Consider the following 67,420-nt stretch of genomic DNA (forward strand, 5'->3'; position numbering starts at 1 on the left):
CAAACTATCTGATTTCTCTGGTCTAGCCTCAATGACCTTTAAAAATAATAACTGCTCATAATATGGGTAGGGTCGTATCTTGGTGGCTGCTGAACCACTCTTTGGTTTGATTTTTTTCGCATACCTACTAAACCCACCTCTTAACACTTTCCATTTCTTCTGTAATGACATGGCTGTAACAATGAAATATACATACATTAATTAATCTTGTTCATGTCTGTTGTATGGGAGTCCCCCCGCCCTAAATATATATTTATTTTTAACCTTAATAATACTAATGCTATTATTCTTTTCAGGTACTTAGCCACTGGACAAACATTTATGGATTTGCAATACAGCTTTAGAATTGCAGCGACTACAATTGGTGGTATAGTGTGAGATGTATGTAGAAATATATAGATATATATGAAAGATATGTGCATAGCGCCATTAACTGAAGACAGATGGAAAGAAATAATAAATGGGTTTATAAAAAATACACAGTTTCCGAACTGCCTTGGATCAGTGGACGGCAAACATATAAGAATAATAAAACCCGCAGAAAGTGGATCGGCATATTATAATTACAAAAAATATTTTTCTATAATACTAATGGCCGTATGTGACAGTAATTACATGTTTACTTTCGTGGATGTAGGTTCATATGGAAGGCATGCAGACTCGACTATTTTCGAAGAGAGTACCTTTTACAAAAGATTACTGGAAAAGAAATTAAATATACCTGCACCCTCTTCAATATCGCGAAATGGACCTGTTCTACCTAATGTATTTGTAGCAGATAAAGCGTTTAGCTTGCAAGAAAATTTGTTGCGCCCTTACGGAGGAAACAATTTGCCAGAGCAAAAAAAAGTCTTCAATTATCGATTATCACGTGCTAGACGGTATATTGAATGCACATTTGATATATTTGCTAATAAATGGCGCATATTCCATCGACCACTTAACGTAGATGTCGACTTTGCAGTAGATATAATTAAAGCAGCATGTGTTTTGCATAACTATGTAAAGCAACGAGATGGACACAAATTCGAAGATACATTTGAGGGTCTTCAAAACTCTATTACAGAATCTACTCGGAGTGTTCGTCGAGGTGGACCTATGTTAACAACAATCAGGGAAGAATTTGCAAATTACTTTGTGAGTGAAGAAGGAAAACTAGATTGGCAATGGAATATGATATAAAAATCTATTTGAAAATGACATAACAGTAATTATAACAACATCATAATGTCTATTTGCTATCAAAATAAAAAAATCATTCAATAACTCACCAATTTTATTTTTATCCGCCACCGGTTTTTCGTTAAAGTTTTCTATTAGTTGTTCACTAATAGCTGCCCATGCATTATTTTTCTCTATTCTGTCACTGTGGTCATCAAGTTTATAATTCCATATAAGTTCTTGTGATTTTATTGCACTTATAAGCGCGTCACAGTCGATATTGCCGTCCATTTTTCTCAATAAACAAACGACGCGTGCGGGCGGGAAGCGAGCTTGACGCAGAATGAGCGCGGGTGGGTAACTGCGCAAGAGCAGTCGACAGCTCGAGCAGTCAGTGTATGCCTGGCGACTGCTTGACCGCATGATGAAATTTCACCGTGCAGCCAACCGCCCGAAGCAGTTGCAACTGCTTGAGCGGTTCGTGTATTGCGAATGACTATTTTGTATTGAAACTGCAGATGACGCAACGGCGACCGCTTAAAGATGCTGGCACTGTCTGCTTGAAGCAGTCCGTGTATGGCGGCTCAAAGAGAGAGATATGCCACAGAACAGTGTGTCCAATATTGAAGAGGTGTCAGAATCAATTATTATTATCATTGACCCAAAATCTAGACTAAAGTTGTTCACACTGAAAGGTAACTAATTATACAACATAATTAAAGTTAGTCATTGTCATTTATTTTTATAAAATTTATATATTTCTTTTATTAATATATCTCAATTTTATTTTATTTATTTCACTGGAGTTCATTGTCCATCTGAATAGCATGCAACTCTTTCCTGTGTTGCACATCTACTGTTGCAATTTTTTCTGCAGATGTGGGACAAACCTGAAATTATGCAATGTATAAGCATTCAACATAATTTGAAATAAAAAAAAATGTTTATTCAAATATACAACAGTAGTATCCCACAGGATTATAGTATAAAATTTAAATTACTTAATGATGATTTGTTAATACTTCCCTTATATTTTCAGGTGGAGGTGGATTATAGTATACTAATGCATGTAATCTGTGTACTTTACAAATTGTAAATCATATTTGATTATATGTTGACTTGTCATAAGAGTCTTTTATATATATGCCTACATGATAAATAAAGGTTTTTATTTATTTTCTTTGTTATTTTAACTAATAAAGACCTCAAAAATATGTTTTACTTATGACCTGCCTAAAACAACAATATCCTACATGATTATAGCATAAAATGTATACATACATATCTCCTTTATATTTTCTATTGGAAGTCGGGTCTGAGGAGGCACAATGATCTAAAATATAAAATTGATTTATTCCTTTTATATTTCATTGTGCTGTTTTAACTTTATTATTTGTGCTGAATGCTACCATAATTACTATTATATATTATCCAAATATTTTATTTATATGAATATTTTAAGAGTGGCTATCATAGTGCGTATTGTTTGACATGCGCAATGCAAAAGTAGCAATATTACATTTCAGTTAGCACAGCTCCCCCAAATGAATCTACGACACCTATATGAAATTGTAGTTCGAGTCGACATTCACGTTCAAGAATTCATATTCTTTTAGGGAGGGTTTTGGTTAGGGAGCGGGTTCATACCCGCTCCCTAATCGATATCTTCAACATAATCTTGTAAAAAAAGCAATAGTTAGTAATGCAGGAATGTATAGCGCAAACGTTCAAATACAGAAAAGAGCTGCACCCACCTTGTCTTCCTCCAGTTACTTTTCACTTCTCTACCATTTTATCGCAATTTGTTGCATGCGTTCTTCCAAGTTTTACAAAGAATTTCGAGAACAAGAAATAAATCTTCCTCCTGTATTTATTTTATTTACTTTTTTGATAAACGCCATTGTGACAGACATTTTTTTTTATTGTCTGTTTCCAGAGACAAAACTTGGTAGTAATTGGTAGAACTTATAATTATTTTTTTCTACGAAATGGCAACATTGTGCACATTTAAAGGCCTTTTTGTTATCGGAGGTTTATGAAACCATTATGAATAAGAAATTTTATCGAAGGCTCGATAAGCTTATAGGACGTTTTAACTATTTGCGATTTATACCTTCGATAAGGGTTTTATTATGAATAAGACCATTAATTTTTACTGACGAGTATTTTATTACCACCTAGAAGGTGTCCTTCGCCGCTTGACCGCGTGAAAAGACGGGTACAAAAATCTCTAAATCACTGTAGTGATCCATAGCTCCAACTGTGTGATGCCAGCTCTCTATATTTAAAAAAAAAAACAAAATATTGAAATATTTCCCATGAAAGCAAACAATCGGGATAAAAGGTAGGCATTTATTACTATATAAGTACTTATATTTTAATTCAGACAATATGGTATATCCATTTGCCAAATGTTATCTGAATCTATTCAGTGGTTGCTGTTGTTACTGCTAACAAACATTCAAACATTTTCATAAACATTCACAATTATAAATTATAAGTAAGTGAGACCCATTTTCACAAGTGTTACTTAGCCGAGGAGAGCAGAATACTATGATAACAAGTCTTTTTTCACAAACATTACTAGCAAGAAGATAGGAGTAACACCAGCAAGCCATTCATTTCATAAACAATAATTGAAGAACTCCGCTGTTCTCTCATAGATTTGAGATAGCATTATCATAGTATAGTTTGAGAAAAGAGAAAGTATGATATTATGTAGTCTTAAGTTGTCCAGTTGTAACCAAAAATTCCAGTAATACTTTTTAAGTAAGTAATGAAAAAAATTGCAGTGTTTTTTTATTTCTATATTAATGCCTTGGTGGAAATAAAAAGCTAGTGTTATACAGGTCAAAATTTTATTACAACACTATAAACACCATGGAAAACATACACACATTGTTATTTTACTTACTTCTTATCATGATAACATTATGACAGGTAAACTGTCAATTAGATTTTATTCTAGTTTAGATGCTACTTTTAATTCTGTTCTCATTTTTTTATAAACTCCAACCAATATAACAATATGACAGATATGTAACAATGCACTGGTAAAGTTTGTACTAGGATAAGTGTTCCAACACATTTCAATAAGTGCTAATATTAAAAATCTTACAATAACAGAAAAGTTGTTAGACCACAATAAGTAAGGCAAGCTGTGGAAGTACCAGGAATAGAACTGATAGTGAAGACTCCGTGCACAAACAACACCAATGAAGTTGACAACAAACATTGGGAGAATGAACAGTTGTGATAAAATATCAAAATTTATGCTGTAATTAGTTTGTTCTTTAATTTCTTCTGTTTTTTTTGCTACTTTGTTTCCCTTTGTTGATGATTTTTTTAATATAGATTCAAAAGCATTGAGGAAATCTTGTTGGTCTTTAGTTATTTCTTCCTTTTCCTCTATTTTCTTGACTTTGCCTTTGGCATCTTTTTTGGCTTTAATTTTTTTTGCATACTCTGTATTTTTGGCATCAATTTGTGGCTGGACTTGGTTTTGTACATATTTCAAACGACAATAGCTTTGGAAGTATTTAATGCTCATGGGAAGGAATATCATAAGTAAAACAATGTGTATTGCTAAAAGTGAAAGATGGAAACATTTGTTTTCAAAAATATATATGTCAAGAAATCTATAATTAACAGTCCATGTATGATTAAAAACTCTACCAATATCAAAGCTACCTTTTAAGTATGCAGTTGGATTACCAAATAAAAATGGTAAGCCTAACAACAATTGAATTAAACCACAAACAAATAGATGCTTGATGGTGCCTCTCAGGCCCAAGTTTACTAAATAGAAGAAAAGTAGAGCAGGTGCATACAGAAGTATATTCATTTTTATTGACACTCCCAAACTATAAAATATACTACCTAAGTACCAATGACCATCCAAAAATAAATTTAATGATGAGTACAAAAACAAAACAGCTATGGGATCATTAAATAATCTGAGCACATAAATTGAATGAATCCTGTAAGATGTCAATATGGTTAAAATTAGAACATATGGAGGGACTTTTCTACTTTTAATATAAATTCTAAGAACTAAAATTAGTTGCAAATTGTATATGGCTATAAATATGTACTGAGCAAGTCTGATATTTTCGCCTTGATTAGTTATAAAGTAAAATAATGAATAAATATATACAAATCCAGCTGGGTAGACTAACGGTCCAGTGTCGCCACGCAATTTGCTGTAGTCTAAGGTGCCGTTTAAGAATCCTTCGCACTCTTGCATGTATGCTTTCCAGTCAATCTCTGTATAAGGCACTCGCTCCACAACCAACATGTTGATCAAAACTTCTGCTATTATTATTAGAACTGCGACCAGTGGTAACTGAGCTGGATTGAACACTAATCCTTTCAGGTAAGACCATGTTAACATATTCCTGAAATTCTTAGAATACTGGTGCATTTTGCTGCGATTTCCCATGATGTAGGTATGAAATGGTTCTTGTTAGTGTGTTAAATCGGCTATAGTCGGTGCAACGGTAGTAATTTTTGGAAATAATACTTCACTATTCTTAATGTTAATAACAATGTTTTCATAATTTTTAATTCTATTTTAAGATTAGGTCAATCCCCGGTTATCGGGCTACCCGGGAGCTCATGCTTCCCATGTTTCGCTATACAAATATGACAGTTGACATTTAACTCTTGACATTTATAGGCCCGAGCGTATATATCCGGAAGAGTATGCTGAATTCAGAAACGCAATTCAGAACGTACCGGATTCAATACAATTTATGCATAACGCGTGGTGTATCACGCGGGAGAAGGAGTCTTTAAAGGGTATTTTTTACATTGCGTTGGAAACGACATATTCGTCTTTATGTCTGCTATAACTGTGCTAAAATTCATACCATAGGCATATGAACAGGTTGTAAAATATATAAAAGTTGTTAAATATAAAAAAAAAAATACAACGGAAAATATTACTATTATAACATTGCACATTATTTTAACTTAATATTTTTCATGCCGGCGCCACACACAGCAAAATTATTTGAACACTTATGTAAACACTTGTTTGAGCTCGTGTGTCGCATTTGTGCAAAGTTTGTTTAAATGTTTGCGTATTTGCCATTCGGTATCGGTTTTTCGACCACACATCAAAGCGTTCAAAGTTATCGCTGCTGCTTGAAGGAGAACCGATTATATGGGAACCTAAAAGTAAAAGCCATAAAAATTGAAATTTGGTCAGTGTCTGTCTGTAATTGGATTCAAATATGTGGCAAAATCTTTGTTCAAATATTTGTTTGTGTGTGGCGCCGGCATAACATATGGAAACGTTAGTGTTTATCAAAATAATTTTATCTATGGTTTTAAATAGTTGTTAACTATTTAGACCTTTATACACATTACATTTCAGCGCGATAGTCATACCGCGTGCGAAACACATTAGTTGTGTTTTTTGCATTGGGTTTAGTTGACTCTATTCTTATATAAGTACATACATACATATAGTATCACATCTTTTCCCCTTTTTAGGGGTTTTAGAGATGTAACTCCACAGCGCGATAATCGTATTGTGAGCGAAACACAACTACGCCATCGACATAGTCTATTTTGTACTTACACAAAAAAGCAATTAAATAAAAATAATTTTAGCAAAAATTAAACCGCCTACAAAAACCACTCAAAACCAAAAAATAATTTCACATAACAGGTATATAATGGATACCAATTTCGGAGTCGGTGCCTAATTAAAATTGTTAGTTAAGCTAGATAAATACATAAACAAATGTACGGAAACATTCTTTAATTTTAATTGCATAGTCCATTTATGAGCTAAAGTTCTTTCAAATTAATTAAAAGGAGTAGGTTTGCGTTTACTACTAACCTAGGGCATTCGGTTCACTTGATGACTGGTGTTATCTAAGCGTACCAAGTCCTTTGGCTATTTCCATTATTAAAGGACCCAGAATTTCAGAATAAATTATGGATGAGCTGCTTAAGGGTCATACCCGAGCAACCGGCCGTGAGAAATTTGTTATATTCTAGGCAGCGCGCGAGTTATGGGTAAGATTATGCAGATTTACGAATCATTTCTTATAAAAATCAATTTTAGGTCTTTTGAAAATTTTAAACTGCCAAAATATGGTTGCAAATATAAATGATATTTACTTTATAGTGGCATTTTTGTTTCATGTCTCAGAATACAGGTAACAGAAATACTCTAACCAGGAATATAATATGATTATTGTCATATTGTGGTTATGTGTAAATTGTAAACACTTGCTAGCGTTAAAGAAGTTGGAGGCGTTTCAAAGAAATTTATTCGCATGTTTGACCTTATTTTTTTGTTTGGCCAGTAGCACTATCAGTATCCACACACATTACTTATCTTTTTGTTGAATTATGAGCGCAATGCAATTAAATGACCTTACAGTTTTTAGCGTTTATAACACTCATTATCAGACTGAATGTAAAATGGGTTCAATCTTTAGGTTTAAGCAAATAACTTGTAATACACCTACAGTAAATATAATTCTACTATAAATATACTTAAGATGCGCCTTAAATTTAGTCAGTGTCCGTCTATTTAGCGAATATGAATCGTACACCTTTTGTGTTCATTGTGTTTCTAAATTTAGTTCTGATAAAAGGGAAGGATGTTACTCGTAAGTAAAATTATCGTCTTTTAAAAAAAGAAAAAAAAATGTAATATCTACTTATTCAAATATCGTGTTTGCTTTATTAAATTGGCTTAATTCTATATAAATTTTACTTACATCGAGTTTTTTTTCATCGAGGTTTACTTTAAAATTTACCGTTACTCTTACAGCCAAAAATGATCTAGAAAGGAAAATGTTATATTTAGTGGATAAATGGCGGACCGGGGATTTAGACGCGCTTCCTTATCCCATGCCACCTCTGGATGAGTGGAGAATGCCACCTTTCGAGGGAAAATACAATGGTCTGGGTCTGCAGTAAGTGCAATTCTTATTATAAGTGATGAAATTGTTTATTTAACAATGGACCACAAACACGATTAAAGTAATACAAGTGTAGATACTTCGTATCGTATCAGCCTATAATGTCCCAATCTTGGGCAAAGGCCTCCCCAAGATCCTTCCATGAATCACGATCCTGCGCTATAGTGAACCAGTTATTTTTAAATGAATCCAGTTCGTCCCGCCATCTCTTCTTTGGTCTACCTCGACGCCTACCAGCAGTGTAGGTAGCAATCCTGGCCCAAAATTCGTCAGGCATACGACGTACGTGACCAGCCAAGTGCCATTTAAGTTTAGCGGCTTTCTGAGCTACATCGACTATTTGAGTTTTGGAGCGCAATTCGGTGTTTCGAATGCGATCTGTTAACTTAACACCTGGAATGCTGCGCTCCATTGCCCGATGGCAAACCTTGAGCCTGGACTTTTGCTGTTTGGTGAGAGACCAGGTTTGAGCACCGTAAGTCATGATGGGAAGAATGCAAGTATCCAGCAGCTTCCGTTTGATGTAAACCGGAAGTTTGCTTTTAAGCAACTCTTTCATGGACCAAAAACTACGCCAGGCATTGTCTGTGCGGCGCTCTATCTCGCGGTCTTGTCTCGCCTCGAATGAGACATTTAGGCCAAGATAGTTGTAGGGGAGCGCGAGGTATTAAGAGCCATTGGGTAATGGGAGCGATGGTGATTGAACACAACGTAGACACATTTGCGTGATCGTAAGCACTCGGCCGTGTCTGCCTACCATCGAGTAATTTCATCTGAAGCGCATGAGTCGTTAGTGCAATGAATTAAGTCGCGAAAGATTGTTGTGTGTGTTTTCACCTCAAGCTTATAAAAAACTGCCGATTACCAGCCTAAAGTAAGCATGAAGTTATGTTCATAAGATTCATTTACTTACAAGTTTCAATGGGTTAAATTGTGATTATAAGTATAATTACATATTTATGTTATTACTTTTCATAATGGTGGTCAGCGGGAAATGGTAGCGTACTATGGGTCTCACTACCCGATAATAACGATCCTATTAACTTTTATATTACATTTTATTATTATCAATTTAGATACATATATCTCTTTTTATTTTAGATGCTACGTAAAAAAATTGGACCAGCACAAAAACTTTTTGGACGGTTGATACATTAGAAAATACACTGTAAAAAAAGATACAATTTAGCGAAATGTAACGATGATAGCTACAAAAATTCTCCAAAGCTGGGAAGACGTACTGTATTAGTTTAACGATCAAACAGTTATTGACTTTGCTAATGTTGTTTCCATTGTAAGCCCACTGCCACAACAACTCATATCTGAAAAAGGGAGAACTTTGAAAAACAAAGCATTCTGAAATCTTAATAAACACATCAATGAAAACAGTATTTGAAACAAAGAACTGAAAATAGAATAAGACAAAGACGATTATGTTAAATAATGGAACCCTTTTTTTTTTTTTTTGTTTTGCGGAGAAAGTACCTTATTACTACCGCCCAGCCATCGCGGGGGGCGACTGAGCGGTTATGCTGGGGTAACCGTGCCTTACGGCCCGACGTTGAGCCGTCCGGATTTGATGGTGACCTTCGAGCGACCGCCGGGCCGAGTCCCTAACCATATGTACAACTTAACCTACGCACGGCCTACCAGCTAAAACTCCACGGTGGCCCTCTTCGGCGCATTTGGGACGGCTGCGGGCTTCCTCTGACGTTGTAGTGTCTAAGTCTACGACCGCAGCCGTCCCTGCGCGGTGCCGTCTCCTATGGGGGGGGGGGGGGGGGGGCTAAGAAGCCCCCGCGCACCAAAGAACGCCCTCGGCGTCTACGGCAGTCTGAGGCCAACAACACACTGCCGTCCATCCCGGGGGTCAACCGAAAAATGTGCAAAATGCACAAAAATGTACTAGGGCGGACAGCCCCCCGCTGCCCGCCGACGACCCCCTTCGTGGCCCCTATTAGTCGCCTCTTACGACAGGCAGGGGATACCGTGGTGGAATTCTCCAAACGCCCCCATTCCACAGGGCGGGAAATAATGGAACCCTGATAAATAAAATTGTGCCAAGGAAAAAGCAAAATGTACTAAATTGAAACTTACCAAAGACATAGGAGATAAAGGCAAGGGGGTTTACAATCAGAAACGAAAGGGCTAAAAAGGCGAAAAAAAAAAGCATATAAAAGTGATGATTATTATTCATCTACTGATTCAAGTCGACTCGATATGCAATTTGCGACGATGAGGTACAAGATTCAGAAAAGAAAGCTTCATGTCCGATTTGCTTAGATACGGGAAAAAGTAAAGAGATGTGGTTCCGATGCAGTAGTTTTAAAACTGGGCCCATGAAGAATGTTCTGGCAATTATAGTCCAGATTCTTATATTTGTGCTTTTTATTAGGCTCCCATTTCCCATATGAGCGTTAAATGGGCTCCCATTACCCGCCTGTGTCGGGTAATGAGAGTGACTGACTTTTTTTTGTAAAATCGTTATTGTACCTTAATTCTCGATTGTAATTGATTATAATTATGATTAAAATATACTCTAGTAACCAAGGTAAGAGTTCCAAATAAAAAATTACAAGAATGTTTACAAGTATAGTTTTTATCAAAATTTTCCCTTAATAGGCGCCAATTACCCTGCGCTCCCCTACTCACTGACATACTGCATTTCTTCACCATCCACGGTAATTACTAGCTGCTTACCTAGTATTAAACTACGGCGAGGTAAATTACATATCAAATAGCGGAACCTCGAGCCTTCCCTCGCCCTTTTGTGTTAACACTAACTTATAACTCAGGTCTTGCGAAATGTATAATAAATGTTTGTGAACTCATGTGGAAAAAAAATTAACTACAACTACAATAGTCGGTTTATCGATGGTCGCTTATGAATGTTTTTGAAGTAAGTAGTTAAGCGAAATGGTTCATAGGCATTTCAGCCACCGGCCTTTTCTAAAAATACGTTCTAATGGGATCAGAGTCGAATTAAAATATTTATATATATTTTTCTAGATCTATATAGATCTTATAGGATTTTGTTCTACAGGTTTCTTTTTTTTAGATATCATAGGCGGTAACCAACAAGTGGTTCACTTATGGATAGGTTGAAAATCTTGTCCTATCTTTCCGATTACATTAAATGTTTGAGGTGCATTCGTTTAATTTTGGATAAGTGATAAGATCGTATAATGCAAAAATAGCGCGAAACTATGTTTTTTTTTCTTCGTCTTATTCTACGACCAAAAATATTGTATGTTATGTGCATTGAAAGAAAAAAGTGCATTTCGCTCTTCTTAACGCGATTACACGACCTTTTGAAGCGTTATTAGAACGTACTTTGTACTTATCTTGTGAACTGATCTTTTCTAAAAGTTTAAATTTTTTATAAAGATAGTATAATTACTATTTTATTAAGTAAGGTTGTAAAGGAGAAATTGAAAGATGATAAAATCACACACAGTGCCTTTAATATTAAATAACCAGTTTGATATATAAAATACCGATATCACTTAGGTATAAATATTGTATGAGAAAAAAAAAATTGGGCCTCCTCTAAACTCATCGGAAAACCAAATCGATTTAGCCGAAAGCACCTAATATAAGTTTTACTTCATGTTACACCTGTAGTATATATAGTAGAAGGTACTAACCTCTTCGGCAATGCCGCTCTATTATATTGTAAATAGAACTACTTAGTTACAGCCAGGCTCTACTCGATACCTATAAAAAGTGGTTAACTAATTTTATTAATTATAAACATTTATAATATTCTAATATTATCTAACTACCTTAGTTATTGTATTACAAAAGAGTAACATATCCTTTGCAAGGCTAAACATCGATATAACTTCTGTTTTCAGAATGACATTTTCTACAACAGGGATGTTGATAACCGGCTTAAATAATTTTACTATTACGGAGATGAATATATCGGAGGAAAATTTAGAAGCTTCAGTAGTCCTCAATTATCCTTTTGTTAATATGGAAGCAGGTTTGATTTTATTTTGTTAAATAAAAATAATTATTAAGTAGGTTTGTACCTAGCTGTATGTCCAGTTGCTAAAACTAAACTGATCTTTCCAGATAACTACAAATTAAACGGTCGTGCGTATGTCGTTTATAAATTAAGAGGTTCAGGACGCATGAAGTAAGAAATCACTCTCCTTGTTATTATTATACGTTCATTTTTATATTTGTTTAGTCACGCATTAAAAGTCGATATAAGTACCTAAGTATGTACTTTATTGACGTATTTTTTTTAATCAGTACTACTTTTTAGCGTTCGAGTTCGTAACACTAAGCTGGTATTTGGATTTCGTGTAAATAACAACGGTTCAAAACCTGTTGTAGATGACTTGCAACTTGATTATGAAATCGAGTCTTTGGAGGTGTGTAATATTAACTTCCGTTATTTTCTATTATATCACAGTTGGCATCTATTGAAATCTGTCATTAAGGCGATACCTCAAGGTCCATTTTCATACATTTTGTTTCGGCTTTAATCTGGGTAACTAAACAAGTATTGGCAAGTAAAGAATTTAAATTCACGTCTAGTTAGTGAAATTTCGTCATATTAAATTTTAAAGGCCGAAATATCCATGATTATTAATTATTTTTACGTTTTTCTTTCAACTGCGAGAACTAATCACTAACTAGACGTGAATTTAAATTCTTTACTTGCCAATACTTGTTTAGTTACCCAGATTAAAGCCGAAACAAAATGTATGAAAATGGACCTTGAGGTATCATCGCCTTAAGTGTAATGCCGTGATTAAACTAGTAAGTTCTTGCAGCAAAATCGAAGTTAACTTTTGCAAGTTTTCTTGGTAATTTACCTCGTTTATTAATATAACGTTTGTTTTGAGTAGGTTATCAGTTGTTAAATATTGATACGTAGTGCTATAATCAGTTACTTAAACACTAGATACTTTGCAGCAGTTTAGCGACTTAAAACATATTTTATCTTTCAGGTTGACTTAGAAAACAGTTCGTGGCCCATTAACAAGATTTTAAATACCGAAGGCTTAAAGATTATGAACAAACACCATGATAATATCATAACTCAGACCAGAACTAACATGATTGAGTTTCTCAATGAGTTTTTATTGGAAATGCCACCAGAAAGATTTTTCGCCATCATGGAAACTGTTAACTGTTCATGTTTAGAGGGAACTACGATTACTCCCTTGGAATAATTAAGTTAACACAGCTATCAATTTTTAAAAAAATTGCTAACATTTAGGAATTTTATATTTAGGTTGTGTAACATTACGTTGAAGGAATATAAATTCATAAAGTTTTGGTAAATACCCGTTAACTGTATTAAAAAAATATGTAAGTTTTTGTTTATGTTTGATTTAACACAATGAACATTAAGGTTGGTACTATATTAAAACCACGTAAAATATACCTTATCTACGATTATTTTAGCGGAAGAATTATTGTACGGAGTTCTGATTTTGTAAGAATATAATAATAACACAATTACAGAGTTTACAATTATGCATGCTATACATGTAGTCTGCAATCTTCTATCTATATCTATACTTATAATAAATCTGTAGAGAGGTCAATTCTGTACATGAAATATATTTTCAAAATAACTATCAGGGGGTGATTAGGGATCGATACTGATGCCAAAAATGCAATTAGTAAAATTTTTGTCTGTCTGTCTGTCTGTATAACCGTTATAGAAACAAAAACTACTCGACGGATTTGAACGAAACTTGGTACAATTATTTGTCATATTCCTGTGCTGGTTATAGTATACTTTTCATCACGCTACAATTAATAGGAGCAGAGCAGTGAAGGGAAATGTTGGGAAAACGGGAGAAGTTACTCCATTTTTTAAGCTTCCGTCGCGTGTGCAACCTTAATGGTTAAAGCTACACAGAAATCATGTATGACGGAAATGTTCTCCTTAAAATTATGTAAAAAATATCCCACGACAGCATATGTCTATCTTTTATGGTTGACTCACAATAACACGTGTAACTCCCGATAGCTTAGCAGTTCGAAACTTTCTCATTATATTTGTCTATTCTTACGTTTATAACACTCTCAGTCATCCCTAATTTAAAAAGTTAACATTATTAAATATTCCATAAAAAAGAATCATAGAAATCGGTATAGAAACACCAAAGTTATAAATGAAATACGCTCGAATGCTGAATCATGCTATAAGGATTATTTTTGTATATATATAAGGTTGCGAACGCACAGACAGGCGGCTTGCTTGGCACCTAGAGGCTAGCGAATCACCTAGCGAGTAGCTTCGTAAAACGAACATTCTCGAACGTTCGCGACCGGCTCCATTTTTGAAGTCCGAAATCCACGCGGGCGAAGCTGCGGGCGGAAGCTAGTGTTTAATAAAATTAAAAAAACTTGCCGATAAGGTATTTCGTACATAAGCCTACAAGTAACGATAAATAGTAAATAAATACATTGAAATTGATTAAGACTGAGGTAGTCTTTTATATTTAAAATATTGGTTGTCCAGAAGTGGGCGTGTAATGAGGATGTCGTTCTATTTCATTCTTTCGCACGCATCGTAAACCTTGATGACGTCAACTGCGAGTATCGCGTCTCTTTTCTCGTTTGTTGGCACTTTACCTTTCTACTTACATTTAAAAGCTTATAACTTACTAATTTTTACCGGATATTAATCAATCTTTGTGTGTTAGAATTTATATGAGGTAAATATTTGATAAACATAAAAAACAAAAACAAGCAAATACCCTATTTAAAGTACTAATTCTAAAGAAGTAGAAAAAGTCGCTTTATAATATAATATACGACGAAGATATAAGTAATAAACGACGTCAAAAACGAAAACGTTGATAACTTAAATATGTAGAGATCATGTTGATAGCTCTAGGAATTCTCTGCTGCAATTTTATATTATGTTGCTTATGACATATTTATAGGTGAGTATTTCTCAAAATAAATGTACGTAAAGAAAAGGCTTTTACAAAACATTGTTACAATTTTTTCTGTCAGGTCTGTTTTTTTGTTTGTCCAAAATAAATTTGTACTTTCAAATAATTTTGTTAATGTATAAAGACAAACAAAACAAATGAGACCGATAATCTCGTAAGAAAATTTCGCAATAACTTTTTCGTTACTTCTATTTCTTTTGAGAAATACTTAGGCACTTAACTTATTTGGTATTTATGTCACTACATAAATAACAAACTATTTTAATACAATTAAAATTAAATTGAATTCATTTTGTATTTTACTTTATTATATGATATTATGGTACCCTTTGTATCAAGATATAAAATACTATGGAGCTAGTAAGAAATCGCGAATTTGTTGCGTTGAATAATGCATTATTGCATGATTGATTTCTTGAACCAACATAGTATTAATAACGCTAGCTATGTCCTCCTTCAGGTATTCCCACCACGTCCGCACATTGTCTTCATCCGGCTTTATAGATAAATCTGACAGTATTATCTGGAAAATAAAGTTGGAAAGTAAATGCTGTATAGCTAAATTGGACAAAGTTTGGATAAGTTTTTGTGGCATGTTGAGCCATTACTGGAATCGTACCTTTCTATTTCGTCTGGATACCTTGCCTTTAGAAAGATGGTATAAATAATATCTTAACGTTAAAGACAATTATCTGTTAAAATCAAAGTTATTAAGGCGTTGGTTTTATGGATCGCATATACATTTGTTTTTTTTTATTACTATTTTTTTTTAATTATTGTTAGTAATATCAATCCACATTCCAAATAACAGTATCTTGTACTGTAGCGTCGGATGTAGACCCATGTTCTTTGTGATTTGTGAATGAATCTGCGTTGACATTCCAGGATATTTTATACTATACGTAAGCTACTTTTTCGCGATGCGGACTCTTGATTGTATTTACCTTTACGTACAACTAATATAATTAATACAAGACGTAACAGTTTCTAGCCTGATTAAAAGCATCTCGAATTCTACCAAAATGTTTAATTCACGACGATCTGTTCGGCAATCTATACATATTATAGAACAAAGTCCCCTTTTATGTCCGCTGTATATGATGGTTTTTTTCAAAATTTACTAACGGATTATTATGAAATTTGGCATGAAGATAGTTTAATTGACTGGGAAAGTTACAGGCTACTTGCTATTCCGTAAAAATATGTAGCGGGACTTTTATCCCGGAAAACTCGTTCACGCGGGCGAAGCCGCCAGCAAAAGCTAGTCTTATATCAAGACTTATTATTAAATGATACTTCGCACGGGTAGCACAATTATCTATATCCAGATGATTTCTGGTAATCCTATTGCAACCAAACTCCATAGGTTCGCCCGCTAGTCTAATCTGATGGTTACTTATTTTTTTTTTACAATCTGTTAAGACTCCTGCCTTATATGCAATGATTGAAACCTCAGCATTTGTGTTCGCATCGCATTGCTTTTGTAATATTCCATTGCAATAATGCTGAGTTCTGATTTTTTCCGATATACTTAATTCTATTTAATTTAATCAGTTAGTTATTGGCCTCGCGACGAGTGGTACTCGCTTTTTAAGCAGTCACCATTATATAAGAAATCAGGAAGTCAGGATTTGTGTAAAAATTGTAACAGTTTAATTTCTCTAAATAAACCTGTGACCTCGTAGACATTGTAGTTTCTTTTAAATAAGAAAGACAGTCAGGATCGGTCGCCTAACAAATCGCTCCAGCCGTTTTGGAGTCCGTAAGGAACGTACACACACACATACTCATTTATTTATATATAACTATACATACATAATAGTATGAAGCGTTAAAACGTTTACCCTTAAGTTATCAGCTGTTATTTGAAGTTTGTCATCAGTTACTTGGAAAGTCATAATACCGTTCATCATAGTCTCTGTTGAGCTGAACACTCCAACAACATTTAGACCTGTCGTGATCGACCTGCGTTGTAAAGCAAATTGTTATACGCATTAATGGGGTAGTTAGAACAAAAGTTATCTTAAACTTGAGTAATTAATATATGACCTCTATCAATAAAAAAATTACACACCGATACTATTAAGATTATTTTTATATAAAACAAAGACAATAATTAAGTACATAATATAATGAAGTTCTACTTACTCTAGATGTCCTGTGAATTTCAAAGGTACTACACCTAGGATCACATCTATGTAGAAATCAACTGCAACAATAGTACAGCACAATTTAAATTACTTTATACAGGGTCATTTTAGACATTGCGTTACTTGCGTATGATAATATTATCAATTTCAATGTTTTTCTTAAAAGGGCGCTGTTTTAAAGAGTCATCTGAAAACTCAATATCCTATTATTCGATTTAACTTGCTATGTAACTTATATTTTTAAAAGGATAGGCATAGAACAAAGAGAATTAGGCCAAAGAGCATAAGAAACCAAGGAAAGGCCATGCCCAGCAAACAATACTATTTTTAATTTAAACAAAGTTTTTGACACTTACCATTGATGTTTATCTGAGGTAGAGTGATGTTTGCATTTACAGTATCGATACTCATGCGTATTTCTGCTAAATCTATATCAAAATCCTTGGCGCCATCGATACGTAAATTGGTTAAATGTACGTCAGCACTAGAATATGTAAAAATAACTAATGAGTATTTTATAGCTTGGATGCGCTGCTTGGATGGGTCTACTAATGGAAATATTTATCTCGGCCTAAAAACAACCATAATTTCGCAGGGCTTCTAAGTATTGTATAGACGGCTTTTGAGGAAAGTAAATCAAGACATGATAATAAGAAAAATAAAATCATAATAAAAATGTTGTTTACGCCATTTTTCGTTGAAAATCCATTCCATTGAAAATCAAATCCATTCCATTTAAGATTCATATAATATGCCTCAGATAGTTACTAATACCAAAACAAAATAAATTGTTCTTACTCTACTACACCCTGTACAACACGAATGGGTTCCAGTGAAGATTTTTCTAGGGGATCCAACGGTGGCATATGTCCATATCCAGTAGAAAATTTCGATCGCAACCATTCCATAAGTTCTATGCTGTTCTCGGTAGCTTTTATGTCATCAGGTTGCAAAGGTTGGTAGAGCTCTTTTACTGTCCCAATTGACGCGGAGAGATCAAAGGGGCCTAAATCCATGGTGACTAAAAACATAATAACACAGCTATGATGACTCTACGGCATTATCACACTAAAATGAGGAAATAATAAAAAATGATACAGAGATATGTAAAAAAGCGTTCTGTATTTCGAATACAACAGTGATGTGAATTTTAGTCTAAATGTAGTAATGTAAATGTAAAAATGTAGGTGATATGATATATCGTACTAGCTGTGGCCTGCGTCTTCGTTCGCGTGAACTACAGAAATAATTTGAAGAATGATTGCAAAACTTATTTAGTTTTCTTGTAACACTGCAAAACAATGTGTCGTGAGTTTATTATCGAGACAGAGCACTCCATAGGCGTACTCTTATGATTATTTCCTATTATCTTTTGTCTAGAATTATTTGATAGATTATTCCCTGTCCATAGAAGTTCTCACGAAATCTGTGTACACTCTATATATGTGAGACCGACTTTATGTGCCACAAATTGAACCGAGCATATATATATACTATATACTTATATTGAAAAATGACACATATAATATGTTTAGATCGCTAAAGAATTATTTTCATTTCCTCGTCCGGACTTCGATCGCCTGACGGGACGACATTTTGGGTCTAAATATTACTAGGTACCTTTAATATACTTAAAGGCTAAACACGTTTTATGTTTTAGTTTTTAGAGGTTTTTTCTATTACTATTTTCTCCACCATAGGCCTCGATCATCATTCTTTACTAACACTCATTCTGCAACACGATTCATTGAGACCATTCTTATAACCCCAAATACGCTATATCTGGTTGCTGCATTATCAGCTCAAAGTTGGTATGTCTTAACAAAACCATCGAAGTAATATTAAGTATACCAAATTTTAAATCAATCGGATCTTTGAAGGTAGGAAAGTCGCTGATTATCTTTAAACTCCTGAGTACATCTTCCTAAATTATCGAGAAGAACCATCTGAAATACATCAGTTTTTAAACAAAACACATCAAAATAGTTTCATTCATTTGAAAGCTGCGATGCCACAGACAGACATACACGGATACACACCTTAAACTTATAAGTCCCCTCTTTTTTCGTTGAGGGTCTGAAATACCACAATTTGTGTTAAATAATGTAATTCCTAGACGACTCACCATCAGCATTTGCATATAAAATAACAAAATTGACCACATAAAGAACAACCTTCATTTTAGACACAACACAATCAAAACATGAAATACGGTTAATACTTTCTTTCTATATATTTTAAATGGACTGATGTAAGTAGCTACATATTTAGTTCATTTTATATATTCATAATTAGCTAACATGAAAATTGATATTTGTGTTTTTAACAATTCGTTACGGTAAATTGATTTTGCGCTTTGACTATTTCGATTTAAATGTGTATACGTACTTGAATTATTATACGCCAATTACCTAATGTTGTTTCGCTCCAGTGAAAAATGTTAAATTCCATGAATAACGTGAATTATAATAAAATTACTTCAGCGGCGTAGTTACCATAACACTGTAACTTAAGCGGATACATTTAAATACACACAATATTATATTGTTTGATTTCGTATAAATATTTTGCATACATTCTTGTATTATTTTATCTACTGTTCTATCTATAATAAAATATCAACCGACTTAGGAGTTGTATTTTATTTTAAGATTTTCTAAAACTTGAAGTTCATATTAAAATATAAATAATTCTTACAAAGAAAAAATAAGGGTTATTAATTTTCAGTGCGTCAAACCCGAATTTGAGATCGAAAGTTGTATATTAGGTTCCTTTGCGTATCAAAGTATCTTCATCTAAGGGGTCGTAGGTTCTGGTCATCGGGTATGTTGTGGTAGTGTAGTGTAGTCACTGGTAAGGTTTTACTACAGTATTGCCTGGTTGTATTTGATGCATCCCTCACTCGTATTCCATCCCTAATGCGCTGTTGATGTCTTCTGTGGAATAAGCCGATGTAGATTAAATCTTAAATAGTGATTTAGACTCTGCCCAGCGGGCGCCTTGTCTTGTTAGGATGGTAAGTAAAGTCCTGTCTACTTCGAAAGTCGAAATCCGTGGTTTCGGATGACGAATCGCATGTTTTGTTACTATGAAGTATTAAGTATCCGATAACGAATTCGGGGACGAATCCGATCCGTTCATCGCAATATTTCAGACATGCAATTTATAAGAACTTATAGGGTTTCGCCATCCCTTTTTAAACCATCTAAATAATAAAGTTTCACTCCTTTCTCAAAAAAAAAAATAAAAATACGGAGAATTGATCCTACCATCGAGGTAAGCTACAGAACAGTGACAGATCCGAAGTAATCGAATAGTAGAGTTGAATCCGAAGTTCGTCGTCTTTCGTTTCGGACCGACGTTTCGATGTTCGTTTTTCGAAGTAGACCCTCTCGACGCGACCGTGGGGGCAGCGAGCCCAGTAAGTATTTAGTATAGGTTAACACTAACTCAATCCTGAAACTGGTTGATAGAGACGTGTTTCATCTTCTCAAGAAGGCCTTGAACAAACCGCGTCAAATTAATTATGAGCTGAGAGAAGCAGCGTTTCTGTAATATATTATCTACCTATAAGGGGGCTTATAAACCTTTCCAAAGAATTACTGTGACGCCGTCAATTGCGAATTCTCTAATTTTGAAAACAATCTGACCCAAGTCAGATAATATTATTGTGCGATAATGCTTTAAGTTTAATTATTTACATTCTATTTCACCAGATTTAATACGTATTCAAGAAAGCTTAGTCGCAGATCTTAGGTAAATATTTATAATATAATATTTTTTATTATTAAAAAAATAAATAAATATGAAATAGTGATTTTGCCCATTTTCGGCTAACACTGTTTGTTTTCGACCGTAAAAATCCGTTCTCTTTGACTTTTATACATATTGAAATGCTTTCTATTGGTCTTGAATAAGGTGTATTATTCATTAAAATAAATGTTTAAATAAATTAAAACTTGATCCCGTTTCAAGGTATCAGCAGGTTTACCGAAAATCAACTTAACGGTTTCTCTTTTCAGCCGTAGTGCAATTTAGAAAACTTTATCCCTGAGCAATAAAACACGACTTGTGAAAGTGGTTTCAGGCCTTTGTCATGTATCTTACAGATAATCAAAACTTAAGTTCTTGATAAAATGTTATCAATATGCCTTCACTTTTACTGGCCAAGAATTTATTTATTGTATATTTTTTCGGCCGTATAAATTATACCCGGTCGATAAGTTTATAAACACTTCTATTTTCGGCCGTCAACAATTAATAGGTACCGACTCCAAAAAAGCTAACCAGTACCTAGGGAATGTTAAATTATTTATTGGTTTTTAGATGTTTTTGAAGCCGGATTAATTTTTCCGGGATAATATCGTGAATAACTTAATTTACGTCAATATTATTAAAAACAACAGTGACAACATATCTATATGGATTTATCTTCGCTTATAGGCAAGTCCATAGTAATTATAATTATTCTATTTTTCGAACAATACATTTTCAGTTCAATGACCTTTAATGCACAAATTAAAAATCGTTTATACCAAGAAATAAATTACACTTCTGAAATAACCAGGAAAAGACACGTGGATATAATAATTGTATATTTACGCAAAGACATTAAACAGTATAGTTAGTTATATTTAAGGTCAGATGGCCCTAGTCCGTCTACGGTGGCATATCCGTCTTTTTGCAATTATGGGCTTTCTAATCGAAGGGCAGCTTTGATAGCCGTATAGCTTAATAGGAGATCTTTTGACACTCTAATCTATATGGCTATCGAAGCTATACTTCGAATAGAACGCCTGTAATTGCAAAAGGACAGATTCGCCACTATAGACAGAATATTGACCTGACCCTGACCTTACTGTATTTTGAGAGGTGTTTGCACTTTGTAACATGTTTTTATTATTACTAGCTTTTGCCCGAGGATCCGACCGCGTAAACCTAGTGAAAACAAGCTCTTAGCGTCTCTCGGTACCTTTAAGGCGTAGATTATGATATCATTAGTAGTTTATTTTAGACGGGATATTGGTATCCAAAAACAATAAATTTTCGTAAGGATAAATAAAACTAGTAGGTACTATTCTTTGCTTTTTTATAATAACATAATATAAATAGTATAAATATTACAATGATATGTAAGGTATTTTAACATATTATAATATGTGCGTTTTCAATAAAATAGTAAACAGAATATTTTATTAGTCAATTAGAATACATAAATACCTATTATGTGCTATTACATAGAGATACCTCCGTGAGATAAAGGTAGGTAGGTATTTTATTATAAAATATTTTTAAACATAAATATAGTAGGCATAGATTTATATGGAATAAATTGCTAGTACATTATATTATAGATAAATATACAAGTTGGTGCGTAGTTTCTAAGCCACGTAATATAAATTAGAGGGGAGAAAGAGATCTTGAAAATTGCTCCGGCAATTTTGTTTCTCATTCTTCGTTATAATCTGCAATTTGCATTTTCTGCGTTGATTGATGCCTTATGTAAGTAAATTTATTATTCTGACGTCAGTGAGGTATGTCAATCTTCCGTTTTGTTTTCGTCTTGCCGTTTTTATGTATCCCCTCTAACGAATCACGATGTTGATTTACAATATTTTTCTATGAATGTTTATAATATTATTGACTTCGAGGGTGTATACTGCATTCGTTTTCGTATTATTTAAATTTCAAGGAAGAGATTTACTTGTTCGAGGGTGAAATGGCTTAAAATTTCTGTTATTGCATTAATGGCGGCCTTCGCAATAGATTTCATCAGAGCGTCCTTAACCTCAACTACAATATCTTCAGGAATTTCATTGGCCACATTAACCTGTATGAATGGCAAAAAAACAAATGATAGATAATAATGTATGAATCCGACTTTTTTTAATCTAGCATTAGGTAAGTACTTCTTCTTATTCAGTCATCAGTTTCATAAAATTCACTTAGTGTTCTCGGTAATTTTAATTAGACAAATGTGTATTATGTAATTAGTTTTTTACTGGTGGTTCACTCATATGTGGGAGTCCGCCTGGGTAGGTACCAACGCAAAGTCTATGTCTGCCACCAAGCAGCAGTGTGTAGTCACTGTCGTGTTCCGTGTGTTTCCAGTGTAACTACTGGACATAATGAGACTTAACAGCTCACGTCTCAGGATGTCGAGCGCAGTGGAATACCAAACAATACTTTGAAAATCAAGGTGTTGGATAGTGTTAATACTGTTTATGGGCAGTGGTATCGCTTACCATCAGGCGATCGTCAAGCTCGTCTCGTCATTCAAAGCAACAAAAAAAACGTACATAGCTTTTGTTTAAATGCTGAATAAAATTCATTCTGAATTGTTAATATTCAAGCTTAGAAGTTCTTATTTTGTATAACTGAATGCAGCTTAATGGGATAATGAAGTCTGAGATTAAGCCGCTTACCTGGTGGTAAGCACAAAGCGACACGCTGTTAGCAGTCAATACCCATAGATGAAATGTATTTGAAATAGTTGTATTTGACATACAAAATGATAAATACCTATTTACGTCTACTCGGGGGAGGGCTTCGATAAAAATTAGATGCCTTATTATACACTGATTGGTAAAAAACGCAGAGAGGAAAATAAAAGTATTTTTGTTAGGAATTTTTATCTATAGTTTTTACATCACTAACTTGAGAAATGATTGATTCCCCATATAAATTCTCTTTCCCTGTTTCATCGCTTCAAGTTTTAAGCAAGCCATAGCTAGCTTTATATACGGCCATATTTTATGGCCACTACTAGCCCACTTTAAAATTCACTCTGTATAAGTAGGTACTTGTTTCTATAAGGTCTCATAAAAGTTTTATGCAATATTGATATCAATAGAGGAAACTGATATTGGTTTTTATAAAAAGATTTAGATAAAAAAATGAATATACCTAACTATTTAGTATTTAATATACAAAATTGAAAGAGTATTGTGTATTTGCATTTGAAACGGAAAATTCGATCAGTATAGGTATTTTGTATAAAACGTTTGGTACATCTCTGTTAGTAGCATTACCACCCGAATTTCCCCTCCATGGTTCTGTGCTGCTTACGTCACCCTGGGACATTACACGAGATATACTTGGCCCCTTTCGAACCAGAACATAGCAATTCATAAGTAATACTTTGCGGTAAAAATTGATAAAATTATTGACATTCCTACCCAGCCGAACTCTCACATAGAGTCACCTAACTACCTCATAAAATTGTGTGATAAAATAATTTTACCTCAACATCTTCAGCAGAATTTGTTACTTGCAGCCCCGTAACATGGTAATTTGATGTCAGATTATCATCATCACTCGCGACGCTGAATGCTCCATTCACGTTTAAACCAGTTAAAACTATACTGAAATGGAAATTATATCATTGGTAAGAATTATTTTATAAAATCTTTATTTACTATTATAACTTAAATGTGGATAAAAAGGTCGACAGATGTGGATAGTTGTTAACATTTTTATATATAAAAGCCTAAGTTACAATAGCTGAATGGGAGGCCTATTGTTGGTGCAATAATTGTTTATGTTATGTAGGATTATGTGTTTTTATTTTTTATCTTTGTTCCAACAATAAACTTCCTTCTTTCTTTCTAAGTACTTACGGAAGATAATCAATTTTTATATAAGGAAAATAAAGGATAAATTTGCTTTTCCAGTCCTTAGGTTGAACTCAACGAAGCAAATACAAGGCAAATAAATGACTACCTTTTGTTTTAAATGTGTAGTAGGTATTCAAATAATTACTTTTTGTTAGAAATTACAGTCTGCCACAAAATAAGCTCAACAAATTCTTCATTTCAAATTCAAAACCTTTAATCTTTTGTGACTCTATAATCGTTTTATCTTCACATATATAAGCTTCAAACGGTTAACTTTATTTCAGATTAGCTTTTGCCCACAGCGCCTTCCGAGTGAAAATGTTCTTGCGAGTTAAATATTTTCTCGGGATGAAAAGGAGCTTATAGCATTCAGGAGTAATGTAGCTTCATCGGAAATCGGTTCAGTAGTTTCAATGATGAGCACCTACAAACCAGAAATTTCTTCCACCTTATAATACTAGTACGTATAGATAAAGAAAAAAAAAATTCAATAAGTTAATGTGTGAATTAAGCGTTTTGAAGTTTTGAATTTGTTTAGCTATTTTTGTAGCTGAGTGCACGTACTATAAAGCATATACATGCTACATTTATAAACTCCTCGTAAAATTATTAAAAAAATATAATTTTACGAGGAATACGAATTTACTCTTACTGTGAGCTTCCAGAAGTGTTAAATGTTATAATTTGTTCCAGTTGTAAGTTTATTCCCTCGAAGTCAACTGAAATATTAAAATCAGGGTTAAATGATTTTTTTTTAAATATTTGTAACCTTAATTTATTTCAATTATGTTGAGTGTAATCCATTAAATTTCCATTAACCAAATCTTTTAAAATATGGAAGACAGACGCTGTAACGTCGATGCTTAAAAATAATTGCCTGATTTATAAATGGAAGCCAGATTTTTACAAATCCTATTCGATGTTCTCAGTCTCCTTGTTGGAAGGAGGGACTAAAGAACTTTAGTATGTATTTTTCAATGGGTTTTTAGAAGATGAAAGCGACGCAAAATTCATCAGTACAGAGCTTAAAAAAATTATCACATAATATCTATGTACATAACTTACCGTCGACAACAACCTCAGGCACGCCGATGTTGAATTCTAATCTTTTGGAGTCGATTACCACTCCTAGTTCATGGATGGTAAAATTTTGTGTGCCACTAGCCACAAGGTTCATCAAATCCACTGTTCCCCTGTTATAAAATAAATATAAAGTTGGAAATCTATATTCTGCGATCAATCAGAATTTAAACGCGGTGCCGCCTGGTGCAGCCCGTACAGATAAGATTTACTTTGACGTAATACCCCGGAGAGAGTTGAGGAAAGACAAAATAGCGGTCAGTTGTAGGAACCGAAATAATAAGCGTAATCTTTTCTGTAACATGTTTGTTAAAAATTGTTGCAACGAACACGTTGAAGCAGGGTTAGCACAGGGGAGAAAAAGATCATATTCAAGGCGCAATTAGATAACGACTATCACATTAAGCATAAATGTTACAAAACCGAGTTAAGATGTACTCACTCGACAGGGCCATTTTGGAATTCCAATATGAGTGGTGGCAATACATCTTTCGTGTACGGTTCTGTGACTTCTATAAAGTCGTCTATTCCGACGGGCATCAATCGACGCGCATATTCGAGTAAGCCAATCACGTTGTTAGCAGCCCTTACTTCTACATCTGTAGGGGTGTCTGTACTCGGACCCACAATACCAATTTTCACAGCGCTCTTCATTGGTCCTAAGTGGATCGCTGTCACTGTCAAATATGTGAATTAATTAAACAAACTATTACAACGTACTATAAATACATTCAAATTACATTAGGCCGTAGGAAATGTTTTACTAATTTGTTTAATATGTTCTACAATTTTTTTAATTAGGCAAATTATTTGAAATCAAGATTGCGCTTTTACATTATTCTATTAGTCTCGGTGTTAGTTAACACGCAATATTGTCAATAAAATTTTATAGAGTGCGTTCGGCTAATTTCGGACGGTTTTTCGGTGTGTTGCGAGGAGTCTCGAAAATATTTTTTTTGTCATAAAATATTTAAGCGATACAAACATTTTATACATAAAACTGGTTTTTAATTATGCTACTTTATGTGATAATTTAATCATCTTCCAATTCTCTCTGTGCAAGCATAAAAATAGATGATAATATCTGTATAGAATTTTAAAAACCGTAGAAAAGATCGGACCTTCGCGGTGTAAGTTCGGACTTTGTTCTAATAACGCTTCTAATGCTAGTATGATAAGGTTCACAAAATCAAATAAAAGTCTTAAAAATGTTAAGAAGCGCGCAATCCACCTTTTTTGTTTCAATGCACCTTACGCAGTACGCACCCGTTCTTGGTCATAGCATCAAGTGTGTTATATAGGGCGGGGCAAAAAGAAACAGCGTAGATGCCTATGTAGCTTAAACTAAAAAATAACCATAGATTCGTGGTATTTTTTCGTTATACGATCTTACACCGTGTCCGATCTTACCCGAACGCACCTTATATATTTAGGTATGATATATGTGATTATAGTTATTGTTTTACCCAGGACGACGCACAAGGCAGCATATATAGTGGCGAACAGGAGCTTCATGTTAACGACGGCGCTGGGTGTATTGTGATTTGTAATTAAGTAGCTCGGTATCTTATACTAAACTCTCGACCGCTTAAAATGACCGTAGCATATTCATTTATTTCATTCGTTTTACGGCAATTTATTCAAACAATTATAATGTTAATGTGTGTAGGTACGTTAGATTAAACAATATTTATTTTATTACTTACAAATTAGATATCATTTTTATACTACATACTTATACGTCGTAAAGCCATTGTTCGTCATGTGTATGATATAATACATCGGCGTACGAGAGGTCAATTTTCGTGCTCATCGCCAATGAGATATCAAACCAAGAGCGCTCCGTGACAGACTGTTTTATTTTTTATAAACCATACAAAAATCTCGCATTTTGGTATATAAGTACCTAATATTGTAACCCCCTTATTCATAGACGTTATTTATCTAAGGACGGAGCATTGCTGTGATAACGAGTCTGTTTCTCAGCTTTGTTTATCTGACAACTTGTGTTTGTTCACCTTTGTTTATCTGACAGCCAATTAGATTAAAGTTGCATCTCAATATTAACCAATCACAACGGCCCTATGCGAAGGCTGCCAATGCTCTCAGCACTGAAAAACAGACTTGTCATCACAGGAATACTACGTCCTTAGGTAAAAAAGTCTATCAATAAGGGGGTAAGTGTTTAATTATTGGAACTACGTAAGTATATGTAACTTCTGCTTTACCCCCTAGATCAAAATTTGAGATTGATTTTCTTTCCCTATTAGGTGAAAGTGGCGTTCGTACATAATGCTATATACATATACTATACTAAGTACAAAAAGGACGATCTAAAATTTACCAGAAAAGTGTTCCTTTCGTCAGATGTAAATTTACTAAGTTGTAGATACCTATGTCTAAATAAAATTTCCATATTAGTGGTAAAACACAACAGCATGTATGTACCTACTGTGGATATAGTATGTACCAATTTTTAGGACTAGTTAACAATGTTTTTTTTATTGAACTTTAAAGTAAATGGTAGCTATGTCCTTAAGGTATACATATTATGTACCCACATCCGTATTTTATATTTTTAACATAACATTTTCATAAACATCCCGTCAATAGATTTGTTTACGTTTATTTAATTATTTAACAACGTTGTGACTGAACCGTAGACCGATTGCTTAATGGAAACCGTGCACCTGCCATAACTAGAACGATGTCTGAGATAACTTTAACCTAACTGCGGGAATTATAATTATTGCTGTCCCATTATAAAAAAAAAGTCTAAACTTATTTTTGGCTACTGGAAGTAGTTGTTTAAAATCAGGGGCCGTAGCCAAGCCCTTTGCAATCGTTAACGCTAATAAAAAAAGGAAAACAAAGACATACTTATCTTATAGATTAGTCTATCGCTTCGATATGTCACAATGATACATAAAGTTAGCGTTTATGATTGTGGAAAGGGATCTTGGGTACGGTCTCTGTTCCATTTATGGCACGTTGTAGCTTTCTTCCGGATACAATATTTATTAATTTTGGTTGGCCAAGTGTGTCGAAAGAGCACACGATAGCCTAGTTGCTAACGGAACAACTGTCGAGTCGAAGGTTCATAAACCAAAGCACGCACCTCTGACTTCGAAGTTATGTGTTTATTGTAAATATCAATTACGGTGAAGGAAAACATCACGACAAGTTTTTAGTCTAAGAAGCTCTAATAAAAATGTCGAAGGTATGTGAAGTCTGACAACCCGCACTAGCTGGACATCGTAGTGGACTTGCTAGTGGACGTAGCTTACTAAACCCTCTGAATAGTAGAGGAAAACCGTGCCCAGCAGTCGAACTGTATATAATACTATATTATTCATATTTATTTTATAAGTGTAAACTGACAACGTAAGTAATATTCTAAATCCATTATGGCGGACGGCCCAAGATTATGGACGAGTTACTTTTTGTGCACGTCCATGATATGGGTATCGAATAAAATATAATATAGGTATGAAATTAAAAGATTTGCTGAGAAAAATACAAATATACGAATGTCTGCGTCTACTAACTAACCATTCATAAAGGTAGTGTGTTAATGCCCGCTGTGTTAACTAATATAACTATAGCCTGGGCAAATATTAGCAGTGGATAATATATTGGCAAATTTTAAGGTCATAACTTGGTATAGGTTAGGTATAGGTTGGTGATCATAGGCGGCTCCGTGCAGGTAACTTTGTGCAGCAGGCTATTCCAGGGTCGCGCCGTCTTGTATGCGTCGAAGAAGGCCACTGCGGGTGTTGGTTGGTACGCTGGTGTGTTAGGTACTCGGGTCAAAGCTCGCTTGGACGATGCTATACTCCCGAGTTTAGACATGGGTGTAACCGTTCCACTCAACCCTCTTGTGGCGGTAGCTATAATACGTTTTTCCACGCGATAGAAAGAAATATATCGGTGTTCCTCGAACATTTGTCGGAGGGACCCGTAGAGCTTTATTGATTACTAGCTTTTGCCCGCGGCTCCGTCCGCGTTATAAAGTTTTTCGGGCTAAGGTTTTCCGTTATAAAAGTCACGCTATGTATTTTCCTGGGCGCCTATGTTCTTCCCAGGGTCTCAAACTGTCTGCATACCAAATTTCATCTTAATATTTGAGTTTAACACGTTCAAGCAGACAGATGCAGCGGGGGACTTTGTTTTATAATATATTTTTGCAGAACTTTTTAAGAGGAATAATCCCGTCATACATCATTGTTGTATAACTTTAAACGTTTACGCAGCGCACACAACGGAAGCTCTCAAAACTAATAAATTTTCCCCGTTTTTGCAATATGTTTCATTACTGCTCCGCTCCTATTGGTCATAGCGTGATGATAGCCTATAGCACTCCAGGAACAAAGGGCTATCTAACACAAAAAGAATTTTTCAGTTCGAAGGGATAGTTCCTGAGATTAGCCATTACTGTTCCGCTCCTATTGGGTATAGCGCGATGATATATAGCGTATAGCACTCCTCGAACAAAGGGCTATTCAACACAAAAATATTTTTTCAGTTTGAATCGGTAGTTCCTGAGATTAGCGCGTTCAAACAAACAAACAAACAAACTCTTCAGCAATAATGCTGATTATTGCTGAAGAGTAGCTGATTATATAAATAATTGCTTGTCATTGTTCTGAGTATAATAGTATAGAGTATAGATAAAGTAAACTCAAGATGGCGGATCCAAGCTATTGCCGCAAAAACTTTATTGGTTCAATTGGTCTGAAATTTTGTTATCCCAGGCTTATTACAGATAGTCCATTGAAATGTTACATTTTTTAGGCCTTACCTTGCGTTTTTTAGAGGACGCAATTTTATTTTTTTGAAGTGTAGGGGGGGGGGTCAGTGTAAAGCTAAAACCAAGTTTGTGGGGTCGCCACCTTTGTCCCACGGCCGCTATCTTGAAAATAGGGGTTAAAATGGTTTTTACGATGTATCTCTTAAACTATTTATCTGACAAAAAAAATGTATAAACATTTTGTGTTGCAAATTAAATTCTCTACAACTTTGGTTCAGTAACTTTTTATCGTAGAACTATAAATAAAAAAGTTATAAGCAAAAATGTTAAGAAATTCTATGTTAAGCAATGTGCATGGCAACGTCACACTTCACTTACACATCAAAAAATAAAATTGCGTCCTCTAAAAAACGCAACCCCTAATGTAACTTTTCAATGGACTAAGATGCAGATTATGCTTTTGAGGTTGAATTGTTCGGGTCAGATCTTGCAACAAAATTTGAATAACCAAAAAATAAAGAATAATTTATTACATAGTTAAAAATATTACATTAAATAAGTTTTTAATTAAATGCTCTAAAAGGAAAAAAATAAATAAAAGGAACTATGTTTCATATTACCTAGAGATAAAAGCTTGTTGCGATATTTACTTTTGTACGTAGTACAATAATTATGTGACTTGATCGACTGCCTCGGTGGCCTAGTTGTAATCCGTATGTACGCGGTACGAGTATGACTACCGCGCTGAGGTCTTGGGTTACAAACCCGGGTCGAACCAAAAACGCAGCCAAAAGTCGCAGCTCAGAGTCTGGAAGTTAGCGGTAAGATGTGATAAACAGAAAGCACGTGCAGTGCACAGAGGGATCAGTCCCTCTCCGGTTATGCTGGACTGTCGTTGCATCGAAGAAAAAGAAAGTGCGCATGTATATTGCGCACCCCTTGTGCACTGTGATATCCTCTGCGTACCTGGCCGAGGGTCTACTTCGAAAAACGAACGTCGAAATGTCGGTCCGTACTGAAGAAACGATGAACTTTTGATTAAACTTTACTGCCAAATTACTTTGGATCCGTCACCGTTTTGTAGCTTACCTTAGTGGTAGGATCAATTCCCCGTATTTTTTTTTTATTTGGAGAATACAGTGAAACTTTATTATTGAGATGGTTTTAAAAAGGGATAGCGAAACCTTATAACGTCTTACAAACGTGTCTGAAATATTGCGATGATCGGATCGGATCCGTCGTCGAATTCGTCATTGGATCTGTAACACTTTGTAGTAACAAAAGATGCGATTGGTCATCCAAAACTACGGATTTCGTTTTTCGAAGTAGAGCGTGATCTCTGTTGAAATTTGCCAAAACAAAATTATAATAATATTAACCCTGTATTATATACTGTCCCACTGTTGGGCACAGGCCTCCTCTACTATTGAGAAGGATTAGACCTTAGTCCACCACGCTGGCCTAGTGCGGATTGGTAGACTTCACACACCCTCGAAATTCCTATAGAGAACTTCTTAGGTATGCAGGTTTCCTCACGATGTTTTCCTTCACCGTTAAAGCAAACGATAATTCACAAAGAATACACACATAATATTTAGAAAAGTTAGATGTGTGCCTTTTTGGGTTTCGAACCTGCGGATATTCGTCTCGGCAGTCCGTTCCACAACCAACTAGGCTAACCGCGCTTTTTAATTGCCAGCTAAGCTCAATTTACGGATCGACCAATTTCAAATATTAATGTATTATGAAACCGTATATAAATTTCCATTATTTTTTGATTGTACTGGTTTTTGGAGTTATTTAAACAATCAATTGGGTATAGTAAGCTATCCTTAGAGTACCTACAGACATTATTTGCCATCGCTTATCTCTGTAGACCTATAAAAGAGAAATAATTCCATCATACATTCTATGTTTATATCTCGAAGGGGTTTTTAAGCAGCGATTTCAATCCAAGGTTATCATCGTCATATTTCAATTAATATACATAAAACATTGATGAATTATACATATAAAACAAAGAGTTCTATGATTGTATAGAGCGAACATTGGAAAAATTGTCATACAAATATTTGCGCTTATGCGATGGTTACTTAATCTCCTGTGAAATAGCAAAACTCAAATGTTAAATACGTACTTTATATTTTTGCTATATGGCTATTTGCACGTTTTTTAATGTGCTTATTTTATATTTGCATATGTTCTGAAAATATGTTTGTGTATAATATCTAAGGACGCTGTTACATCTTGTCTCACGAATATTTAATAAAAAAAACAACGACTTATTACCGATTGGTAAAAACTTTTAGAGCACAAATGTGGTCCTGATGTCCGGTCTATAACTAACTGTACTGTTTAATTTCTTGGACATAAACCTTCTCCTCAAAACACTCTGACGATCGGTGAAACCCTACGATATCCGTTAAGTAGTTTTTGAGTTTACCGTGTTTAGATAGATGCAGCGAAGACACTTTCTAAGTACAATGTAAGGAGTAAGGATGCAAAGTCTTCATCAATTTTGTATTAAAACCTAACAAGAACCTATTTTGTATTAAACCATCATAATATTAAAATGTTAAGTACAAAGAAATATATTATGGAAATTACAATTCATAATAACGAAAATATACAGTGATTTTTTATTTCACATCTTCGGAATTTTATTGGGCATATATTTTTTTACATTTGATGTAAATAATTTAAATGAGAAAATAGGCAAATATATATTTTTTTATTAGATATGTATATTGTGACAGTGATGAAACACGGACCTTATCTTTTCTCTCAAACTTATAGAATAGATAAGTAATATGTATTTTTATGACAAATATCGTAACCGCATTAACATTAAAGGATCGTATTGTATTTCTGCAAATTGTAATGCTATAAGTGTACAGTAATTATCCTAAAAGGAATTGGTTAATTTGTTTTAGCGTGATTTTTTTAAATACAGAATTAAGTTGTTCCACAGCAGAATTCGCGAGGGATAATGCTACAGCATCTTCGATTTCTTTTAAAACTTCCGGTGGTACTGTTGACGTGTCTACATTGACCTGAAACATTTATAATAAAAAACAGTCGAATTGAGCATCTTTTCCTTTTTGAAGTCGGTTAGAAATTAGTACCTTATAGGAAGTAGTAGGTATAGTAAGATATTATACGTCTTTTTGCAATTACGGGCGCACTAATCGAAGGATAACTATGATAGCCAATTAGACGATTGTGCCATTTTTTACTTTTTTACCTATAAGGACGGTTATCAAGGCTGTCCTTCGATTAGAACACTTGCAATTACAAAAAAAACAGATATGCCCTTATCGACGAAATAGGGTCCCCTGATCTCACCTTGACTACAGCTACGTGACTGTCCACTTCCAAACCAAGCACTTGTAAATAACTTGGATCGACGCCGACTATTGGAGCAAAGCAAATTACTCCTTTCATACTAAAACCTTCTAATGTTATCCTGAAATTGAAAACGCATAAATCTAAGAGGATATACCAATTTATACGCAAATAAACTATACACACTACATTCAACAACTTAATATTTAGTTATAATATATATTTTTTATTTTAATTTTTCAATTATTATTTGACTAACTGCTAAACCGTACCAATATCGCAGTATTGTACCTATCAAATTATGTTTTAAGATTTATAAGTATAAGCATAATGAATGAATAATTACGGAGGCTAATTAATTGAATAAGGTAATAGTGACATAATCGTAATACTAACTTTAAATGTCCAGAAGTATCTAACACGATGGGACCATACCGGAAATGATGAGCTTCAAAATCAACTGAAAAATTTATGAAAACAATATGTTTTCTTAATAATACAAGTATAAAAATGATACAAATATAAAAAGGTAATCATAATACGATTACCTTTTTATACTTGTATTATTTTTTTCAAATCGACAGGTTAGAAGTTCACAGAGTGCGTACATCATACAGTTTAAATCACGTTTTCATGGTGCAAGCAATTACATTCGTTATTTACTTGACGTCATACTTGCACTTAATTTCAGAACTACGCACATTAAATTTCCAGCTTGCATGCATGTTTACTTTTCTACTACTGTAGCGTGCTAGATGCAACTTTCACGCAGGCTACTCGCGCAAAAGATAGGCCGCTGAAGCTAACTAGCGCTGTTTTTTTTTTTTTTTAATTTTAGATGCTATTGGACTCTTATTGTCAGTTCTGAATTTGACTTATCATCAAAATAACACTGTCTACAGTTCACTTGTCACAAAAATATTAAACACACTTACTCTCAGCAACAACCTCCTGTACAAAAATGTGGTAGTCGACGCTACTGCTGTTAAGTCGCACTGCTAATTCCTCTATGACAAAATCGTTGGCTCCATCTGCCACGAGATTTGAGAGCTGCACGGTGCCTCTGTATTAATAATAAATATTGTATATCGACGGGTGAAAGGCTAATTGTCATAAGCCACATTTTTTGCGACACTAAGTTTCATACATATTTAAAATCAGCACATTTTTCTGTGTTTTTTAACCTAGTTAAAAAATTTCAGAAAAACATGTCGCTTAAGCCAATTACCCTTTCAACCGTCGATATGTATTTTTTGGTGGTAGGATATATTTTATATCCGCTCGGAAAGCGACCACCATACACAAGGTGTACAATTAGCCCACGTAGTTGTGTCAACGTTGCGGGAGCTGCCTGTGTATATGTGATTACAACAGGCCGGCATAATTGTTTCGATTGCCGAGGGATAATCATGTCTCGTTCGTCGAAACTTACCATTACGTGCAGTAGAGACGAGCCCGTGTAAAAAAAATATTAATATTAGCAATAACTAAGTCTATGACAAAAATATCCCTTGTCATTGAAACTACAACAGAAAATACAACGAAACTTATTCAGCTCTTGTAAAGCAAAGTGAATAGGAGTATGTGAATAATATCAGCATCTGGGATTAATAACCAAACCGAGAAAATATTTTTCTTTTATCTTATAGTTTACAAACGTTAGACCACTACAAATGCTTGGATACATTGGAAGGAAATTTGCTGGTAGTAGGTCTCTCAGATACGGGAGTCCGCCTGGATAGGTACCACAGCAGTGTCTGTTTCTGTCGCCAAGCAGCAGTGTGTAGCCACTGTTGTGTTCCGGTTTGAAGGGCATTCTCGCCAGTGTAAATAATAATATCAGCCCTGTATTATATACTTGCCCACTGCTGAGCATGGGCCTTCTCTACTACTGAGAGGGATTAGGCCTTAGTCCACCACGCTGGCTTAGTGCGGATTGGTAGACTTCACACATCCTCGAAATTCCTATAGAGAACTTCTCAGATGTACAGGTTTCCTCACGATGTTTTCCTTCACCGTTAAAGCGAATGATAAATTCACAAAGAATACACACATGATTTTAGAAAAGTCAGAGGTGTGTGCCCTTGGTATTTGAACCTGCGGACATTCGTCTTGGCAGTCCGTTCCTCAGTGTAAATACTGGACATAATAAGACTTAACACCTAATGTCTGAAGATGGTAAGCGCAGTGGAATACCAAACAATACTTTGTAATTCAAGGTGTTGGATGTTGTTTCTACTGTTTATGGGCGGTCGTATCGCTTACCATCAGACGAACGGCAAGCTCGTCTCGTCATTCAAAGCAATAAAAAAAAACATTGAACATGAATTCTATAGAGCAGGCTACTTATTTAGTAAAGCCGTGCAAATATAAGCACATAACAACACTGCATATAATTATTAACGATATGACGTTTGTAGTACCTATTTTCGCGAGACCTATTTTCGAATTTCGAGAAAAGCTGAAATGCTAGCCCATCGGTTTCGCCGGAATATGCACATTCTAACTTTGTTATATAATATCTTATTTTGACCTACTTCTCCACAACATCTCAAAAAGCGTTTTGAATTTTTGCATCTCTCTCACTCTCGATCTCTGCGTTCTTCACACACTTTTCTTCATACCGCTAACTTCTATAATCGATTTTTTATTGTACAAGCAATCCGACTTTGGAATGCCCTGCTGCTAGAAATAAAACAAGCCAAATCTTTAACTACGTTTAAAAAACTATTAAAAATCTAAACTAAACTATAAAAAAACTAGTAAAATATTAATATTTTTATATATGTATTACGATTTAGTTATTATTTTTTTCTATTTCTTTCTTTTTATTGTACACCGTTGTTTATAATTGTGATTTTGTTTCTTTCCATACAAAGGTTGCCTTGAAGAGATCGCTTGTAGAGATAAGGCCGCCCATTGTACATCATAAATTAAAGCAAATGTATTAAATCTTGTTTGTGTGTTTGTTTCTATTTAACAATGGTTACAATAATGAGTATTTGTATGTACTTACCTATTAGGTACTTAAGATCTATCTAAGTATAAATAAGGTTTCTGATTTCACGCCGTCGTAATAAATAACTTAAAAATTATTATAATGCTCCACTTACTCCATTTTGGATGTATTATTGAACACTGCGTCAGGCAATGAATCGGCCTTGTAAGGGTCTGTTGGAGGTATAAACTTGTTTATACCAACTGGCATTAATCGGCGGATATACTCTAGTAAACCGATTACGTTGTTAGTTGCCGTTATGTCTTCAGGGGTTAAAGTTTCAGTGTGTGGATTGAGTGTGCCTATTAATACGTTGCTAGAAACTGGTCCAATATCATCTGCTAAACCTGTAATATATTACAAAATTAATTGTAATTTTTTATTGTTGTAAACACACTTTTAGTACAACTTTTATTCATAAGCGTCTATAGCCTAGTTCGTTGTGGACCAAAATGCCGAGAGGAATGTCTGCAGGTTCAAAATGCAAGGGCACATACCTCTGACGTTTCTAAAATTATGTGTATATTCTTTGTGAATTATCGCTTGCTTTGACGGTGAAGGAAAACATCGTGAGGAAGCCTGCACATCTGAGAAGATCTTTATAGGAATTTCGAAGGTGTGTGAAGTCTATCAATCCGCCTTAGGTTAGCGTGGTGGACAAAGGTCTAATTCCTCTCAGTAGTAGATGAGGCCCGTGCCCAACAGTGGGACAGTATATAAGTAATGCAGGGCTAATACCATTATTTTATATTATTTATTTATAGAAGTCTAGCTGTTAAAGATAGCTATATTGACGTTTCTAAGAATAGAATTAGGCTCTGCGTGTTTGATCTTTCGAATTGCGCCTTGTCTTCTGTATGTATTTTGGATGTTAAATTCCTTAGCTTTAATTTCAATCTGGCAAATTCAGAATCTTTCTCGGATGTACTCTTTACATAGGATGCCAGGTTCTTTGGATGAAAAAAGGATTTGGCTGATAGGATCGAATATGATGGGATAGAGATCCTCTTTATATATTCGTCTGAAGATCTTGAAAAAACAATTCCTATAAAATAAAAATAAAATAAATATATCACCTTTTACTAACCTGATGCAAAAGAAAGAGCAGTATAAAGAATCGTGCAGATGAGCTTCATGTTGGCCAGTAAATTCAACTCGCACTTGCTCAATGACTGCAACTTTTCTAAAAGAGCCTTTATTATATAAAAATAAACTGTAACTAATGAAGCTATTAGAAATACCAATTTAATGGCAATTATGGTAAGGTGCGAGGGGGTAAAATCGTAGGAGGTGTAACAATGTACAAAACAAATAATTTACTAAGTATGGTGTTATATCTTTTATTTTCTGACAACATTTCCTGCGACCCCTCCTTGTTCGCGAGAGTGATACCTACTTGTCGGTAGTTATTTTTACGGTGCTAACAAACAGGATACTTGTATTTTGTCGTTCCATGGAAGTTCAGCACTAACCCCGTGCAAAGAATTTGTCTAAATCTAATTGAGTATATATATATATTTTTTATTGCTGCTTGAATGACGAGACGAGTTTGCCGTTCGCCTGATGATAAGCGATAAGACTGCCCATAAACAGTAGAGATACCATCCAATACCTTGAATTATAAAGTATTGTTTGGTATTCCACTGCCCTCGCCATCCTGTGACATGAGATGTTCAGTCTCATTATGTCCAGTAATTACATGGGCTACAACGTTCTTCAAACGGGAACACAACAGTGACTACAAACTGCTGCATGGCCGCCAAAATAGACATTGCGGTGGAACTTACCTAGGCCGACCCTCACCTATAAGAGACCTACCAACAGTTAACTGTTTTCAATTAATTTTACTATTTTTAATACATTTTATAGCTAAACTTATCAAAAATAAAAAATCTCCAGGCTTGTTTTATTCAAATTTGTGAAACACGTCTATACGCTGAGATCCGATCGTTACGCATAAACTTTTTTGTCATTAAAGAGCGGATTAATATCATTGATGTTACACTTTTAAAATATTGAAAGTTGCATTGCGAAGACGTGTTAACTCAGTAATTACGTCTTCTTTTTGGCTTAGATAAATAGCTGATTATGTTGACTTGTTATTTGTTAACGCGTTGATCCACTATTTCTTCAAATATTTTTTAAAATATCTAGAGTGTCACTTGTGATTGGAAGCCTAGACTTAAGTAAAAAACTAACTAAGCTTTTAAAAATATCTTAAGAAATAAGTAAGTACTTATATTTTTTTTTTTGAATTTGTATAAATTACTCCCTAGATTGGAATATGCTCTTTTCATGGAATTTAGAATCTCGTTAATATAGACAGTTTTAGAATGTAGTCCGAACTATATCTGTTAAGGTCCCGTTCTTCTCACATTTTTTTAAATGTGATACCCTCTTAAAGCGTTATAAAACATTAACTGTTATTTTTATTTTTAACGAATTAAAAAAAATTACCTACTTCTATAAAATTCTTATAAACAAATATTCGAGGGCATTGTTTAACACGCTGAAAAGGTGTCCGATTTTACCCCAATACACTCTATATCAGCAAAATCATCAATAATTTTGTAGGTATTTGCTGATTATGAAACAGTTTTTTGGGTAGGTATTTGTACAAATGTACATATCATATGATTGAATAATTTTACTGATAATTTCTATTTCTCGGCTGCATAAAGATAGCCCGATGTTATGTTTTCCAGATGTACTTATCGGATGCGTTGAAAATTATTGGTCTTTGTTGGGAATGTTGCATAAAATTAAACATAGTCAAATACCCTATTCTCTGAATGCCCTCGAGCCTCAGGGCACAATATGTCGGTGGAAAGGCTAATTGACTTAAGCGACATTTTTTTTGCAACACTGAGTTTCATACATATTTAAAATCAGCTCTCTTTTTAACCGACTTCAAAAAAAGGAGGAGGTTATCAATTCAACGTGAATGTTTTTTTTACGTTTTTTTAACCTAGTTAATATTTTCGAAAAAAAGTCGCTTAAGTTACCCTTTTAACCGTCGATGTTAGTCCTAGAACAGTTTTAATTAGTTCGATACGATAGGTGAACGAAAAATGAATCTAAAAAACTTTTTTGTGTAAGTACTTAAATGTGTGAGTAGATATCAAATAAGGTGTGTTTTTTTAAGTTTTTTAAATTAACTAAGTATTTAGATTGGGTTTGTAATTCAAATTAAAACGGTTTACGGTTGTTTAGAGGAACAAACTATTTGTGTCCAATAATTGTTTATAACTCGTTAATTGGCAATTGAAGTTTGCTAATTTCATGTAGATTATTATGTAAACGCCCTAATAATAATAATAATAAATAGAGCGCCCTACATACATATGAGCGATTTATGGCATAATTTTACGAATTTAGCCCTTTTGAAATGAGATTTTCAAATAGTTTATTATGCTATTAAAAGTAGAATTAATTATTATATTAGATGGGTATACAATAAAAATATATTATATTACGTACTTACTACTTCCTCTTCAATTATCTTAATCTTAATTGTATTTATTATTTGGTGTATAATTACTTGTCGTAATCCAATATGTATTCTTTAATTTAGTTGTGTCTCTAGGCTTGCTGGGAAGTCGTCAGTAGTAATGTAGGTACCCAAAGAATAGGTAAGACTTACAAGAATGTCTACCATCACTATGAAGAAAAAATGCAATTTAACTGATTATTTCGAAGGAAAGCTGCATAAGTAAGACAAATTCGAGAATAGGCGAAGTAAAAAAAATACTTAGACTGTACTTCACTTACCATCAGGAGCCAGATACGTTTCCATACGTTGTATAGACAAAAGTTGGAAAATTTATGATATAAATATAGAAATTAAGAAATAAAAACCGTAAGGAGAGATCCTTAACTACCATTTATTAGTTTTATTACGGTACTTAGGTACCTGTACCTATAAATAAACAAATTTGAATACAACCTTTTAGTTTTAAACTAGAACATTAGAAACTAATAAAGATTTGTACGAAATTTATTCTAGGATATACTTCCTCAAGTCAAGTACTATGCGCAGATATTATTTAAGTAAGTATTATTAGAAATCAGTAATAAAATAATAAAATAAAAAAATAAAAATATATTTTTTGGTTAAAAATTATAAAACGTTTTCTGTTTTACTTATGAAATAAACGTCTTAGCGTAGTATTGTGTTGTAGTTTTCCAAAATCTTGTTTACTTTACATAAATGTTGTAATTCTGTTTTAATAATATCATTATTTCATTTCTGACTTCTAACATTATTTATTTTTACACATAACCATAAGCAAAATACGTTAACCGCCGCACGGTTAACACTTGACAGATGTTAATTTATTTATAAAATTTCGTAGCAAGTAATGGTATGAAACAAAATGCTTATTGCCATTATTTACGTTGTAATTTCATCAGATAAAATCTATAATAAATTTTGAGACAAATAAAATACTTCTATTGAATTCTTGAGTATATATTTGTTACCAATTTTAAATTTTATCGACCTATTTCAGTGACATAAGACCCAAGTGTAAATAATTATGATCATAATATGCAGAGACGAAGAATAACATCAGGGGGAAAATAGTTCAGACTTAACCATTAATTACAGAATGTATGCGTTAACCTACAAGTATTATATGTCTATCTGTTGTACTTAATAATAATTACAATCTTAATTTTATTGACTGAGGAAGGAATTTCGATGTAGTTCGAAGGATCACTGTTATCCGCATACCGAGAAATCACGTAAGTTAGGTGGATTTTAGGTTTTTTAATATAAGTAATCAATTAATTTAATAAATTTATATAGATATACATAGGTAGCTATATAATAATAACATACAAAATAACACGTAATTAATAATATAATCATGACGGCCTTCAGTCAATGTGAATACTTCCATTTTTGTTCATATATACTATGACTCTAACGGTGTGACGTCATTGTCAAGAAACTTTAGAACTTGTGCTTGGCTGAAATAGTCTAAAATATGGTCCATATCTTCGATTGCTGCTTCTGCCACAGATACAAAAAGGACATCTTTAATTTCGTCTATTATGGAGGCGGGCAGATGGGATACGTCCTCGTCGGTCTGCAATAGAATTATCAATACATTATACTTAATATCATGAAACTAAAATTATAGTACGGCATTCTGAAAGATCTAAGGCGAATAAAAGGTTAAACATACTATTTAGGATTTTAAGTAACTGCTATTAAAATCGATCTATATCAGGTGTCAGACTATACAGTTAAAAGCTTAAATGATTATCTAAGAAAATTCGTTTTATTAGAATGGATGAAAACTACCTCAATTATTTTTGTATCAGATATAACTCGTAAAATGTAGGTCCTGACTTTCGCATATAGGTACAAAATTTTCATTATCGCAAAATAACACGTAGATTTTTTTTTTATTTGCAAACTAACACATAGCAGTATCGCCTTCTTCTAATCGATTCGATGAAAATGGATTCTTCCAAACTCAGTATCGCACTGCTTTCCCATTCGTTTTTTGCGTCTTCGAATTAAGAAATGGAACAATAATATTTCCTCGTCGGAATCTGTATTGTTACTGACTGTCTAAAACACGTTGCGAGTCCGCATGGTGTTCGCTACGCGTCTGCTTCGAATACCCTTCACAATAAAAAAGCACACAACAGTAAGTGTGGTATGTTTCTAAGGGCCTTAGACGCTTCGCAGTTGTCTGTGACTAATTTTCTTTCCTGAAATATGTCGCTGATACCAACCTGTACATTATCTGCGCTATTCATCACGTTTAAACCGGCTATTGAGTAACTCGGAGAGGCCTTGCCATCTCGAAGTAATACTGCGGCACATAATGCTCCATCGACATGTAAATTTTCCAGTGTTATGCTGGAAGTTAAGGCACAAGTAATCCCAATTAATAATGATATTTCATTAGTTTTCTTATTCGCAATTCATTTCACTCTTGGCATCAACGGCAGCATGAGCCCTACCTTCACGGTGCGGTTAATTCTGGGGATCATCACAATGTACGAAATGTGCACAACGTACACTAACTATGGACGGTCCCCTGCCGCCTACCGAAGATCCCCGATGGCCCCTATTAGTCGCCTTTTTACGACAGGCAGGGGATACCGTGGTGGAATTCTCCAAACGCCTCCAATCCAGGGCGGGTATATTCCGATTCCCGCCGGCTTCCCTTTCGTACTTTATGTAAAAACTAATTATCATTAGAAACGACACAGGCCGTATGAATGCATATTACTACATATATATTCCCTTAACGAATATTTCACCCATCGCCACTGGTGCAACGTCGTTTATTGCATTCAGTAAAGACAGTAATATTTGTCACTTTTTATTTTTTTAGTGACTGTAACAATGAAATCTGCTTTTAAAAAGATTTTTTCAAGTAGGCTTAGAGTTGTATCTGTCTATTACCTTATAGAAATAGCTAGTAATCGCGTCTAAACGCGATAATATATTTTCAACAGATATAAGTTTAATGATGCTAGATAATGTTACAGTCACGAAGTTTTAATTATTATAGGGTTAGGAACTAGTGATAATTCACTTTATTACTCCCTACTCCTAAGCCTTTAATTGCTTGTACGATGGGAGAACTTGATACTTACTGCACATGTCCAGATGCATTGAAGACATAGACGTCATCATATATGAAATTTGTGGTCATATAATCAACTGAAATACAGTGAATATACTATCTCTTAATATAATTATTTCTAAATAATTATATTAAGAGATAGTGTCTCAAGGTAGTTTGCTAAATCAATAAAATGGTTTAAGAGATGTTTTAAAGTACCCTGTGATAGCAATGCCGTATTGATAACATTATACTAAAATAATAATTATTATTCCTATACTTTTCATATTACAATTATATGTATTTTAAAACAAGGGAATGGGGTATACAAATATTTTTTTGAAAAATGAAATATTATTATAAAAACTGTTTTATCCACTTGAATACCTACGTATTTTACTAAATATGTGAATTAACTGGTTGTTAAATTCAAAACTAAACTTTAATATCTTAATTTGCTTAAGTAGGTTAATGGATGTTTATTTAAACGGACTTACTATCTGCAACCACTTTAGGGACAGCTATATTAAATTCCACTATTGCGCTTTCCATTTGTACTCTGATGTCGTGAATAGTAAACTTGTTAGCTCCAGAAACCACCAGGTTCGATAACTCCACTAAACCTCTGCAACAAGTTGATGTATGCTTTAACAGACAGATGAACATTTTGTGCGCTGATGGCATTTTCAAAGTCAGTTCAAGACATTATTAATTATTATTCTTAAATCTATTTCAGGTTTACACAAAACCATATTTACAATTTCTTTTTATAATCTAACATTACATAAGTTTATAATATAATGTTAAATGAGAACATTATTGAATATTTTTATTTAGTTTACTTACTTTAGCTGTGAAATGGGATTATCAAATTTAGCTGGAGGTAACGATTCTCGTACATAAGGTTCCATAGGAGGCACGATATGGATTATACCAACCGGCATTAGTCTTCGTAAATATTCAAGTAATACTATCAAGTTTTTGGATGCTGTCACATGCTCAGGTGATGGGTTATTGAATTTTCCAATTTCAACAGTGGTATTGAGAGGACCCAAATCAAATGCTGACACTAAAATAATTTTAAATATTCTTTTAATCATCAATCAAGAACGGTGCATAAGAATTTTCACGACGCTTTTAATTATTATAATAATAATATCAGCCCTGTATTATATACTGTCCCACAGTTGGACACGGGCCTCCTCTACTACTGAGAGGGATTAGGCCTTAGTCTACCACGCTGGCCTAGTGCGGATTGGTAGACTTCACACACCTTCGAAATTCCTATAGTGAACTTCTCAGGTATATAGGTTTCCTCACGATGTTTTCCTTCACCGTTAAAAAGTCAGAGATGTGTGCCCTTGGGATTTGAACCTGCGGACATTCGTCTCGGCAGTCCGTTCCACAACCAACTAGGCTATCGCCGCTTTTTGATTATTATATTTATGTATAATGGGAAAAAGTTCTAGAGTAATTTTTACGAATCCAAAATCAGAAAGAAATTATTATTTATTATTATTATTATTTAATTATATTAAAGTTACCTGATGCCATGCAAAGGGCAGTGCATATAGTTGCGGATATGAGATACATGCTTCTTTGTTAATTGCAGCACTTTCCATACACTAACATCTATGTAGACTGCACATGACATTTATTTAAATTCTATCCTTGAATAATTAGCTCTCGATTTTATAAATTTGACGGTTATTATTTATGGGTTGAGTTAATTAGTTTTGATAACAATTAAGTAGATAAGAGTTGTGGAGAACGTGTTTTATTTTTAGATTCTTTGTCTCACTTATACAATTTTTTAGATTTATAAATGAAGAAATCGGGCACCTTAAGCGGTCGATTTTAGGTCGACCATTATGTAGGACGTAAGATGGATGTTTACAGCTTTCTAGCATAACGGATGTACGTATTTACGTACATAAATATAGAAACCCATATACATATAAAGGGAAAAGTTTGTTTTAGGGGCAGGGATAGAAAGAGCGGTTTTTAGTACCGATAGCCTATGTAAGAAGTATGATTCTGACAATGACGCTGGAATCAAATAATTCGCTGACTAAAAAAGTAAGGCAAGTGAGAAAAGTTAATAGGTACTACGTAATATTTAATCATATGTTATGTTTATTGGAATACTCTGCAGGTGTATCTAAAATTTAAAATAATAATGTATTAGTAACAAAAGAGAAGACTGTAAGTGATTATGTTATTATCATAATTTATCAGATCGATATCAGGGCTTTTACTATACTAATCCTTATATTATTATATATGCAAAAGAGTGTTTGTTTGTCCGTCTTTTTTTTCAGGCAATAACGAAACAACAAATCAACTTGATTTTGCACGGAGTTAGTTATGAAGCGCAAAATAACAAGGGCTTCTCTTTATCACGAAAGAAAAAGTGCCCATCAATCATGTGGGCTTTTTATTTCAGAAAAAAATTGCACAGGACTGAAGCCACGGGCCAGTCTTAGTTGACTATAATTAAGATTGATTAACGCACAATCTACCAAAATAATACAATAAAAGACATATACCTCACAAAATGTTATAAAGTTTCAATTTCTGGAGGACGGTACGTAACTCGATAATTGTCAAGGATAAGAAATATTTTAGAAGTAGTTTTTTACAATATATTTTTGTTTTACAGAAAATGAAACTTTTATGGTTTGCTTTTGTTGTGTTGTGCGCACAAGCACGCGCCGACCTCGATGCCAATCAACAAGGTGGTGAGTATCGTATTCTTTCTTTTTGGTTTATTCATATTTTGCTTATCAAACTCTTTGATGTAGCTATACTGCTAAAAGGCTATGTAACTCCAGCAGATAATTTCGTAAACTTAAAAAATGTAATTAAGTATATCCTTATGTTCTATTATATTAATATAAGTACATATTTAATGAGTACACACAGTTCAATAACAATGTAATATTCATAATTTGTACGATTTTTGTTTGGAAATTTTTATATTTTGATGTAGACAAAAGCCACAATATAAGATAACCCTTTAAAATTTTAATCATAAAGCTAGATAGAGATAAGTAGAGACTTGTTATTTGCTTTTATTATTTTACTTATCAGAATTTGGAATAAAAATATGAAAATATTAAAATTTTAGCTATGATGATTTTGGCTAGATGAATAATTAAATTCTTAGAATTTATTTATTAATCTTTACCCGTTGGGTTTCTTTAAAAACCGGAAAACATCGAATAAATTGGAAAGGCCTAGATATTCCAAAGTACATGGTAGTTGCTGCTACAATTGCGAAATATTTTACACAACATAAGTAGGCATCATAGATTGTAGGAATGAAGCGAACTTCAGAAAACGACTTTAAATATAAATATTTGAAACCTTCGGAAAATGTTGTCTGGAATGATGAGAAATTATTATTATAATTTAAGTACTTAGGTATCCAAATCTTTATTATCAAACCTTATGTAACACCGCTATGATCTTTTATCGATATTGACCATAACTGAAATCCAGAATCCAGGTATAACCCATAAAATATTTTATTTCAGAGTCAGATGTAAACTTCCATCTTGGAAGCAGTGTTCTGAATTTCAATTTGGTGGCACCCGAGCACGAGGTAACTGCGGAGGATGAACAACTCATTCAAGAGCTGTCAACTCGTGAACAACGTAGTTTCATCGCCGATCTCATAAAGAACACCCTGGAGAGCTTCAGACCCATCGTCATCAATGGTAATGACGACATCCCTCCCCTCGACCCCTTCCAAATAGACACCATTGGGCCCTTGTACTACATGGTCACTGGGTGAGTAAAACTTAACATCATTCTTTATACAGTCAGCCTAAATGAATGTAAACGTTGACAGGAAGATATTCCATAATAATTTAAAATATTATCCACATATACCTACATATATTCATTTGATGCAAATTGTAACTGAGTACATCTATAAGCTCTAATAATTCACCCTTTAATGAAATTTACCTTGACTCTTCTACAAAATTCTACAGACAAATCAGAATAAAATGTGTTTGACATACTTACAAACAGTTTTGTTTCGAATGGTTATGGATCCAAAGTTAGCGCTTGGGAACATTTATTGAAATCGGACGTGCGAGTTACGCGAACGGGTAGAGCAGCACCGTAGAGATAAAATACAACAATATTAAAATAAGGATAAAAAAGACAAAAGTCATTAATCGCTTATTGGATTAGGTTGGTTTTGTTAAACAACAAAGGCGGCGAAACTGCGACACTCTGCCCAGCCGAGCGCGATGGCGCTATGTGATAATTTATTCTATTTTACCAGCTACATTACAACCAAAATTGCAACTGTGTAGCGTCGCATTACTGTTCCTCTTGTCTGCTGTTTGACAAAACCATACATTTGACATACATGATACAAGATAAGACAATACACAAAGATCTTGATATTCAAAGATACTTTATAACCCTAAAAAGTGGACATTGGAACATTTGTCTTGAAAAAGATTTTTCAGAATTACGAATATACACAAGTCTCAATGCCTCACGTCACAGTTTGATATTACAACTATATCAATACGTTACTAATAATCATAGCTAATATATGAATACGATAACCTAGTAGTAAAAATATACCTATAAAAATAGTCACGCAAAATATTGCATATAATATGATTGTATTATAAAAATATTATTGTCCATTTTTCTAAAATAAAAACCCCCACCGAAAATTACTTAAACTGCGTTATCTATATTGTAGTCGCCTTGAATCTAAGTATTAGTATTATTTAATAGGGCAAATAATACTATGGTGTTACACTTATTTCTGGACAAAGAAACTGCATCTGATGTCTAGTAATTGAAGCAATAAAAGAAATACCTAGATTATAATTCACAACAAAGTTTGTGAGGATGTTTGTATGTTTATATCATAAATTTTATGTATATTGACGATACACGCAAAACCGCTAAATGATTTGAAAGAAATTTTGTCACTTTGATAGTTTAAGCCATGGATAATGCAAGCAAGTCTGTAGCTTATTTTTATCCTGAAAAGTATATACATATTATGTACACAAATGGAATTTTTTCTCCGCGAAGAGCTATCAAGCTGGCGGAATCGCGAGCAAAATTTTATAATTAACAAATAAATAACTATCTAGGTACATACCTACCTCTACTAATATATACTGCTGAAGAGTTGATTTGCTTGTTTATTTGAACGCGTTACACTCAGGAACTATATAGCGACCTCGTTTTTTTGCACTAACAGGAAGCTAGCTACGTTACTTCTTAGTGCTATAGGTTACTTTTTATTCCAGATAAACTTTATCACGCGGGCGGAGTCGCAGTAAAATCTTATGTTAAATATGGATTTTATTTAATTACTAGCTTTTCCCGCGGCTCCGCCCGCGTTATGAAGTTTTTCAGGCTAAAGTTTTCCGTTATGAAAGTAGTAGTTTCCCGGGACCCTATGTTCTTCCCAGGGTCTCAAACTGTCTCCATACCAAATTTAATCTTAATACGTTGGGTAGTTTTTGAGTTCAACACGTTCAGGCAGGCAGATGCAGCGGGGGACTTTGTTTTATAATATATTTTTTAGAACTTTTTAAGAGGAACAATCCCGTCATACATCATTGTTGCATAACTTTAACCGTTTATGCAGTGCACGCAACGGAAGCTCTCAAAACTAATAAATTGTCCCCGTTTTTGCAACATGTTTCATTACTGCTCCGCTCCTATTGGTCATAGCGTGATGATATATAACTAAGAGCACTCCACGAACAAAGGGCTATTCAACACAAAAAGAATTTTTCAGTTCGAATCGGTAGTTCCTCAGATTAGCCATTACTGCTCCGCTCCTATTGGGTATAGCGTGATGATATATAGCTTATAGCACTCCACGAACAAAGGGCTATCCAACGCAAAAATAATTTTTAAGTTTGGACCGGTAGTTCCTGAGATTAGCCATTACTGCTCCGCTCCTATTGGGTATAGCGTGATGATATATAGCTTATAGCACTCCACGAACAAAGGGCTATCCAACGCAAAAATAATTTTTAAGTTTGGACCGGTAGTTCCTGAAATTAGCCATTACTGCTCCGCTCCTATTAGGTATAGCGTGATGATATATAGCCTATAGCACTCCACGAACAAAGGGCTATCCAACGCAAAAATAATTTTTCATTTTGGATCGGTAGTTCCTGAGATTAGCCATTACTGCTCCGCTCCTATTAGGTATAGCGTGATGATATATAGCCTATAGCACTCCACGAATAAAGGGCTATCCAACGCAAAAATATTTTTTCAGTTTGGACCGGTAGTTCCTGAGATCAGCCATTACTGCTCCGCTCCTATTGGGTATAGCGTGATGATATAAAGCCTATAGCACTCCACGAACAAAGGGCTATCCAACGCAAAAAGAATTTTTCAGTTTGGATCGGTAGTTCCTGAGATTAGCGCGTTCAAACAAACAAACAAACTCTTCAGCTTTATATAATAGTATAGACGCATTTATATAATAATTTAATGCTAGGGTGCGCGCGACAGCACAAGTAAACGACTTCCGTGTCGAAGGCCTTCGTTGGTACATCGTGGACCGCGTCACCTTTAATGCATTCAGGCTTACATTGGGAGTTCATGTTACCATTCCATGGATCACCGTTACCGGTAAGTAATAAATATATTTACATACAATATACACACGCACTGCCTTATCCATCAGGGGTAAGGTGTAGGCAGAGACCTATTGGGTGCCACATGCTATTTTCTACGATTTTGATACTATAGCCTCTTTTACATTTATAAATCTTAACATGCATTTTTGCCAGTTGAGGCTAGTTCGGAATCCTATCATACTTTCCACGTTTTGAAGATTAATAATATTAGGTGTATTTTATTTGGTCAACATACTTTCTCCTCGGGTGCCCCTTTTCAGATGTAACAATTAATTTGATGTTTTTCTATTTCTTATACAGGTTCGTACAACACTCACGCTGCGGTGTTGCTCATTAACCACAGAGCTAGCGGCAACTTCAGGTTAGTGTCTGGAACTCTAAATTACACATCACGCCTTTTATCCTCGAAGGGGTAGCCTGGTTGCGCCCAGGTGCAACCAGGGGTACCACTTTTCGTCATATATGTTCCGTCCCATGATTCGACAAGGGTAAGCCTATTACCATATCGGGCACAAATTTGAGACTTAATCATAAAATTGTGACCGGTAGTTCGAGGTACTAGTGAGGTGATAGTATCAGATTCTTAATCCAATGAAATTATTTGCAGATAGTTTATCGAATACGATAAAAAAATCACGTTATTGGAAAGTACATAGAATTAACTATTGATAATAATTGGCCGTGTAATGGCTGTGATTTCCTAAATTATATTATGTACACTAATCCTAATATCGCAGGATTCCATCTAAAACCAGCTATCGTAATCCGAATTAACTAACATGCAGGTGTGCCTTTTGATAAAGAAATTATTGTGATATTAAAACAAGCATCGTGATAATATTTTCAATTTGAAAACAAAAAATATTACGTCGTTTCTCCGAAGGAAGGGCGTTGTAAGCCTAACACAGTTTTGACTACAGCAGCTATTATCGGTCACTATTGTTAAATGTTGTTTTAAATATGGTTCACTATAAAGATTTTATTTTTATTATTTTTTCATATACGTACTTTTATTTTTATACAAAGAGAGATAAATAAAACAAACGTAGATACTAGATAGATATGGATTGAATGCCTTGGTGGCGTACCTAGTTGTATTGCGTGCGGATCTCGGGTCGGACAAAAATATTGAGTTTTTCTGCTTGGTATCACAACGGAGTCTGGAATTGTGCCCGGGTAATGCCAATGGGCTCGCCAGTCAATGCCTCTTTAGAGTAGCTGCAGAGACGTACAAGAAAATCCTTCACCACGCGGTAGTGTTCTCAACACGTTTGCCAGCTATTTATTATAAATGTCCTTAAATAGCCAGCGATTCGTGGCTGTGTTTCTCCTCTGCCGGTAGGCAGCTTCACGCATTTTTCCCTTATCAGGGCTACCTGAAAAGGGAAAAATGCGTGAAGCTATTTATGTATGTAGGTAATAAGTATATAGATAACTAAATAAGTATAAGAACATCAAACGTAAAGTCATTCAAAAATATACGGTTCGTAATCGTTAAAATTAAAGAACTAAACCGTAATAAGATTTAGCGGTCATTAGATAATAAAGATGTCTAGCCGAGACCTTGCTATTTACTTAGCTCTTATTATAACCGATAGGTACGTTACAAATGTATCAACGTATTTTTCTGTAAATAATATAACCATGTTCCTATTTTGTTTTAGAGTTTTCATAAACCGCATTGATGTGGGCGTTGACATGCGCTTGGGAACAAACCTTATTGGAGGACATTTGAAGCTTCGGGAGTTGGACATTAAGATTGACATCCATGACACATTTGTGAGTTATATATTTTTTTGTAAAAGCGATATGGCCAATTACAATAAATTAGAATTGGAAAGCTGAGTATATAATATGCAGTATATTCAAATACTAGGGATATTAGAGTCCCTCACCAACACTAGGTTGCCGATAAGTAAACAATTAATCATTTTAAGTGGAATAGGCACCTATAAGTAATATTTTGTTCTGCTATCATTAGAAGGCTTCTACGTCACACGATCCTATTTCGCTACGGCTACTTACCGTATTTTTACTAAGAGGCTTAACATTTGATATCTAAGTACAAATGACTAAGGTTTCGTAGAAGGTCGAAAAGGAGATCTATGAGAGCGGCCGCATTAGATGGTCAATGTTTTAGGCGTATAAATTTGTTACTATGCTATCATGATTTACCTGTAAAGAAGCCTGGGTTGTTACAGAATTACTGCCATAATAATATAATTAATACTAAGTATAACTTTCTTTTTAATTTCCAGATCCAAATCACTGGTATGACCGGATCTTCTCTTCTCAACAATTTCATCAGTTCCACTGTGAATTCTCTTACCCAAGATGTTATTCAGAACGAGATGGCAAATGTTAGCGCCATGTTGAGCGAGGAGCTATTCGATAGCATCAATGAAATTCTTAAAGACTACACCCTCGCTGATATTTTGGGTTAAATAAACTATTATGTACACTTGTACTTTTATATTTGTTTATTCTGTCGTACTAATTTACGGTTTTGTAATGATAATATTGTACCTACATGTAGAAATATTTTGAATCGTCTTATAGTAGAAACTGAGGACTGCATATCTTCTGTGGTGTGATCGACAAGTTTCAACAACTCTATCCAAACCTGAGATATACACCTCATTGGCTCATTATTTCAAGGGCCTATGTTAATTCTTAATTATGACAGAAAAATGAAATTTTCCTGTTGGTAAAAATTAGAAAGATAATTGGTAAGTAGTTTACTTAAGTACCTAATTCGTTCTTCGTCCTACACCCATGTTTCGAGGTTATTGATTTTTTTAAAGAAAAAGACACAAGATCTTTTGGTATATAAGGTAAATGTACCATATTACGGTATATTAAGGCATTTGCTACTTTGAAGACGATTTTCAGAAAAAGTAGAAAGGCGCTAGGAATGAAAACTATTTTATTCGAATGACTGTTATTATAAGATGAATTTAGAACATTATATAACGTCGTAGCCTTTAATTTATAGAAATAGTTGTTATTTTGCGGCACCTCGAGTTTGTCTCTAATTCCGTGCGAAAATTTGGTTCCTAACATACTTAATTCCGGAATACGTTGTACGTAAATCCGTGCTATGTTGAAGCATACGTTTTCTATATAAAATCAAAAACAAAATTAAGTGTCGTCAAGTATATACTTAAATAGACTAAAATAATTATAATTAATGAAATAAAAATCCAAAATTTGTCACAATTTTAAATATTTCTTAAAATTACTTCCATTCAAAAATGGAAAGATAATGAAGTCAAACTTAAAAAAGGAATATAGGTGAGTACCTAAATTGAAATAATCAACAAACAAATAGAAATTGATCTTCATTTCACTGCTCTTCTTTTCTCTTTCTAATATATCTTTGGTTACTGGAAAACCCATTTGTGCCATTATTATAACCCATTTAACTATAAGAGATTCCTCTTTCGGGGTCAGTACAGTTAGAACTCCCGTATGATCTTGATTTTGTATTTTTCATGCCCTTTTCATATAGCGTTTGTCTAGAAATTTTATATATTTTGGAAGCTTTTTAAAAAGATATAGTTCCATCATTAATTTCTTTTAAAGCCTTTTGAAGGGTTTCGGGCGTATAATTATTTTTTACATCAGACTGTTATTATAACTATTATATTTGTTAGTAACTTCGTAAAATTATTAACTCTGTAAATGATACGCAAAAATGACCCGAAACACCGCCCCAACCCCCTCCCCATTATCATTATTTATGAAAAAAACACAGAAACTACTTAATGTTTTTCTACCTCCCCAAATTATACTTTGGGTATACCAGAATAAAGGACATGAGTGAAAAACTCGTGCACTTCATTACGGGCGTCAAAACTATGGATTTTATTTAATATTTTTAATAAAATTTCTTAATCTATAATATAAAAATAAGTCGGGTTTTCCTTCCTGACGCTATAACTCCAGAACGCACGAACCTATTTCCACGGTTTTGCATTCGTTGGAAAGGTCTCGGGCTCCGTGAGGTTTGTAGCAAAGAAAATTCAGGAAAAATTTCAAGAGAAAAGCAGGAAACAGGTAAAATCATTTTTCACATACAGCGCCATCTCTGATACATAGCATGTACTACAACGGCGCCAGTACGTGGTGTGTGAGTATCCCTCACGAAAATAAGTACGTTTCATTTTAAGTAGATGGCGCCGGTGCGTGATACATTGTTTGACAACAACTCTTTGTACTCTGCTCAGTTAATTATTGTGTTGGATAGCCCTTTGTTCGTGGGGTGCTATAGGCTATATATCATTACGCTATGACCAATAGCAGCCGAGCAGTAATAAAACATGTTGCAAAAACGGTGAAAATTTATTAGTTTTGAGAGCTTCCGTTGCGTGCGCTGCGTAAACGGTTAAAGTTATACAACAATGATGTATGACGGGATTGTTCCTCTTAAAAAGTTCTACAAAAATATATTATAAAAGAAAGTCCCCCGCTGCATCTGTCTGCCTGAACGTGTTAAACTCAAAAACTACTACTACTTAGATGAAATTTGGTATGGAGACAGTTTGAGACCCTGGGAAGAACATAGACTCCCGGGAAAATACATAGCGTGACTTTTATAACGGAAAACTTTAGCCCGAAAAACTTTATAATGCGGGCGGAGCCGCGGGTAAAGCTAGTAGTATATAAAGTCACATGACAATTATATGCATACCATCAATATAAATATATATTTTTTATGGTTTTATATAATAACATTAATTTAAAGTTGATGGCGTACTACGCCAATCCGTTAATTTGACATGATTAGTAATAATTTCAAACTCGATTATAAGAGGTAAAACAAAAAAGAAACATATAAGTACCGTTATTACCTCACAATAATCTGCCTTCACCATTAAATTTCTTGATATTAAATTTATAAAGAAACTTAACACCAGTCTGAAATAAAAAACAAAACTATTTCGGACTGATTTGCCAGTATTGCGGCATACGTACGCAATATTGTTCACCGCCTTAATTCTTTGCACATTATGACCGTAGTCAGAAATATGACAATTTCGCTAAAAAATATGCTTTATAATAACTCGAATTAGCTATAAAACACTCTGTTGATAACTACTAATCAATCATTTCACAAGTTTATATTCAATTAACTTACCGGTATCATGTGAAATTCTTATGAAAATTACACTGTCCCTTACGATCACCGACAACAGAGCCGTACGGAACTAGTGTATTTGCGACTGACGCTTTCAGAGGCTCGACACGTCGCGGCGTTTAGAATTATTACTTAAATTTGAAAATTGTGTTATTTAGGTTGTATATAAACTATAGTCGATGTGGGTACTATAAAAATCATGATTTTAATGGCCGTTTGCTTATTTTGCGACAAAAATTAAAATGATCCGGCATAATGTACATTATGCCGGCATAGTGTACCTTATTATATTCCAATCATTGTGCAAAAAATCCAGTACATTAGACAGTAGGTAGAGTTGGTTAAAAAATATAACATAAAATGGTGAGCCCGTGAAATGGTAATTTTAATGGCATAGGCCACATATGACCATGGATTTTCTATAAAAACCTGGTGTACTTAATAGGTACTAATTGATTGAATATTTCCTACAGTTCTGATTTAACCCTCTATGTCTCCAGTTTGTTCTGATTTCTTCAATGCTCACAATTGTTTCAATCCTTTGTCACATTTTTTAAAATGTGTGTGCCTAGTGAAACATGTCATTTTTACTTTTTCAATTTTACAAGAAGAATTTGATTTTATCTGCACCACTTTAAATATTTTAATTATCAACGACATTCTCGTTAAAAATGAGGATATATTCTTCTTACGTCTTAGGTTCTACATTACTTACTTTGTGATATAAGTAGTTTGATTTTAATCCTTTTCGGTCTTTGTCAATATATAAACTATTATATAAATTTGAAGAGTTTCTTTGTTTGTGTGAACAAGCTAATTTCAGGAACTACTGGTGCGAATTAAAAAATCTTTTAATGTTTGATAGCCCATTTATAGAGGAAGGCATCAATGAAAAATGTTGCAAACCGGGAAAAATGTATTATTTCTGAGCATCGATATATATACTACTTACTAGACTTGGTGTTCCGAACATTCATTGTGTTCAACTAAATTTAACTGTAATCCATTCAAAACGATTTTAGTATGGTGTCAATATTGATGCTTTTGGTTGTGTATGGAGTGGCGCTCATAATATAAAAACGTGAGTCTAAGTGCAAATTCAGTTTGAAGGAATTATTCCTCTTAAAAATTAAAAAAAAAAGAAGTAACTAAGTATATTATAAAAATAAGTCCCCGCCGCATCTGTATGCCTGTATGAAGGCGATAAACTCTAAAACTACTCAATGAATTTCGGATTGATGGCAAGACATAGGCTACCTACTATCTTTTTCCGGTAAAATATATAGCGGGACTTTAATCCAAGGAAACTTTTTCACGTGGATGAATCCGCGAACAAAGACTGTTGTATTATATATGACAACATTTAATAAATAAATGTAACCCAGTTTTTGTTGAGTGTATCATTCAATTACCTTGTTGAAAGTTATATATATAATTCTTGTTGAAAGTTTTTTTTATTATTTATATATTATTATATAAGTAATATATATATTGGACAGTAGACATGGTCCGGCTATTTTTGTCTACAGAATAATTGCATTAGCCAAGCGAACCCATTTTTCATGTTAAACGCATAGTTAAGTATACATATTATTTATTTAAAAGGTATTAGTGTAAAAAATTTATTCGTAATAAAGTAAACAGAAGACTTTTGTTTTTGTAGATAATTATTTCAGTATGAGAAAAAATTATCGATAACACAAATCGATTAATCTTACATCACTAGATCACTGCTCAGAAATAGTAAAGCTTTTTGATAACAGATGGGGCTTTTAATAATTTATGTAACTTTCTGAAATGATCTAAGACAAAATTGTATAAAACAAATATTATAAAAGCGACTTATTACCAATGGGTAATCAATTCTAGAATACAAATTTGGTTCTGATGTCCGGTCTATGACTAACTATACTGTTTGTCTTTGATAGTAACATTCCTGTGAAAGGCTAGCATGGGAATGTATGTGATCGATATCGTTAAAATATCTATATTAAATATTTATCATTAAACATCGATATTTGTAACAATCCTTGTTTATATTTTGCGTTCGCGGCTAATAAAAATAGAATTGGAGTATGATATCCGTTTTCTGAACTGCATTCCGAATGTCTTAGCGCGGCTTTATTTCAAAACAAAAAAAAATGCAATTGTCTTTGTCAATTATGTCAATTGTCAGTTTGTCAATTCCCAATCCCAATATCTACTTCAAAATCTACTTTCTTGTTTTGAGAATTGTGAGTTCTTGTATGGAGCCATTTTTAAAAAGGAAGAATTATTATTGTTGTACCAATTGGCCTTGGATGAAATTTTATATGCTTATGGAAACTAATAATTGTAGCACTAACAATAAATAATGGCTGGTAATTTTTGGCAAAGTTCGCATCATCAGCAATGGATATTAGACAAACAGGATCTTATACGAGATCGCCAACACGATTTAAATTTTTTGACTGAAGAAGAATATCAGAAAATATTCAACTTCTTTGCGAGTATTATACAAGTCTTAGGCGAACAGCTCAAACTACGTCAACAAGTGATCGCAACTGCCACTGTGTACTTTAAGAGATTTTACGCGAGAAATTCATTAAAATGTATAGATCCCTTGCTGTTAGCGCCTACATGTGTGTTTTTAGCGTCGAAAGTAGAAGAGTTTGGTGTGATATCCAATTCCAGACTGATCACAACATGCCAAACTGTAATAAAGAACAAATTTAGCTATGCATACGGCCAACAGGAATTTCCGTATAGGACGAACCATATACTAGAATGCGAATTCTATTTATTGGAGAATCTTGATTGCTGTTTGATAGTGTATCAGCCTTATAGGCCACTACTCCTGTTTGTGCAAGATATTGGTCAAGACGATCAACTCCTCACATATGCTTGGAGAATTGTGAATGATTCACTAAGGACTGATGTTAGCTTGTTATACCCACCATATCAGGTTTGTGTGTTATTTAAATATCACCTTTATTTGTGACATACCAACTATTATTGAGGTTATTTTCTAAATAACATGTCATTAAGGAGAAAGCCACATAAATTTTAAATAGAAATATGTCATTATTATACCTGACTTGCATTTATTGTAAATTCCCTGTTCCTTGCACCTCTGTAATGCAAATTAAATGAAATGAATTATGAATAATAATGAAATAAAAGCTTTACTGTAAAATAGCAGTAGGGTATCTTATCTGCCTGCCAATGTCATGACATTAATGTCATAATATATTTTTCATTGCCTCTCAGATATTGGAATTGTTTGTAGAAAATTTATAGTAAATATACCCATACTTTAGTTTTTAAAGGAAAGTATAACAATTACCATCACCATCAAGCACAAAAGGTCCACTGCTTAACAAAGGCCTTCCAAAGAATTCCAGATGGAACTGTCGAAAATGGCCTGCATCCAGTGTGTTCCTATGATCTTTATTGAGTCATCTTATTACATATTTTTTTATTATTAATATCAGTATTATAAAAATGATTTCCTGAAAGATAAGTAGATCCAATTTATAGAATTAAATTCAAAATTCTAAAATAAATCTGATTTTTATTATTTAGTATTTTTTTTTACAGATAGCAATAGGTGCTTTACACATAGCATGTGTAATGCTTGGTAAAGAGAATCTGAAACCATGGTTTGCAGAGCTCAATGTTGACATGGACAAGGTATGATAACACTTTTGGGTCCCTTATACTTATAGTAGTAATGCTTAACAATCATATCTAAAGAATTCAATTTTTGCATATAATTTCATATGAAGTTTCAAAATTTCATGATATTTTATTAGATGTAGACTATTTCTTTTAAATATTTTTATTTTTTTTATAGAATAAAATTCTTAATAATCTTTGCTGTTAGCATTAAAATTAATTTATTTTTCAGATTCAAGAAATTGTTAGAGCAATAATAAATTTGTATGAAATGTGGAAAAGTTATGATGAGAAGAAAGAAATACAAGCACTTTTGACGAAAATGCCTAAACCAAAACCTGCACCTCAAAGATAATAGTGTATTTATTTATTTTAAATTAACAACCTAAGTTCAAAAACTGTTCTGATAGTATTAAACCTATAGATGGTATTTTGGACCAAAAGAACCAAAGCGGTCTAACTATCACAATAGTATGGCTACTGTTTATGTATTTAAAAGGGATTATTAAAATAGAGACAGTGGTTTTCATTCTAGTAGCATTTTATTGTCATTTGTCCACTCTGGTTCCCATAGCCTGATTTCTGTCATTTAATGATGTCCAAACATGTTACTATTAAGATTAAAACTTACAGCCTAAATTAAATTAATCATATTTTTCTACTAATATGTTACAATAATTGTATTTTTATACATAGATTAATTAAAAAAACATCTAAGTTAACATTCAATATTTTTTTTAAATATTATACTAAATTGAAATATTTGTCCACTCCACAAGATGGAAACCTATATTTGTACCACATAATTAATATATTTATAATTGTTTTATACCTTACGAAGTTGGCGTGCAAGCAGCATGTACAATATTTTTTTATGTGTTTGATAATGTATTAGAAATCGCATTTTTTATTTCTTCCCTCCATTCGGTTGCTATGCTCTGTATCGAAAAGGCGCGCCGAGTCAGAAAATCGACGGACTTTAATTAGCGTGCTATGCTATGAAATTGCGTTCATTAGAAACGCGACGCAGCGCGCTAAGTCAGCTTACCTCAAATAAAAATGATAGCTTGTAAAATAAATGCGATACGTTTCTGCGCGGTTTGATTATTTAATCGATGCTGGACATTATTACTTATATGTTTAGAATCACTGAATTGACCCTTAAAAATATATCTATGTATACTAATCTGTATATCACTATCAAGAATTAATAAGGGCGATGAATTTGTTGTAAATGTTGTTAGTATTATATCAATGAAATAATTTAGTTTAACTTGTAATTTTATTAAGCATAAATGATTGACTCAGGAAACAACATAAATGGGTTTCTATCTATTCAAAATCTGGTTTACATAAGTTCAGACTTTAGTAAGTGGTAATTAAAATTCAAATGTAATTTTTTTATTACCTTGTGACGGCTTTTAGCTTTTATATTCCTTGGTCCCATGACTTGTTTCTAATTAAACATAATTAAACTTACTTGTACATACTCAGTATTTAATTTTCTAGCATATCTATTTTAATATGTATAAGGAGTAAACTGCGTTCTGTTTGTCATAAGTATGTATTATGATTACAATAAATCTTTTGAGTACAATCGCCTCCTTTTTTATATCTCCATAAAATTAACGGTATCTCTTACAGAGTGCCTTCGGCATAAAATCCCGCTTCATTTAACGTGTGCACACACTGCAGAACATAGGCCATACGCAGGTATGGTTAGGATGCAGATCCTAACTCACACGTTTACCGGCTCTACGAAAAGCGCCACAGTTTGCGCCGGGTATTGGATACTCTGCAAACCATCCGCTATTTTCAATAAACTATCCCAATCGCTTTTGTGAATTCACCGTAGAAATGGGCAAATCAGAACAGACTTTTTGACATGCTTACAAAATATTTTTTTGGAACCGTATCGAAGATTAAGATTGAGATTGTTTACTGAAAACGGGCGTTAAACTCCAAGCAGGTATTATGAGTAATCATACTCACTCGATAGGCAACTTAGTCGTTCAACAATGGTAAGAGTCACCCTGGCATAAACACAAGTTTTCATTGTCAGAAGTTCGGGGCAGTAAGTATAGTAACTAGCAATTGTAAGTATATCTAAAAAAACACCACGGGTTAATTATTGGCATTTCATAGGCTTTATTTCATAAAGGAGTTTTATCTTAGAAGAGTACATTTTCATAGTCTCAAGAAATTATATTATCGGGGTAAAGATTCGTACGTCTAGAGGTAGGTACGTGCTAGTAAATATACTCGAACTGCTCTCAAGGGATATAAGTACGGAATATTAATGAAAGTACCTAGATACATGCAGTACTAAATCTATGACAAAACCAAAACACTTCTTTTGTGTCAATATAACAATGGATATTTAAGATGCGACATGTTATATCCGCTGAACTCCAGGTGTCGAATAGTGTCAGGTACGCTGTCTCAATCGGCTAACAGCGTATTGTACGGACATGTAATGATAACAAGCCGTCCTCCCATATCAAAACAAAGTGTCCATGCTATGGTGTACGCACGTTTTAGGATTTTCGTAGACAACAGCTGTTCCGTTATCGAAATATTTTAAAATTCACCCTACGAATCATACTAGTCCATGGAGAAAATGTTTTGAATGTCTAAAATTATGAACACATTTGACACGCATATCACAGATGTTTTTGTAAGGAAACTCCATTGTTTCGGGCAAATTGGTACATCGGAAAGGAGAGTGAAGTGGAACTTATTTTTTTTTATTGACGGTATCGTTCAATTTCCATTATTTTGCCAACGCCCATATATGTAAAACACAATATATTATGTTATACTTACCTACTTAATTTATGTGGAAAAATATTTACCTATAAAGTCTTATTTTGTGAAATAATCGTGGTTACCTTAAAAAAAACCTTTTGCTACAAAATACCCGTCTATATAAATGCATGTATCTTGTTTTTCATCAGTATACCGACATTGCATTTAGCCACCTCAATATGTCTTCTGTAAGGGTATTTTTGTGCGATATTTGCATCGTAATGCTATTTGGCTTTACCTTCGTGCTAACAGAAGAAACAGTGAACAGGCATGTATATAAGATTCTATCCTCTATTATTTTAACATTCACTATTTATAAATGTTAATAAAACCACTATGACGGATCACTGTTATTTAATTTGATATCTTAAACATAAACTTAAAGAACTACATTATTGTGGCTGCTCGCCGGCAGCCCGTGACAGGAAGAAAGGAAGTGGAGGCGTGTTGCCACAAAACAAATTAAATTACATATTAACAAATGTTACCCTAAACAAATATAAATGTACCCATTCAACATGCCTCCTTACATTTATATTTTAACTAAATCATATCATACACTACTCATATCAAGACAATAGCTCTATAAACATTACCTTCAGTATAACATATTAATTGTAACTTACTTTTTTTTTTTTTTTTTTTTTTTTTTTTTTTTTATATTAAAATTATCATCTTTTAATTAAACAATTTAAACCAATATTTATCTCAACATAATATCCATCTGAAAGATAAATTACTTTTACAACAACTTTAACATATCTCTAAATTTATTAAATTTATTACTTCCCAATGGTTTTGTTAAAATGTCAGCTATATTTTGATCAGATGCAATTTTTATAACATCAATTAAACCAATTTTAACACTTTCATGAACAAAATGATAATGAACTTCAATATGTTTTGAATTTTTGTGAAATTTCCGTATTTAGCAATAATTTGAGCTCCAATATTATCTTCATATATTTTTACAGGTTTACAATCTTTCTGACAAATCTCATTAATTAAACAAACTATAAATTTAATTTCAGTAACAGCTTCTGACAGCGCAATGTATTCAGCAAATGTAGATGACTTTGTTACACAATTTTGTTTCTTTGATTTCCAAAATATTACATTCCCAAACAGTCTAATTACAAATCCTGTTGTTGATTTCCTACTGACAATATCTCCTGCAAAATCTGCATCTACATAACAATCTAACATATCAGAATTTATATTCATGTTATAAATTAATTTTATATGTTTTGTTAAGTAAAGATATTTAAGTACTCGCAAAGCATATTTAAAATGTGTCTCATTATAGCAATTTTGGAATCTACTCAAATAATTAACACTGAACGATATATCTGGTCTTGTACCTGAACTAATATATAAAAGTGCTCCAATTAAATTTCTATATTTTACATTCTCATTTAATATTACAGTTTTCTAGTTTAAGATTTACTTCCATTGGTGTAGTATATAACTTTGTATTTATTATATTATAACGCTTAGCTAATGATTCTATATATGATTCCTGACTCAGTGTCATGGTCTTATTCTTTTTATAATCATAATCAATATGTATTCCAATGTATTCTTTAACTTTACCCATATCCTTCATAGTAAATTTACTTAACAGTTTGTTTTTAATATTACTCATTACCTTTTCATCTTTACAACATATTAACAAATCATCAACATATAACAAAATGTATACACTCACATTAGTATCCAATTTAAAATATAAACAAAAGTCATATTTACTTCTCTGAAATCCAAGACTAGTTAAAAACTTATTGACACATTCATACCAAGCCCGAGGGCTTTCTTTTAAACCATATAATGTTTTATTTAATTTATAAACTCTATCAGTGCCATCATCATAACCAATTGGCTGGTTTACATAAACTTCAGATAAAATTTTACCATTTAAAAAAGCAGTTTCAACATCCATCTGATGTATATTAAGATTATTTTGACAACAATAAGACAATAACAATTTTAAAGTTTGCATTTTAGCAACGGGTGAATATATATCATCAATAAAATCTTTTTGTTGAAAACCTCTTACTACTAACCTAGCTTTAAATTTATTTTCGGCTTTCTTTCTGTATATCCATTTCACATCTAAAGGCTGTTTGTCTGCTGGTTTACTTACAAGTCTCCAGGTCTCATTTTTGCCAAACTGTTCATCTCACGATTCATAGCCTCAGTCCATTCTTTTGCTTCATCGCTAGTTATTGCCTCCTGAAAATTATCTGGAATCATAGCATCACAATAGTTAACAGTTATACAATAATAACCAAATTCTTCATCAAACCGAGTTGGTGGCTTGATTTTACGCCGATTTTCTTTGTTTCAATCTACTTTATTATCATCATAACTTTCATTTGTTTCAGCATTCAAATCTTCATTAATTTTCTCATTATTTTCTTCTGCATTAGTCTCTTTCTTCTCTTCTATAATTTTCTCTTCCAATTTATTCGGCTGGCTATTACTTTTATCATTTTTCTCTTCTCTATTATCATCGAGACCAATACACATTACATCATCTTCAATTATATCACAATGTCTTGCTACAACTATTCTATTGTTTATTAATACTCTATATCCAACATCTGTATAGCCCATTAGTATGCCAAGCTCGGCTTTCCTGTCCCATTTACATTTTCTCTTTTCCTCTGGTGTTCTAACAAATACTTTACTTCCATATATCCTTAAATTTTCAATGCTTGGCCTTTGTTTGAAAAATATCTCATAAGGCGTCTTCCTTTCTATAGTGCCATTTGTTAATGTTCTATTCTTTAAATAAGCTGCGGCCATAACCACTTCAGGCCAAAATCTTTTATGCACTTTTGCCTCTGCCAATAGACATCTTGACATATCCATTATTGATCTATTGAACCTCTCTGCTGTGCCATTTAATTCATGCACATATGGCGGACAAGATTTAATCATAATTCCCTTTGATCTTGCAAAGTCAAACACTCTTTTATTAATGTATTCCTTTCCATTATCACATCTCAATTCTTTAATATTTTTCCCAGTTAAATTTTGTATCTCATTAACATACTGCATTAAACAATTATATACTTTATCTTTTGACGGAATACAATAAACTTTTGCCAACTTACTATAGTCATCTATAAAACTTAAGAAATATTTTTCACCATTAAAACCTGTAGTTCTGTGTGGCCCATTTAAATCTGTGTGTACAATTTCTAATATATCCTGTGCTCGTTTTCTATTATTTTTAAATGGCAAGTTATGCATTTTATTTTCAATACATATAGCACATTTCATGTACTTACATTCAATCTCCTTTGGTAATCCTTTCAATAATTCACTTGTACACATAGTATTCAAATTGTTAAAGTTTATATGACCAAGCATCCTATGTAATTTCTCCTTCACTGTCATACTTGATTTCTTCACTAAATTAGCATGTAATGTACTTGCATTTATATAACTCCTTTTTAATTTATACAGTCTATCTTCTTTCACTGCTATAGCTATAATAGTTCCATAGACGTTATATATTTTTGATTGTCGTCCCCTGGAAACAATTTTATGATTGTCTGTAATCTTTGAATAGCTCAATAAATTTGCTTTCATCTCTTTGACATAGAAAACATTGTTCAAAACAACTTCAGACTTTTTCCATAGACCATAAAATAAGTTTGTATTTTTCCGACCTTTGTAGCTTCTAATATTCTTCCATCACCAACTTTTACTTTAATAGGTTGTTGTAATATTTCACATGAATGATAGTACTCATCAGTATTAATTATATGATCTGTACAACCACTATCTAATAACCAAGTTAAGTGGCCAGACTGCTCAATATTATATATTTTACTTGAAGTTGAAACATTATTATTCTCAATAGTTGCAAGGAAATTATTACCACCACTCTCATTACTGGATTTATTATTATAAGTTCTTCCTCTAATATTTCTTGAATTATAATATGATCCACGTTGATGTCCACGATTATTATTAAATCTAATAAATCCATTTCCTCTACCACTGTTAACATTTCTGTGTCGACAATCTCTTTGCATGTGGCCAGGTTTTCCACAGGTAAAACATTTAAAGTTTTTATTAGGTGATGCAGAACTACTAGTGTGAGCTTTAAAAACATTTGAGTTGTCGCGTGATGGTTCATTACATTTTTCAGGTTCTTTATCCAATGATTTTAACATAATTTTACTTTTCAAATAATCTACAGTTCTGTCTTTTTTTTCTGGTAAGACGCCTATTAGATCTCCAATATGACTGTAATTACGAGGTAAGGCCTTTAACATATAATTTAATTTTTCTTGTTCACTTACCGTCGCGCCGGCTTGTTTTAACTGATTTATTGATTTCTCAAAGTCGTCAAAAATACACTTACTTGCGAATAGTTCGATAATTTTATTGCTTCTACATTGTTGCGACATATAATCTGTAGTGCCGATGATTTCTGCAGGTACATTTCATCAAATTTTGCCAATATTTTGCATGCGGAATCTAAGTCGCATATATATTCGAGTTGCTTGTTGCTTATTGCACTATAAATGTAGTTCGTTGCCTGGATATCCATCTCTTCCCACTTTGCAACATCATCCGAATCATTTTTGATTCGTATGGCAGCTTCTTTACATTTCTTAAACTCCAAAAACTTAAGTATACGTATTTTCCAGCTACTATAATCCGATCCGTCGAATATTGGAATAACTGCGTCATTGCATTTAGTAAACGCCATTTTTGCTTATTGCATATATAGCACGTTTCCACTTTATTTGCGAAAATATCTTCTTTTCTTCTTTGTATTTGCAGGCAACCACGCTCTGCTACCATGTTAATAAAACCACTATGACGGATCACTGTTATTTAATTTGATATCTTAAACATAAACTTAAAGAACTGAGCATTATTGTGGCTGCTCGCCGGCAGCCCGTGACAGGAAGAAGGAAGTGGAGGCGTGTTGCCACAAAACAAATTAAATTACATATTAACAAATGTTACCCTAAACAAATATAAATGTACCCATTCAACAATAGTATGCCTGAGTTTTTGGTGACATTACAAGGTGTGAGCTTATAACTGTTTAAATGCTGGTTCTCATTTATTTCTTGTGTACATTGTGCACTAATTAGTGTATATATTTACTAGATAAAATAATTGATATAATATGTTAATTTCAGTCAAACAGCAACTGGACGATGGTCCTAAAGGGAACTCGCTCGTGTGGTGGGTTCACCAACTCCCACTCCTGAAGCTAGAATGTGCGCCGCTGCTGTCGCAAAAAACACCGAGTCTAGTCGTCAAATGCGATCAAGAGGGGATAACTCGTGCAAATTGCTGTGTAACGCTTTAGCTACTGCCACAAAGCCAAAGGACCAGAAGTGTTGTGCAATAGACTAAAAGACGCTAACGAATTGAAGGTACGGTATAAGTCTGTAATAAACTAACATTTGCCTGTAGCTCCGCCCGCCTGAAAATGTTATTCCGGAATACAAATTAGCCCATAGCACACAAGTGTAATGTGTAGCTTCCTATAACTTCTTAAAAAATCGCTTTAGTACATAAGTTCCTGAGATTAGCGCGTTCAAATAAA

General features: G+C 33.6%; 10 protein-coding genes across 15 annotated transcripts in view; 4 read left to right on the forward strand and 6 right to left on the reverse strand.

Moving 5' to 3' along the window:
- Nucleotides 1-3,048, reverse strand: part of LOC119190952 — a 3,621-nt gene extending 573 nt beyond the window's left edge. The window contains exons 1-4 of one of the 2 annotated variants that reach the window (XM_037444522.1): nt 2,916-3,048; nt 2,443-2,494; nt 1,272-2,051; nt 1-173 (exon numbers count right to left, since the gene is read on the reverse strand). The exon at nt 1-173 is cut by the window's left edge and continues 573 nt beyond it. In XM_037444522.1, coding sequence (XP_037300419.1) covers nt 1-173; nt 1,272-1,584 — 486 coding nt within the window. In that variant the 5' untranslated portion in view covers nt 1,585-2,051; nt 2,443-2,494; nt 2,916-3,048. The remainder of the gene's footprint in view (nt 174-1,271; nt 2,052-2,442; nt 2,495-2,915) is intronic. The other variant, XM_037444521.1, reaches the window with a different exon arrangement.
- A 954-nt stretch (nt 3,049-4,002) lies between these two features.
- Nucleotides 4,003-5,818, reverse strand: LOC115445089 (lethal(2)neighbour of tid protein 2). The gene has a single exon (XM_030171176.2). The coding sequence runs from the start codon at nt 5,600-5,602 to the stop codon at nt 4,121-4,123; it is 1,482 nt and encodes a 493-aa protein (XP_030027036.2). The 5' UTR covers nt 5,603-5,818; the 3' UTR covers nt 4,003-4,120.
- A 1,798-nt stretch (nt 5,819-7,616) lies between these two features.
- Nucleotides 7,617-13,589, forward strand: LOC115445092. Its single transcript, XM_030171181.2, has 6 exons — nt 7,617-7,793; nt 7,958-8,102; nt 11,966-12,096; nt 12,189-12,252; nt 12,385-12,493; nt 13,076-13,589. Exons 1-6 carry the CDS (start codon nt 7,724-7,726, stop codon nt 13,298-13,300), a joined length of 744 nt encoding a protein of 247 aa, XP_030027041.2. The 5' UTR covers nt 7,617-7,723; the 3' UTR covers nt 13,301-13,589.
- Nucleotides 13,590-15,329: 1,740 nt separating this feature from the next.
- Nucleotides 15,330-19,473, reverse strand: LOC115445090. 5 transcript variants are annotated; one of them, XM_030171178.2, is made up of 7 exons: nt 19,368-19,472; nt 19,233-19,269; nt 17,992-18,214; nt 17,550-17,677; nt 17,192-17,252; nt 16,888-17,008; nt 15,330-15,566 (listed from the first exon to the last, which is right to left on the reverse strand). In XM_030171178.2, exons 3-7 carry the CDS (start codon nt 18,207-18,209, stop codon nt 15,393-15,395), a joined length of 702 nt encoding a protein of 233 aa, XP_030027038.2. In that variant the 5' UTR covers nt 18,210-18,214; nt 19,233-19,269; nt 19,368-19,472; the 3' UTR covers nt 15,330-15,392. The 5 variants fall into 5 exon arrangements, with proteins under 5 accessions (XP_030027038.2, XP_030027037.2, XP_037300523.1 ...); XM_030171177.2 differs by lacking the exon at nt 19,233-19,269 and having other exon boundaries at nt 19,319-19,471; XM_037444626.1 differs by lacking the exon at nt 19,368-19,472 and having other exon boundaries at nt 19,233-19,314.
- Nucleotides 19,474-22,357: 2,884 nt separating this feature from the next.
- Nucleotides 22,358-27,463, reverse strand: LOC115445140. Its single transcript, XM_030171273.2, has 6 exons — nt 27,356-27,463; nt 26,332-26,566; nt 25,875-26,002; nt 25,462-25,528; nt 24,437-24,557; nt 22,358-23,023 (listed from the first exon to the last, which is right to left on the reverse strand). Exons 1-6 carry the CDS (start codon nt 27,402-27,404, stop codon nt 22,874-22,876), a joined length of 750 nt encoding a protein of 249 aa, XP_030027133.1. The 5' UTR covers nt 27,405-27,463; the 3' UTR covers nt 22,358-22,873.
- Nucleotides 27,464-33,351: 5,888 nt separating this feature from the next.
- On the reverse strand, nt 33,352-38,184 carry LOC115445144. The gene is made up of 6 exons (XM_037444936.1): nt 38,070-38,184; nt 37,098-37,329; nt 34,920-35,047; nt 34,381-34,444; nt 33,985-34,105; nt 33,352-33,692 (listed from the first exon to the last, which is right to left on the reverse strand). Exons 1-6 carry the CDS (start codon nt 38,116-38,118, stop codon nt 33,540-33,542), a joined length of 747 nt encoding a protein of 248 aa, XP_037300833.1. The 5' UTR covers nt 38,119-38,184; the 3' UTR covers nt 33,352-33,539.
- Nucleotides 38,185-41,437: 3,253 nt separating this feature from the next.
- Nucleotides 41,438-45,236, reverse strand: LOC115445111. The gene is made up of 6 exons (XM_030171212.2): nt 45,120-45,236; nt 44,422-44,644; nt 44,073-44,200; nt 43,607-43,673; nt 42,734-42,860; nt 41,438-42,075 (listed from the first exon to the last, which is right to left on the reverse strand). The coding sequence occupies exons 1-6, from the start codon at nt 45,166-45,168 to the stop codon at nt 41,902-41,904; spliced, it is 768 nt and encodes a 255-aa protein (XP_030027072.2). The 5' UTR covers nt 45,169-45,236; the 3' UTR covers nt 41,438-41,901.
- An 865-nt stretch (nt 45,237-46,101) lies between these two features.
- On the forward strand, nt 46,102-52,695 carry LOC115445110. Its single transcript, XM_030171211.2, has 7 exons — nt 46,102-46,162; nt 46,238-46,316; nt 47,115-47,370; nt 50,087-50,220; nt 50,529-50,589; nt 51,893-52,007; nt 52,487-52,695. The coding sequence occupies exons 2-7, from the start codon at nt 46,241-46,243 to the stop codon at nt 52,670-52,672; spliced, it is 828 nt and encodes a 275-aa protein (XP_030027071.1). The 5' UTR covers nt 46,102-46,162; nt 46,238-46,240; the 3' UTR covers nt 52,673-52,695.
- Nucleotides 52,696-57,555: 4,860 nt separating this feature from the next.
- On the forward strand, nt 57,556-60,622 carry LOC115445117 (cyclin-C). The gene is made up of 3 exons (XM_030171220.2): nt 57,556-58,312; nt 58,948-59,040; nt 59,258-60,622. Exons 1-3 carry the CDS (start codon nt 57,722-57,724, stop codon nt 59,378-59,380), a joined length of 807 nt encoding a protein of 268 aa, XP_030027080.1. The 5' UTR covers nt 57,556-57,721; the 3' UTR covers nt 59,381-60,622.
- Nucleotides 60,623-61,961: 1,339 nt separating this feature from the next.
- The window catches only part of LOC115445119, a 12,830-nt gene continuing 7,371 nt past the window's right edge, over nt 61,962-67,420 (forward strand). The window contains exon 1 of the mRNA XM_030171222.2: nt 61,962-62,101. Within this exon, the coding sequence (XP_030027082.2) occupies nt 61,962-62,101 (140 nt within the window). The remainder of the gene's footprint in view (nt 62,102-67,420) is intronic.

This window comes from Manduca sexta, chromosome 28 (assembly GCF_014839805.1).
Source record: "Manduca sexta isolate Smith_Timp_Sample1 chromosome 28, JHU_Msex_v1.0, whole genome shotgun sequence".
In the NCBI taxonomy this organism is placed as follows: domain Eukaryota; kingdom Metazoa; phylum Arthropoda; class Insecta; order Lepidoptera; family Sphingidae; genus Manduca; species Manduca sexta.

Excerpts from the sequence above, each read along its gene's own strand:
- LOC115445144 (XM_037444936.1), bottom strand. The coding sequence starts at position 38,118 with ATGAAGCTCATCTGCACGATTCTTTATACTGCTCTTTCTTTTGCATCA. Across the intron at positions 37,330-38,069 it reads TGCTCTTTCTTTTGCATCAG|GTTTAGCAGATGATATTGGA; the intron begins GTTAGTAAAAGG and ends AATATATTACAG. Across the intron at positions 34,445-34,919 it reads ACAGGAGGTTGTTGCTGAGA|TTGATTTTGAAGCTCATCAT; the intron begins GTAAGTGTGTTT and ends TAAATTTTTCAG.
- LOC115445089 (XM_030171176.2), bottom strand. The coding sequence starts at position 5,602 with ATGGGAAATCGCAGCAAAATGCACCAGTATTCTAAGAATTTCAGGAAT.
- LOC115445140 (XM_030171273.2), bottom strand. The coding sequence starts at position 27,404 with ATGAAGCTCCTGTTCGCCACTATATATGCTGCCTTGTGCGTCGTCCTG. Across the intron at positions 26,003-26,331 it reads TTCCAAAATGGCCCTGTCGA|GGGAACAGTGGATTTGATGA; the intron begins GTGAGTACATCT and ends ATTTTATAACAG. Across the intron at positions 24,558-25,461 it reads AACACTTCTGGAAGCTCACA|TATAGTTTTAACTGGTTTAA; the intron begins GTAAGAGTAAAT and ends TTTCCATTTCAG.
- LOC115445111 (XM_030171212.2), bottom strand. The coding sequence starts at position 45,168 with ATGTATCTCATATCCGCAACTATATGCACTGCCCTTTGCATGGCATCA. Across the intron at positions 44,201-44,421 it reads AATCCCATTTCACAGCTAAA|AGGTTTAGTGGAGTTATCGA; the intron begins GTAAGTAAACTA and ends AACTTGTTGCAG. Across the intron at positions 43,674-44,072 it reads CCCTAAAGTGGTTGCAGATA|TTGATTATATGACCACAAAT; the intron begins GTAAGTCCGTTT and ends ACTGTATTTCAG.
- LOC115445110 (XM_030171211.2), top strand. The coding sequence starts at position 46,241 with ATGAAACTTTTATGGTTTGCTTTTGTTGTGTTGTGCGCACAAGCACGC. Across the intron at positions 50,221-50,528 it reads TCCATGGATCACCGTTACCG|GTTCGTACAACACTCACGCT; the intron begins GTAAGTAATAAA and ends TTTCTTATACAG. Across the intron at positions 50,590-51,892 it reads AGAGCTAGCGGCAACTTCAG|AGTTTTCATAAACCGCATTG; the intron begins GTTAGTGTCTGG and ends ATTTTGTTTTAG.
- LOC115445117 (XM_030171220.2), top strand. The coding sequence starts at position 57,722 with ATGGCTGGTAATTTTTGGCAAAGTTCGCATCATCAGCAATGGATATTA. Across the intron at positions 58,313-58,947 it reads TGTTATACCCACCATATCAG|ATAGCAATAGGTGCTTTACA; the intron begins GTTTGTGTGTTA and ends TTTTTTTTACAG. Across the intron at positions 59,041-59,257 it reads TCAATGTTGACATGGACAAG|ATTCAAGAAATTGTTAGAGC; the intron begins GTATGATAACAC and ends TTTATTTTTCAG.
- LOC115445090 (XM_030171177.2), bottom strand. The coding sequence starts at position 19,373 with ATGAAGGTTGTTCTTTATGTGGTCAATTTTGTTATTTTATATGCAAAT. Across the intron at positions 18,215-19,318 it reads TTTATATGCAAATGCTGATG|TCACCATGGATTTAGGCCCC; the intron begins GTGAGTCGTCTA and ends TTATGTTTTTAG. Across the intron at positions 15,567-16,887 it reads TAACAGCTGATAACTTAAGG|ATAATACTGTCAGATTTATC; the intron begins GTAAACGTTTTA and ends TTTATTTTCCAG.
- LOC115445092 (XM_030171181.2), top strand. The coding sequence starts at position 7,724 with ATGAATCGTACACCTTTTGTGTTCATTGTGTTTCTAAATTTAGTTCTG. Across the intron at positions 7,794-7,957 it reads AAAAGGGAAGGATGTTACTC|CCAAAAATGATCTAGAAAGG; the intron begins GTAAGTAAAATT and ends TTACTCTTACAG. Across the intron at positions 12,253-12,384 it reads AGAGGTTCAGGACGCATGAA|CGTTCGAGTTCGTAACACTA; the intron begins GTAAGAAATCAC and ends ACTACTTTTTAG.